Source organism: Equus asinus, chromosome 10 (assembly GCF_041296235.1).
Source record: "Equus asinus isolate D_3611 breed Donkey chromosome 10, EquAss-T2T_v2, whole genome shotgun sequence".
NCBI lineage: Eukaryota > Metazoa > Chordata > Mammalia > Perissodactyla > Equidae > Equus > Equus asinus.
Window position 1 is genome coordinate 50,177,222 of NC_091799.1, and position 72,089 is coordinate 50,249,310.

The 72,089-nt window shown below is 38.2% G+C and overlaps 1 protein-coding gene and 4 pseudogenes across 1 annotated transcript; 4 read left to right on the forward strand and 1 right to left on the reverse strand.

Annotated features, from left to right (window-relative positions):
• Positions 1-5,498, forward strand: part of LOC106827949 (olfactory receptor 1571-like) — a 7,811-nt pseudogene extending 2,313 nt beyond the window's left edge.
• Positions 5,499-19,362: 13,864 nt separating this feature from the next.
• Positions 19,363-40,530, forward strand: LOC106827950 (olfactory receptor-like protein OLF4). Its single transcript, XM_014836127.3, has 3 exons — positions 19,363-19,618; positions 36,520-36,727; positions 39,546-40,530. The coding sequence occupies exons 1-3, from the start codon at positions 19,363-19,365 to the stop codon at positions 40,528-40,530; spliced, it is 1,449 nt and encodes a 482-aa protein (XP_014691613.2).
• Positions 40,531-49,140: 8,610 nt separating this feature from the next.
• On the forward strand, positions 49,141-50,749 carry LOC123289172 (olfactory receptor-like protein OLF4; annotated as a pseudogene).
• Positions 50,750-63,363: 12,614 nt separating this feature from the next.
• Positions 63,364-64,180, forward strand: LOC123289586 (olfactory receptor 7A17-like; annotated as a pseudogene).
• Positions 64,181-70,041: 5,861 nt separating this feature from the next.
• The window catches only part of LOC123289171 (olfactory receptor 1571-like), a 2,231-nt pseudogene continuing 183 nt past the window's right edge, over positions 70,042-72,089 (reverse strand).

Consider the following 72,089-nt stretch of genomic DNA (forward strand, 5'->3'; position numbering starts at 1 on the left):
GACATTTTTCCTTGATTCTTCTTGTTTCTTGGTGTTTTGCTTGCTGTTTTCACATTTGAAGTAGCAGCAGCTAGTTACCTCCTCAAATCTTTACTAGTTGTCTTCAGCTGGGAGATATTTTTCAGTAGTGCTGGTTATATTTGGGGTTTTCTCCAACTTTGTATAGATACACTTGCTCCACACTTCTTGCTCCCTCTAATGGCCAAATTCTTAACCTTGTTTATCTTCTCTGCTTCTTCCACTTCACCAGAGTAGCTGCTGGAAAACTCTGTTTTGTTTTCCAGAAGGTGGTGCTACATCTCAAATTGCGGTTTCTCCTTTGCCCAGACATTCTGGCCTGACTTTTTGAGGCATTCTCTGTTTACTAGAGCTGGCTCACACCACCACATTCTGGAGCACAAATAGGAGCTGGCATCAGAGTTGGGGGAAGAGTAGGTATAGCACTTGAGGCACTGAGGGTATGCAAGGGCCAGGTGCAAGGTTCCTTGGGTGAGGTTTCTGAATGGCTTGTGAGTGGGCTGCTTGCTGGAGTTCTGAAAACAGTTAGCAGGAGCTGCATCTCTTTAATGTCCTTTGATATTTTTGTCCTCCTCTTTCCTGCTCTCCTCCTTCCCTCATACATGAGGTCATGTGGCAGTACTCTGGGTATTGCTGGAGAGAAATAGGCTTCTCTATCAGCATTCCTGCACATCTTGGGTAACTGAACACTTACTCACTATTGTCTCTTTCCCCTGTGGGAGAAGCAGTACCAGGGAGTTTATCCCTGTGCTGTGTCACCTTGAGAGAGGACCATTCCTGGAAAAGTTTATCTTACCCTGTACAGTGCATCCAAACTTGTATTTTTTCCCAATAGAGTCCTGGAATCTCTCTTTGGGAAGTCTAGACTTCTGCAAAGGCTCTTACATCCGAGGGTGTCTGTCTAAGCCAGCATTCTCCAGATTTTTCCTGCCATGGCCTAAAGAGAATAGGGATGGTTGGCTGCCTTCTGCTGGTTCTCCAGTCCATATCAAAGTCTGTCTATTACCTGATGCACAAGTCGGCAAGACTACCCCTGGATACTTGGCATATGGTACTAGATCCCACAACTCCCACAGAGGTACCTTCGTTCATGGATGGATCCCAATTTTTAATTCTTAAAAGAAGGAACAAAAAGGAAGTATGTCTTATGCCATTGTGATGCTGACATCATTCTAGTTAAATCCTAGTACAATTAAAGCATCATGTAAATACTATGTATTTGCATTGCTGTATTAACAAACAATTCTCAATATCACAGTGGTAATAAGTTATTTGTGGTAACAAACAAGTCTCAATATCACATTATCACAGTAAGAATGCATTTTCCTTGCTTACATTACATGTGAGCTTCAGGGTGTCTGTGGCTGTGACCCAGCTGTGCTTTTCTCCAAGTGTGTCTTCATTTGGAGACCTGGGCTCTGGGAACAGCTGCTATGGCAGATATGGCTGTTCTTATGACAGAGAGAAAGAGGAAGAGAAATGGTGGAATCTCACAGTGATTCTTTTAGCTTTTTCGTAGACACTTATCATGTCATATCCACTCACATTCTGTGAACCAAAACGTATGTGTCCAAGCTCAATGACAGCCATTGCTGGAACATACACTCCTACCCCTCGAGACACCATGAAGACCCAGAGCCAAGAGTGGGGATGTACAGTTCTCCTAAAAGAATGGGGGAGTGAATAAATAATTGTGAAAAATTGAACAATTTATAGTGTGGAGAAAGCCATAGAAGCATTTCATACTTCTGTTGAAATTAAACATTTGTATAATGTGTGTTACAGATTTGCAACAAGGAGGATGACAAGAGTTGGAAGAATAAATTGATTCACCAAAAAAACAACAGTTTTACAGATATTCTTGAGTGGAACATAGGAACATATCTTTTGTCTAATAGCTCTTACTGTGGCTATTTGGATCCAGTGTGAGGGGTTCAGAGGGTATGTCCATAGGCACAGAATCATGGCCTCTCCAGCACTCTGCTCCCTACTGAGGGCCCGTGGAGGAAGGTCCCCCTCAAGATCTAGACTCTCTGTGTCCCAAGAGCAGGGAAATACTGGACTCACTGCCTGTGCCTAGAGACATTTCTGGTGTCATAATGATCTTAGTAAATATGGGACTGGGACCCAGTCACAATAGCTGTTGTGGATTGAGCATTAGCTTTGTGCTGGGTAATCTCCTATGAGGTCTAGATTATTTCTAACTTCTCACATCAAATTTATAAGGTTAGGCAGAATTTCCTGAGTTTATAGATAAGGAACTGAAAGGCTAAAAGTTGCATTTTCTCTCATGAGGGGAAATACTCAAGAGGGATGTATAAAACTGTATATGCAGAAGTTGAAAAACTGAGTCCAACATTTGACCACCCAAGGTCAGACCTGAGAGGAGCAGGAAAACTCTTGCTGGAGAAGGGCTCAAAATACCTATACCTGACTCTAACACTAGACCACAGCCTTTCTACTCAAAGAGTAGTCCACAGACCAGGACCTGCTGCATCAACATCAAACGGGAGCTAGATACAAATGCAGACTCTCCAGGACCATATTAGCCCTGCTGAATCAGAATCTGCATTTGGAGAAGATGCCCAAATGATTCATATCCACAGTGAAATTGAAGAAGTGCTTATCTAGAATAGTGTTTCTCAATTTTCTCACTATTGACATTTATGGTGGATAATGCTTTGTGACAGAGGCTGTCCTGTGCATGGTGGGATGTTGTGTAGCATTCCTGACCTCAGCTGACTTAAGTGCCAGTTGCAGCTGCTTCGATGCAACAACCAAAATATTCTCCAAATACTTCCAGGTACCCCTGGAGGCAAATTGTCTCCTAGTGAGAATAGCTAGGCAAGAGCATTAGGACTGGAAACATCTTGATGGAGTTCCAATCAAACCCCATCCCTTACTCAGTTCATAACATTGAGCAGATAATTTAACCCTCTGAGCCCCATTTCCACAAATTTAGAATGAGGTTCATAATAGCACTGTCCTCAGAGAATGAACTTTTATAAAAATTAAATGAGAATACGTATAAGGTACTAATTTCAGGGCAAAATGCATAAAAAGATCTAAGTGCATGCATTTTAAATTAAAGATTGTCTTTATTGTGCTAAAATACACATAACATAAAATTTACTATCAACCATTTTTAAGTGTATAGTTCAGTGGTATTAAATAAATTTGAATTATTATGCAGATAACACCACTACCCATCCCCATAACTCTTTTCATCTTGTGAAACTGAAACTCAATACCTAAATATATTTTTAATTAACAAAATGTTATACACAGAAGACTAAATGATGTTCTAAATTTAAATGACAAGCATTAAACTCTTAACGGTTTTGGCCCAAGGCAGTAGTACTCACAGTTTTATGTCATAGGAACACAGTTCCCCACCTTGTTGAAGAGTAGAACAACAATTTTCTGGAGATGATCAGGTCAGTGTTCTTTCATCAATGTTTTATATTTTTCAACGTACAAGTCTTTCACCCTCTTGCTTAAGTTAAGTATTTTATTCTTTTGGATGCCATTGTAAATAGAACTGTCTGTAATTTTCTTTTCACATTTTTCATTGTTTGTATATAGAAATGCAACTGATTTTTGTATGTTACTTTTCTGTCCTGTTACTTTGCTTAATTCATTTATTAGTTCTCTTAGTTTTGTGTAGAATGTGTAGGATTTTCTACATATAAGAACATATCATCTACTTAGAGACATAAATGTATTTCTTTCTTTCCAATTTGATGCTTTTATTTATTTTTTTCAAATTGCTCTGGCTAGAACTTCTAGTGTTATATCGAGTAGAAGTTACAAAAGTGTTCATCCTTGTCTTGTTGCTGATCTAATGGAAAAACCATTCAGTGTTTCACCATTGAATACAGTTGTCTCTCCATATCCATATGTTCTGAATTCATGGATTCAACAAGCCAAGACTTAAAAGGTCTAAAACAGGTGTGTCTGTACTGAACATGTACAGAGTTTTTTTTTTTTTCCTGGTTTGTTATTCCCTAAGCAAAACAGTATAGCAACTACTTACACAGCATTTAAATTGTATTAGATATTCTAAGTAATCTAGAAATTATTTAAAGTATACAAGAGGATTACATAGCTTATATGCAAATCCTATGCCATTTTATATATGAGACTTCAGTATCCATGCATTTTGGTATTCACAGGTGTCTTGGAACAAATTTCTCATGAATATAAAGGGTCAACAATATAATATTCACTGTGAATTTTTCATAAATGGCTTTCAGCATATTGATATAGTTTCCTTCTATTCCTAGTTTTTCAGTGTTTTTATCATGTACCATACACAAATATAAAAATTAATTTCCGGAATGTGGAATATAAATGATAGCATATCTGCCAAGTACATAGAGCCAGGGAATAATACACACATTTTAGAATTTCTTCTTCTGGGATTTTCAGAAGAAAAGGAATTGCAAACTTTCCTCTTTGGGCTGTTCTTGTCCATGTAGGTGGTCACCATACTTGTGAACCTGCTAATCATCCTGGCCGTCAGTTCTGGCTCCACCCTCCACACTCTTTATGTACTTCTTCCTCTCCAACTTTTTTTTTCTTTCTGCTTTTTCTCCCCAAATCCCCCCATTATATAGTTGTATATTTTAGTTGTGGGTCCTTCTAGCTGTGGTACATGGGACATTGCTTCAACGTGGCCTGATGAGCAGTGCCATGTCTGGGTCCAGGATCCAAACCAGCGAAACCCTGGGCCGCTGTAGCAGAGCAGGCGAACTTAATCACTGGGCCACGGAGCCAGCTCCTCCAACTTTTCTATTGTAGACTTGTGTTTCACCTTCTTCATTGTCCCAAAGATGGCAATGAATATACAGACACAAAGAAAAGTCATAACTTATGAAAATTGCATCATGCAGATTTATTTTTCATGCTTCTTATAGTGTAGGACAACTTCCTACTCACTGTGATAGCCTATGACCATTTTGTGACTGTCTATCACTCCCTGCACTACGTAGTCATCATGAACCCTCAAATCTGGTTCTGGTAATTTGGATTATCAGTGTTCTGTTTTCCATGTTATACAGCTTAATGATGTTGCAGCTCTCCTTCTACAGAGACTTGGAAATCTCCACTCTTTTTGTGAAGCTAATCAGGTGGTACAACCTGGTGATGTATTTTTCAGCTGTCCTTCTGGGTGGTAGTTCCCTGGCTGGTCTCCTTTACTCATCTTTTGGGACAGTTTTCTCCATATGTGGAATATCATCACATCAGGGGAAGCATAAAGCATTTTTCACCAGTGCATCTCAGCTCTCAATTGTCTCATTTCGTTGTGTGAGCCTAGGAGTGTACCTTAGCTCTGTTGCCACCCACAGCTCACACTCAAGTGCAATGGCCTCAGTGATGTACACTGCTATCACACCCATCTGAGCCCTTTCATCTACAGTCTGAGGAATAAAGACATAAAGGGAGCTTTAAATGTGTTATTCAAAGAGAAGCCATAAAATGGCCATTTTTCAACAAATGCCTGTGATTGTAGGACTCAATTGCTCACAGCTAGAAATTGTATTCTTTAATCAGATCATAAAAGAAGAACTTAATCCTTCTACTTATATGCTGGAATTTCAATCTTTAAAATTTTAACTGCTTTATTGGATTTGAATAACTCCCTTTGTTTTTCTGCTTTTTCTGGTAATCAACAATTTTCCTTTTGTTATTTTCCTAATTTCCCAAAGTTATTCCCAACCTTGGGTCAGAAACAAGCTGGAGATTCCCATTTGCTTCATGTAGTGATGAGTTGTACTAGTTTTATGGAATAAACCACATTTCACAACTCAGGCTATTTATACAATTTTATTGTAGAAGAATTTCTTAGATCACAGATTTTTTCACTTTTGTGTCCATCATTTCTTTGTATATCGCTACTTTGACTGTTCTTCCTGATAATGGAGACTTTAACATATTAGTTTGTTTTGTAGGGATCACAGAAGTTTATTATTCTCATTAGCATCCTGATCTCTTATCAGCTTAACATCCACAGTATCCCTGGCATAAAATAGGCAAAAATTGCTTATCAAAGACATGCTCTAGTGAGACGTCATCATTGTGGTGACATGAGAGGATCCATTTGTTTCTACCATTCAATCTACCATGAATAAAATATGCAGAGCCCAATAAAGACTACAGTTCCCAACACACCAGGATGATGGAGAGATCTACACCTTGGTGCATATGAACGTAGACAGATTGGAGCATGTAGAGAAGACTAAACAGGGAACAGCAGGGCTGATACCCAGGATCCTGTATCTCAGCTGCAGTCGATGAGTCAGGCAGCCCCAGGGAACACAGTGGGCAGCATTAGAGGCACAGAAGCAACTCTGGCTCCTGGTTGCAGCAGTGCCTATGGCCACAGGGAGCAGAGCAACAGCAAAAGTGGAGCCCTGCAATTCTTGTCCCACTAACTACAGCTCAGAGCCTGGTAGCAGCAATGGAGGCATGCACACAACTCTGGCCTCAAAACTGCAGTGGTGCCAGCAGCCAGACAGAGATGGGCAATGGTGGAGATGGAGCCCCATTAACCTGGCTACATTCTCACCCTGCCCTTTTTCCTGCCATGACAGTTGTCCTTCTGACCCAGATTATCTTGGACGTGGTGGTGATGTCATTTATCACTGCACCTCCAGTGGTGAAGACAGTGACTGCAGTAACACCAGCAACAGCAAGGCATCGGTAACCCTAAGAGACACCGTCTGTGATAAAGACAGACCTAGTGATACCCTTATTAGAGGCCTTGGAGGGTGGAAAGTGTGTATTCTCAAGTATGGCCAAAGATAGCTCTGGTAAGAGAAACCAAAACCTGGTGCTATCGTGCCACCTACTGAAAAACAAAAGAAAGGCCTGCAATCTCCAATTGGTTGAATAGTTATAATCAAAATAAAGCCTTACCTAAATAAGGAAAGTGTTTGCTATGACAAATGCACTGGCAGAGGAACAACTCAGCAGGCACCACAAAAAGACATGGTAACACAACATTACAAACATAAAATAACAATTCTCTGGAAATGAAGCATAAATTGATGGAATCATTAACTTTTAGTGAAAACTAAGAAGCAAGCAATTATGAACTGTCTTTTACATTAGCATTCTGTAGCTTGGTAAATTTCTAAATATTTTTTATAATTTCTATAAAAAATGTTATTTCATAGTATAATCTTTTATTTATTTTTATTTTATTTTATTTTAAGTTTTGGTGCAGAAGATTGGCCCTGAGCTAATGCCTGTTGCCATTCTTCCTCTTTTTCTTTTTTTTTGGCTTGAGTAAGACTGACCCTGAGCTAACATCTGTGCCTATCTTCCTTCTGGCTTGATGTGTGTTGCTAGGTCTGTGCCTGGAAGCCAAACCCATGAATGCCAGGCCACAAAAGCAGACCACATGAACATAACCACTATGCTACTGGGCCAGCCACAGTAAAATCTTTTAATAAAGCACATGTTTATTAATAGACCCAAACATCTTTTAGTTTCTCTTTCCTAAAATGTCAAAAGTAGATAAACCTATATTTAGTAATTAATGTCTAATATTTTGTCTTATTTGGAAAGGATCGACATATTCAATGAATTTTTTATCACTTAATTTAACCCAGAAAAACTTCAAAGTTTCAAATTACCAAAGAAATTTTGGAAGTTATTTTAAGTACATCTGCCATAAAATATAATTATCACTACAGGTGTATTGGAGTGATGTCAGCATCATGGTGGAGCAAGTTCCCTTTGTCTCTCCCCTCTAAGTGACAACCAAATGGACATCTATTGACCAACAGAGGATTCCACATACAGCACAACAGGGTGTCTGAGAGATCCATGCAGCTATATATTGGAAGGTGGGTGGACTGGACCCACGGGAAGCAGTGGAACTAGGGGAGTGGCCCCCTCCTCTTCCCTGGTGACAGCGATCCAGGACATGGGTCCTCATGCAGCAGCCAACATGACTGAATGGAGGCAAGGATAGCCCAGCCAGTATGCAAACACCCACAGAATGGTGGCAGCCTGGCCTGTGGGAGCGCCCACCGAGCAGTGGCAGCCGTGCCCATGTGAACAGTGAGTGGCCCAACCAGCATGACTATGAGAAGATGGGGCAGGAAAAGAAAAAGCCCCCTGCCCCACCGTGGTTGCAGGTGGGGTCTGCAACTAGAAGCATTGGAAACGGCAGCAGAAACAGGTACCCATCCCCCAGTGGTGTCAACCCTGAAAACAGCTTCACCAGCTGTGCATACAAGTTCCTGGGTCCCCAGACCCCTGCCAGTGACAGCAACACCTGTGAACCCAGCACCTATGAAAGCGGTATGACTAGCACCCTGAGGCAACCTGGGAACATCAGCACAGGTGGTGCAAAGGACAGTAGGGTCTGAGCCCATGGAGAGACAATGGAGGAACACAAGACCCAGGTGATCAGAAACAAAGTAACACCCAATAAGAAAAGTTGATGTGGGGCCAGCCCAGTGGTGCTGCAGTTAATTTTGCATGTACCGCTTCTTGGTGTCCCAGGGTTCAGTGGTTCAGATCCCGGGTGTGGACATGGCACTGCTTGGCAAAAGCCATACTGTGGTAGGCATCTCTCGTATAAAGTAGAGGAAGATGGGCACGGACGTTAACTCAGGGCCAGTCTTCCTCAGCCAAAAGAGGAGCATTGGCAGTAGTTAGCTTAGGGATAATGTTCCTCAAAACAAACAAACAAAAAAAAGTTCATGACTACCCCAAATGTGCTGGTAGAGGATCAATTCATCAAGCACCATGAAGAACTACAGCAACATGGCATCACAGAAGGAAAATGACAACTCTCCAAAAACAAACCTGAAGTCACAGAAGATTACAATGTAACAGAGAATTCAAAACAGCTGTCATAAAGAAGCTCAGTTACTTACAAAAAGACACAGAAAGACAGTTCTGTGAGCTCAGGAATAAAATTAGTGAACAGAAGGAATACTTCACCAAAGAGATTAAAGCTGTAATAGAAAATACAAACAGAAATTCTGGATATGAAGAACACAATGAGATTTAAAAAATAATGTAGAAAGCATAAAAAAATAGAGCAAACCTTAGGTAGAAACCTAGAAGTGCTTCAGGTAGAGGAGGAGGAGAGAAAACTAAGATGTCTTAAAAAATGAAATTTCTTGAGAAACATCCAGCTCAATTATGAAAAGCAATATAAGCCTTATAGGTCTCCCAGAGGGAGAAGACAGGGAGAAAGGAGCAGAGAGCTTATTCAAAGCAATAATAGCTGAGAACTTCTCAAACATGGGGAAGAAAGTGGACATGAAAGTACATGAAATCAATAGAATTCCTAACTACATAAATGCAAAAAGACTCTCTCCAAGGCATATAATATGTAAACTTTCAAAAGTCAATCATAAAGAAAAAATATTAATGGCAGCAAGAGAGAAGAAAATAACCTACCAATAAACCCCCATCAGGCTAACAGTAGATTTCTCAGCAGAAGCCTTACAGGCTAGGAGAGAGTGGAATGATATATTCAAAACACTGAAAGACAAAAACTATCAGCCAAGAATGCTCTATCTGGTGAACTTATCCTTCAGATGTAACAGAGAGATCAAAGCTTTCCCAGATAAGCAAAAGCAGAGGGACATCATTGCCACTAGACCTGCCTTATAAGAAATGATGAAGGGAGGGCTCCTACCTGAAACAAAAAGGCAAATGTTTATAAAGCTTTGAGCAAGGAGATAAACAGACAAAATCAGAAAATTGCAGCTCTCTTTCAGAATAGGTTATCAAAGACTTAATTATAACAGAAAGGACAAAGGGAAAGAAAGCATCAAAAATAAAAATGAACATCTCCATTTGGTCCCAAACTTAGAACACAAAAAAGACTAATTTGTGACAGCAAGAACATAGAAGAGGAAGAATAAAGGGATAGAACTTGCTTAGGCTAATGAAGAGGCTGTCAGAAAATGGACTATCTCATCTATGAGATATTTCATAAAAACCTCATGGTAACTATCAAACAAAAAATTACAGCAGAGTCACAAATCATACATAAAGAGAAAACTGAGAAAACCCTCACATAAAACTACCAAAGTTAAATGTCAGTCAGAAATACAAGGAAAAAGAAGCAATGGGAATAGAGAATAACCAGCAAACAAAAGAGAAAATGTCTCTATTAAGCCCCCATCTATTCATAACCACTCTAAACGTGAGTTGAATTCACCAATCAAAAGACAGAACGGCTGGACAGATTGAAAAACAAGACTCAACAACTTGCTGCTTCCAGGAAACACAACTCAGTTCTAAAGACAAACATAGACTCTGAGGGAAGGAATGGAAGATGATATTCCAAGCAAATGACAAGCAAAAGAAAGCAAGTGTAGCAGTACTCACATCAGACAAAGAAGACTTTAAGATAAAAAAGATAATAAGACACAAAGATTGGCATTATATAATGATAAAAGGAACATTCCACCAAGAAGTCATAACATTTATTAACATATTTGCACCTAACACAGGAGACCAAATTGCTGACTTAAAGTGAGAAATTGACAGAAAAACAATAATAGCAGGGGACCTTAGCACCCCACTAATGTCAAAGGATAGATCATCCAGATGGAAATTCAACAGGGACACAGTGGCCTTAAGTGAAATGCTAGACCAGATGGCCTTAATAGATATATAGAGAACATTCCATCCAACAACAGAACACACATTCTTCTCAAGTTCGCATAGAACATTCACAAAGATAAACCATACGTTGGGAAACAAAATAACCCTCAATAAATGTAAGAAGATGGAAATCATATCAAGCATCTTTTCTGACCACAATGCTGTGAAACTAGAAATCAACTACAAGAAATAAGCTGAGAGAGTCAAAAATATGAGGAAACTGATCAATGTGCTACTGGATAAGTATTGGATCACCAAAGCAATCAAAGGAGATATAAAAAAATACTGGGCCACCCCTGCTGTCCTAGTGGTTAAATTTTGGTGTGCTCTGCTTTGACAGCCCCGCTTCAGTTCCAGACACAGAACTACACCTCTCCTCTGTTAGTAGTCATGCTGTGGTGGCAGCTCACACAGAAGAACTAGAAAGACTTACAACTAGAATGTAAAACTATACACAGGGGTTTGGGGAGGAAAAAACAAAAAAAGAAAGAGGATGATTGGAAACATGTGTTAGCTCAGGGTGAATCAGGCCCAGCCAAAACAACACAAAACAAAAATCTGAATAGAGTTAAAAAAAGAAAAAAAAACTAGAAACAAATGAAATTTAAAACAGTGTATGGGGCCAGCCCTCTGGCTGTGTGTCATGCACTCTGCTTTGGCAGCCTAGGGTTTTGCCGGTTTGGATCCTGGGCAAGGACACAGCACCACTCATCAAGCCATGCTGAGGCAGCATCCCACCTAGCATACCCAGAGGCACTCATAACTAGAATATACAGCTATGTTCTGGGGGGCTTTGGGCAGAAGGATAAGAAGAAGAAGAAAAATCAAAAGATTGGCAACAGATGTTATCTCAGGTGCCAATATTTAAAAAAAACACAACACATTAAAATTTATGGTATCCAACCAAAACAGTACTAAGAGGGAAATGTATAGCAATACAGGCCTACTTCAACAAACAAGAAAAATATCAAATAAAATAGCTTACCCTATACCTAAAAGAAATGGAAAAAGAAGAAGAAACATAGAGTAAAGTCATTAGAAGGAAGGAATTAATAAAGATCAGAGCAGAAATAAGTGAAATAGAGACTAAAAAAAGACAATAAAAAGGATCAGCAAAACTAAGATCTGATCCTTTGAGAAGAGAAACAAAATTGACAAACCTTTAGCCAGACTCACTAAGAAAAATGGAGAGAAGACTCCGATAGATAAAATCAGAAAAGAAAGAGGAGAAATTACAACAGACAACACAGAAATGCAAAGGATTATCAGAGGATACAATGAAAAGTTATACATCAACAAACTGGATGATAACCTAGAAGAAATGGATAAATTCTTAGCATCACACAACCTCCCAAAACTGAATCAAGAAGACACAGAGAATCTGAATAGATCAAACACAAGTAAAGAGATTGAAAAAGTAATCAAAAACCTCCTCCCCCCAAAAAAGTCCAGGACCAGACTGCTCCCCTGGTGAAGTCTGCCAAATATTGAAATAAGACTTAATACCTATACTTCTTAAATCATTCCAAAAAATTGAAGAGGAAAGGAAGCTACCTAACTCATTCTACAAGGCCACCATTATTCTGATCTCAGAACCAGATACAGACAGCATAGAGAAAGAAAATTACAGGCCAATATCCCTTTAGAACAAAGATGCAAAACCCTCAACTAAATATTAACAAACCAAATACAACAATATATCAAAAGGATCATCCACTACAATCCAGCGGGATTTATTCCAGGTTCACAGAGATGGTTCAACATCCACAAATCAATCAACGTGTGATACACTATATTACCAACATGAAGGATAAAGAGAACATGATCATCTCCATAGAGGCATAGAAAGCATTTGACACCATCCAACATGCATTTATGATTAAAAACTCTCAATAAAATGAGAAGGAAGGTACATCAACATAATAAAGATCACATATGGCAAACCCACAGCCCAACATCACACTCAATGGAGAGAAACCAAAAGTTACTCCTGTGACAACAGGAACAAGACAAGGACACCCACTCTCACCACTCTTGTTCAACAGAGTTCTGGAAGTTTGAGCCAGAGTAATTAGGCACGAAAAAGAAAGAAAACGGATCCAAGTCAGAGAGAAAGTAGTGAAACTCTCTGTATGTGCAGATGACATGACTGTCTATCCAGAAAACCCTAAAAAATCTACCAAAAGTCTACTAGAAATAAACCAACAGATACAGTAAAGTCACAGGATACAAATCGATGTACAAAACTCAATTGCATTTCCACACACTAGTACCAAACTTGTGGAAATTGACATTAAGAATGTGATCCCAGGGGCTGGCCCAGTGGTGCAACAGTTAAGTTCGGATGTTCCTCTTCAGTGGCCCGGGCTTTGCCGGTTCAGGTTCCTGGTGCAGACATGGCATCACTTGGCAAGCCAAGCCATGCTGTGGTAGGCGTCCCACTTATAAAGTAGAGGAAGATGGGCATGGATGTTAGCTCAGGGCCAGTCTTCCTCAGCAAAAAGAGGAGGATTGGCATAAGATGTTAGCTCAGGGATAATCTTCCTCAAAGAAAAAAAATAATACGATCCCATTTATAACCATGACAAAAAGAATGAAAGACCAAGGAATAAATTTAACCAAGGAGGTGAGCGACCTGTACACTAGAATCTATGACATTATGGAGAGAAATGGAGAAGAAACAAAGATATGGAAAGATATTCCATGTTCATGGATTGAAAGAATAAATATCACTAAGAGTCCTTAGCACCTAAAGCAATCTACAGATTCAATGCCATCCTAATCAGAATCCCAATGGCATTCGTCACAGAAATGGAACAACGAATCCTAAAATTTATGTGGACAATGAACGACCACAAGTAGCCAAGACAGTCCCAAAGAAAAAGGGAAGAAATTTGGAGGTATCACACTCCCTGACTTCAAATTATACTACAAAACTATAGTAATCAAAACAGCATGATACCAGCAGAAAAACAGACACGCAGATCAACGGAACAGAACCAGGAGCCCAGAAATAAAACCACACATCTATGGACAGCTAATTTTGACAAAGGAGCCAAGAACATACAATGGAGGAAGGAAAGTTTCTTCGATAAATTGTATTGCGAAAACTGGACAGCCATACACAACAGAATGAAAGCAGACCATCACATGACACCATATGCAAAAATTAGCTCAAAATGGATTAAAGGCTTGAGTCTAAGACCTGAAACCATAAAACTCTTTGAAGAAAATATAGGCAGTTCTCATCATTTACAAGGAAGTAGAGAAGGAACTTTTGATACCAGATGTTCCTGAATGACCGACTCCTTGCTACTGATGAGTCCGACTTTCAAGTTCCGGTCATGTCCTCCTCCCTTGGATACACGGGAAGGAGAATCTTTGCTTCCATGGTCACCTCAGGTCGATTTTTTCTTCTGGGCATGCTCTGGCTCTGTGACTTTGCCACTTTTGTGAAAGACTTCTTAATGACTCTGTCGATAGCATGGGGGTCCATCAAACCGGTCTCGGAGGGCCCACATTTCCAGGAACTACGCTATGTGTGGAGGCTAAAAGAAGGAAAGGATTTCCTTTGACAAGATCGATCTGCACAGAATTCTCTCCTCTTCAACTTCCCAGCCTCAACCCACAATAAGAACGTCCCTCTCCTTCTAAGATAGGGAGGATATCTCCCATGGTGGGGGGAGGCAGGTTGGTTGATGGGTTGGTGACTGGGCAGGTTGGTCGGTGGGTCATTGATCTGCTTACAGGAAGAAAATAGGAAGGGTCAGCACTCCCTTCTCGTCCCTGCTGTCTGTGGGAGTGAGATTTGGTTTGTTTTTGTTGTTTTCTTTAAAAGTGTCTGTCGGTCGCTCCAAACAACATTTTGGTGTCCTATCCATCTAAGTGTCTGGCCTCCCTCAGGTTTCAGCCTTCCACAGCAGTAGGGACACATTTTTCTGAGGCTCAGGTTCGGGTTCGGGTTAGGAATTAGGGCTTTGGGTTAGGGATGAAGTTAGGGTTAACGTTAGGGCTAGGGGCTATGGCCTAGTGTTAGGGTTAGGTGTTGGGCTTATTATTAGGTTTAGGGTTATAGCTAAGGCTTGGGCTAGGGTCTAGGGCCTGGAGTAGGGTTAGGTTTAGGCTGTCAGTATTAGGGTTAGGGTGGGGATTAGGGTTAGTGTTATGGGCTTAGGGTTAGTGTTAGAGTTAGCATTTAGGGTTAGGGTTAGGGTTTAATGTTAGGTTTAGGGCTAGGTCCAAGGCTACAGCTAGGGGCTAGGGACTAGGATCTAGGGTTTAGTGTTAGGGTTAAGGTTGGGGTTGTGTTTATGGTTAGGGTTAGGACTAGGGCTTCAGTTTATGGCTAGTGCTAGGGTTTAGGGATAAGGGCTAGGGCTTGGGCTAGGGCTAGGTGTTAGGCATTAGGTGATAGGTTTTAGGGCCTAGGGTCTAGAAGTTAGCATTAGGGTCAAGGTTTAGGCCTAGGCCTGAGGCTGGGAGCTATGATAGCCTAGACTAGGGCTAGGGCTAGGGGTTATGTTTTGGCTTAGGTTAGGGTTAGGTTTTACTTTAGGGATTAGGGTTGGGATATGCAGTTTAGGGTTACAGTTAGGGTTAGGGTTAGGGGTTGTGGCTAGGGCTAGGGCTAGGGGTTAGGTTTAGGGTAGGGCTTAAGTTTAGTGTTAGGGTTCAGGGTTATGGTTATGGTTTGGTTAGGGCTAGGGTTATTGTTTAGGGTTAGGGTTGTATATAATGTAAAATTATAACTTTGATATTGTTTCCTCTCCCATTTTAAAGCCCTGCTCTTATGTTCTTTTCTTTCCAAGTCTTTGCCAATTTTCTCTTGAATTATTGGCCCATGTTGGTGCCATTAAATTATTACTTTTTATGTCTTTATATGTTAGTTGATGATTTTCATTCAATTTTTTATGCATAGTTATTTAGAAAACAATAATCTTAACCTAATTTAATTTCCTCTGCCATTCTTTCTTCCATCAGTTCTTAGTTTCTTTTAAAAGTAGTTTCTATGTTATGCATATTTACATATTTATACACTTTTCTGCAAATGCATAAATAGAACCCTATGCACATCATTGATGATCTTTATGTTTATTTATGCTCTTTATGTTTATTTATGTTTACTGCATTCCTTTTTTCCACCTTCCCCTCTCTTTTTCCTGCTTCTTCACTAACCCTCATGGACATGCCACCAATCAGCTAACATAATAATGATTCATTATTTCAAATGCTGTGAAACATCCATGGTGTGGTTGTGCTACTTACGCATTTGGTGATCTTTCATTTTCTTTCTCAATAAGTTATTATCATATCACTGCTACAAATGTATTTTCAGATTGTTAAGTTAAAACTGTGCATTTCAACTCAGGTCACTTTTGCCCCCAAGGAGACGCTGAAGCATATCTGGGGATATTTTCTGGCTGTCTCACTGGGTAGTGGTGGGTAGAGGCCAAGGATACTGCTAAACGTCCTACAATGCACAGGACAGAGCCCATCACAGTACATTGCCTGGCACAGTATGCCAGCGATGCTAAGACTGAGACACTGAGTTCAAGAGTATCTACAACTTTAATATTTATAGGTCTCTTCAGATTTCTTCCCAACATTGTAACACTTCACAGTTTTTGTTGTTTTCTTAAACTATTACTCACTTTGAGCAATGATTAATATATTTGATCACCATGTCACTTGCTTATTACTACTGTATGTCCATGTATTTTATCCTTATTTTTGTATATTTAGCTGCATTTCAGATGTTTTAAAAATTATTCTTATTCAATTGACTTTTGATTCAATATTATTGACCATGAAAAGTTTTAAATTTTACATTGGTAAATTTTTTTTATTACTTGATTTTCTCATCTTAATTATGATGGTTTTATCCACCTTTAGATTTTAATACTGTTTGATATTTTTTCTAAAATGAACTCTCTACTGGTACACTGGGGTTTTTAATGTTAATTATGTTTTAAAGACGTGTAGGATAAAGAAACTTTTCATTTCCCTCCAGATATTTAACCATTTATGCCAACTTTTATTCAACAATCCAGCCTTTCCCAACTAAATTGAAATACAACCTACCTATATGGTAAATGTCCAATCTACTGAGATGCAATTCCTAACACATTTAACAAATAATGGAACGTGTGCCATGATTTCTAGACATTATATATTATATTCTTTATGTCTATGAATTAGACAATTTAATTATTTATCTATGCCAATATCATTAAATTATTGCTATTTTATATCTTATTTCAGTAGTTTTGGATGTTTCACTAAGTTCTGTTTAATACAGTTGCTTTGAAATCACTCTAACTTACTTTTATTGTCCCTGCTATTATTTTTAATTCATAATTTCACATTTACTTAAATTTGTTCCTGTATAAGTGCACATATTTTTAAATACACTTGTGAAAAAGCAAAGGTGAATGAACCAGGTGAGTCCCTGCTCATTTGGTACTTGTGATATGATGTCAAAGACAGATGCAATGACATAAATGTGAGTATGACATAATGTGCTCAGTGATAAATAATGTGAAGAAAGTTATTCAGTGTAAAAGAATGAAATTGTCATGGTGAGTGAAAGAATTTATAGAGTATGGTCTGGGGAGGCCTTTGCATGTTTGATGATGACCATAACAGGACTAGAGTGTGCCCATTGGATTTATTAAAAATGAAATCAATAATCAAAGTACCAGAAAAACAAAGAAAAATTGCCACAAAAAAGAAGTGAGAAAGGGGTTTGTCTCATCTACTATCCAGCAATATAAAAACCAATTGGTCAAGTATATAGAGAATAGGCACAGGAAAAACAAGTCTTCTACTGCTTGATGTTAAAAATACTAAAATTTATGATACTTTGTATATTTCCTTTTGTGAATAATTGGTTTGTCTTTCATCAATTTTCACTTGGAGTATTCAATCTGTAAGGTGTTTTACACCATAAATTTATCACTACTTTTTCCTTTTGGATAAATTTATTTGTTTTTTGTTTTATTATTTTTGCTTAGCCTGAAGGGAGTAATTGAGGATGGAAAGCTACCAGAATCAAGGATGCTTTTTCTCCTTCACAGTCCATCAGGGACCATGTGAGCTTATTAGATCTTTTCCCCTCCTTGTGTCCAATTCCTTCCTCTCTCCCTCTATGTTTATTGAACAGATTGTTTATGTTTCTTTAAATACAGGGCATAAAATGGACATTCCACTATGGAGCCCAAAGTTTACTTGCCTATGGGATGCTTATGATAGTAATAGTGGGTTACCATTTCTAACTTCTTCAGGGGAAAGATACTTGATCTGGACAGCTTGAGTTGTGTCCTCTCATCACTTAATCAGTGAGGAAGGGAGGGAGAAAGACATAGAAATAACACAGATGAGGAGACCTAGGTCTTCTGTGATGTCTGTGTGTATGTGTGTGTGTGTGTGTGTGTGTGTGTGTGCGCACGCAAGCCTTGTGAACTGAGAGAAGTCCTTAGAACAGGGGTACCAGGACTCATAATCCAAGGTGACTCATAACACAGGGGTTATAACTCAGTCAAGAGAAGGGACTAAGGAGAGAAACCTTTTCAAGTCACAGGATGCCTTTGGGATGAGATTAACAAAGTGCAAGGTTTGCATGTGTGGATAGGGGACTCATGTCTAGAAGATTCAGCAGCAGATGGCCACATTGTTCCTCATCATCCTGCGACTCCATCTCATCACTCTCCACCCTGCTCATTCCTCTAGACACACCAGGTAGTTTTCAACTTTGATTCTCTAAAACAAACATTTTCCTCAGGACCTTTGCACTGGCTGTTCCTTCTGCCAGGCACATGGTGATGTACTTCACAGCTGTGCTGCTGGTTGGTGGTCCTTTTGCTAGCATCCTTTCCTCATACTCTAAGATAGTTTTCTTCATATATGGAATCTCATCAGCTCAGGGTAGGTATACAGCATTTTTCACCTGTGCATCTCACCTCTTAGTTGTCTCCTTATTTTCTTGTACAAGAGTAGGAGTGTCCCTCAGCTCTGGGGCTACCCACAGCTCACACCCAATTGCACTGTCCTCATTGATGTACACTGTTGCCACACACATACTGAGCCCTTTCATCTGCAATCTGAAGAATAAAGACATAAAGAGGGCTCTGAAGTCATTCTTAGGGATGGCAGCTATAAAGAAAAGTAATTGTCCTTTGCCTGAAGAAGTATCCTTGATTTCACAGCTAAAAGCTTCTGAGCCAGAAGTTGCTTGTCTTTGATCAGATGGTAGAAGGAAAACTTACTTCCTCTATTTTTTTTATAAAAGTTATTTCTTTGCCTTCAACTTCTTTATACAAGCTAAGCAACTCACTTGTTAAGCTTTTAGTCAGTTTTTTTATATAGACAGTTTCCCCATTTGTACTTTTTTCCTACTTAACAAAGGTTTTTAGCTTTGTATAGAAATATTTGGAAATGGACTGACATCAGCAAAATGGTGGGGTGAGCTGACCCTGGATTCTCTCCCCTCCAAAGTACAACCAAAGAACTGGAACAACTGAATTTCAACCAATAACTCTAATACAGAGACAGTCAGAAACCTACAGCAGCAAGACGATGAAGGACAGAGAAGCTGCTGCCAGCATCAGAGGAGCTGGAACAGAGTAAGAGAGAACTTTGTTCCGTTCCCTAGAGAATGGGATCACTGCCGTGGGTGAGGGAAGGAGCAGGGGAGGGGCCATGCGTCCAGGGATCATCCAGGACTCCCACTGCTGGTGCAGTGGAAACCTGCTGATGGGGGAAATCTTCCGTGTGCAGGGGCCCCATGAAGTCAGTGTCCCAGGAGACCAGAGAGCGAGAGCTGATCGAAATCCAGATCAGTGCACAAGAGAAAGTGACCCTCCTCCCCCAACCCGTGCTGCACACCTGCCATCATGGCTGAAGGCAGAAGCCTCAGAATGCACAGCTCTCGACCCACATCTAGTGGCAACAGGCTGTAACTGCAATCGAATACTACCATCATGTGCAAAAACCACTCCTCAAACATTCAGCAATTTATAAAAGCTCCAGACCAGAAGGAAAACAATAACAACACAGAATTAAGTCCTGAGGACTTGGAAATAGGCAAACTAAGTGTAAATGAGTTCAGAGTAGCTATCGTCAAAAAACTCAATGAGGTAAAGGGAAATATAGAGAAACAAGTCAACGAGTTCTGGAGGTACTTCACAAAAGAAATTGAAACTATAAAGAAGAAACAATCAAAAATACTAGGGATGAAAAATACAACGTATCATATAAAACAGAATACGGACTACCTGAATGCCTGCAAATCAGTGTAATTGAAGATAGGCTGAGTGGCTCCAGACAGAGGAAGGAAGAGAACTAAGGATTAAAAAGCATGAGGAAAATATCAGAGAAATAGTGGATTCAATGAGGAGAACCAATTTAAGAATCATCAGAATTCCTGAGCGCGTGGAAAAGGAAAATGGAGCAGAAAGTGTGCTTAATGAAATTATAGAATAGAACTTGCCAAATCTAGGGATTGAGGGAGAAACGTGTGTGGAGGAAGCTTTCAGACCTCCTAGATTTGTCAATGTAAAGAGACCTACTGCAAGGCATATGGTAGTAAAAATGGCAAAAATGAATGACAAAGAAAGAATACTAAGGGCAACAAGACAGAAGAAAATAACCTACAAAGGAACTCCTATCAGACTTTCAGCAGATTTCTCTACAGCAACCTTACAAGCTAGGACAGAATGGAGTGGCATATTCAAAACTTTAAAAGATAAAAATCTTCAGCCAAGAATACTCTATACAGCAAAAATATCCTTCATATATGAGGGAGAAATTACATCTTTTTCAGACAAACAAAAGTTAAGGGAATTTGTAACCAAAATTCCACTACAAGAAATCCTCAAAAAGGCTCTCATACCTGAGAAAAGAATAAAAGGGAGAAAGGGGTCACAAACCACAGAGTAGGGAGAGAAATAGAACCAGAATAGGATAGCCAATATTCAACTATAGCATTAGGATAAAGGGAAAGAAACCACCAAAGCAAAGATGATCTTATCACTCTAACTACAAACTCATAACACGAGTTGGAATAAGAGATGGAAATAATAATTTAGGAGGGGAAGAGGAAAGGTAGTAAATCAGTCTAGGCCAAGTAAGCAAGACACAACCAGAGAATGGACTATATTATACACTAGATTCTAAATACAAACTTCAGGGTAGCCACTAAACTAAAAACAGAACAGAGACACAAAACATATATAGGGAAAAATCTAAGAAACTCAGCATAAGAAATTGCAGAAGTCAATGGGTAGGCTAGAACACACAGGATGAGAAATAAAGATAACAGAGGAAAACCAGATAATGAGTGACAGAAGGGCAGCTTTAAGCCCTCATGCATCAATAATCACCTTCAATGTAAACGAATTGAACTCTCCAATAAAAAGACACAGAGTGGCAAAATGGATTGAAGAACAAGAGCCATCAATTTGTTGCCTCCAGGAAACACACCTCAGCCTCAAGGACAAACACAGGCTCAGAGTGAAGGGGTGGAAGCCAATACTTCAAGTTAATATCAAGCAAAAGAAAGCAGGTGTCACAATACTTATATCAGACAAAACGGATTTCAAAATAAGACAGGTAAAGAGAGACATAGAAGGACAATATATAATGATCAAAGGGACACTTCATCAAGAAGAAATAACGCTTATAAATATCTATGCACCCAAGACAGGAGCACCAAAGTTCATAAAGCAACTATTAACAGACCTAAAGAAAGATGTTAAAAACAGCTCAATAGCATTAGGGTACCTCAACACGCAACTCACATCAATGGACATAGCATCAAGAAAGAAAATCAACAAGGAAAGAGTGGAGCTAAAGGAAAAACTAAAACAAGTGGATTTAATAGACATATATAGAACACTTCATCCAAAAACAGCAGAATGTACATTCTTCTCAAGTGCGTATGGAACATTCTCAAGGATAGACCATATGTTGGGAAACAAGGCAAGCTTCTACAAATTTAAAAAAATGAAATAATAACAAGCATCTTCTCTGATCATAATGCTATACGGCTAGAAATTAATTACAAGAAAAAAGCTGAGAAAGGCAGAAGGATGTGGAGACTAAATAATACGCTACTGCACACGCAATGGATCATTGAAGAAATTAAAGAAGAAACCAAAAAATACCTGGAGACAAATGAAAATGATAACATGCCATACCAACTCATATGGGATACAGCAAAAGCTGTATTAAGAGGAAAATTCATACCAATACAGACATATCTTAACAAACAAGAAAAATCCCAAATAAGCAATCTTAAACTACACCTAACTGAATTAGAGAAAGAAGAACAAACAAAGCCCAAAGTCAGTAGAAGGAGAGAGATAATAAAAATCAGAGCAGAAATAAAACCTATTGAAAGGAGAAAGGCAGTAGAAAGGATCAATGAAAGAAAGAGCTGGTTCTTTGAGAGGATAAATAAAATTGACAAACCTCTAGCCAGACTTACAAAGAAAAAAATGGAGACAGCTCAAATAAACAAAATCAGAAATGAAAGAGGAATGGTCTACTTTCATTCTTTTGCATGTGGTTGTCCAGTTTTCCCAACACCATTTATTGAAGAGACTCTCCTTTCTCCAGCGTATGCTCTTGGCTCCCTTGTCAAATATTAGCTGTCCATAAATGTGTGGGTTTATTTCTGGGCTCTCAATTTTGTTCCATTGATCTGTGTGTATGTTTTTGTGCCAGTACAATGCTGTTTTGGTTACTATGGCTTTGTAGTATAATTTGAAATTGGGGAGTGTGTTACCTCCAGCTTTGTTCTTTTTTCTCAGGAATCCTTTGGCTATTTGGGGTCTTTTGTTGTTCCATATAAATTTTAGGATTCCTTGTTCTATTTCTGTAAAAAATGTTGTTGCAACTTTGATAGGGATCATGTTGAATCTATAGATTGCTTTAGGAAGTATGGACATTTTAACGATGTTAATTCATATTTATACATGATGAACTACTGCTCAGCCATAAGAAATGACAAAATCTGGCCATTTGTGATAACATGGATGGACCTTGAGGGTATTATGCTAAATGAAATAAGTCAGAGGGAGAAAGTCAAATACCATATGATCTCACTCATAAGTAGAAGATAGAAATGACAAAAAAAAAAAAGACACAGCATTGGAGATTGAACTGGGGGTTACCATTGGGGAAGGGGGAGGGGGGAGGGAAAAATGGGTGATTAGGCTCACATGTGAGGGGATGCACTATAATTAGTGTTCGAGTGGTGAACATGATGTAAGGTACACAGGATTTGAAATATGATGTACATCTGAAAAACATTTTAAAAACAGTTTAAAAAAATAAAATAAAATAAAAAGAAATGAAAGAGGAGAAATAACAACAGACTCCACAGAAGTACAATGGACTATAAGAGAGTACTACAAAAAACTCTATGCCAACAAAATTGATAACCTAGAGGAAATGGATAAATTCTTAGGCTCCTACAATTTCCCAAAGCTCACTCAAGAAGAAGCAAACAATTTGAACAGACCAATCACAAGGAAAGAGTTTGAAACAACAATCGAAAGCATCCCAAAGAATTAAGCCCCAGGACCACAAGGCTTTCCTGGGGAATTGTACCAAACTTTCAGAGAGGATTTAATAACTATTCTTTTCAAGCTACTCCAAAAATTTAGGGAAGATGGAACACTTCCTAACACTTTCTACGAGGCCAACATCATGCTGATACCAAAGCCTGACAAGAACACCACGAAAAAAGAGAACTACAGGCCAGTATTGCTGATGAACATAGATGCAAAAATTCTAAACAAAATTTTGGCAACCAGAATTCATCAAAAGGATCATATATCATGATGAAGTGGGATTCATACCAGGGACACAGGCATGGTTCAACATCCGCAAATCAATCAACGTGATGCATCACATCAACAGACTGAGGAATAAAAGCCACATGATCATCTCAATAGATGCAGAGAAAGCATTTGACAAGATTAACAGCCATTTATGATAAAAACTCTGAACAAAATGGGCATAGAAGTGAACTACCTCAATGTAACAAAGGCCATATATGACAAACCCACAGCCAACATCACACTCAATGGGCAAAGACTGCGCACCGTCCCCCTGAAAACAGGAATGAGACAAGGATGCCCTCTATCACTACTCTTATTTAAGATAGTACTGGAGGTCCTGGCCAGAGCAATAAGGCAAGAAAAAGGAATGAAAGGAATCCAAATAGGGAGGGAAGAAGTGAAACTCTCGCTCTTTGCAGACGACATGATCTTATATATAGAAAACCCCAAAGAATCCATTGGAAAACTTTTAGAAGTAATCAACAACTACAGCAAAGTCACAGAGTATAAAATAAATTTGCATAAATCAGTAGCATTTCTATTTTCTAATAACAAACTAACAGAAAAAGAACTCAAGAACACAATACCATTCACAATCGCTACAAAAAAAATAAAATACCTCAGGGTGAATTTAACTAAGGAAGTGAACGACCTATACAATGAAAATTATAAGGCTTTTCTGAAAGAATTGGATGACGACATAAAGAGATGGAAAGTCATTCCATGGATGTGGATTGGATGAATAAACATAGTTAAAACATCCATTCTACCTAAAACAATCTACAGATTCAATGCTATCCCAATCAGAATCTCAATGACATTCTTTACACAATTAGAATAAAGAATCCTAAAATTCATATGGGGCAACAAAAGACCCAGAATTGCTAAAGCAATCCTGAGAAAAAAGAACACAAAAGGAGGCATCACCATCCCAGACTTCAAAACATACTACGAAGCTCTTGTAATCAAATGAGCATGGTACTGGTACAAAAACAGGTGCACAGATCAATGGAACAGAATTGAAAGCCCAGAAATAAAACTACACATGTGTGGACAGCTTATCTTCAACAAAGGAGCTGCAGGCATACAATGGAGAAAAGAAAGTCTTTTCAACAAATGGTGCTGGGAAAACTGGAAAGCCATATGTAAAGAATGAAAATTGACTATTCTTTCTCACCATTCACCAAAATAAACTCGAAATGGATCTAAGACCTAAAGGTGAGACCTGAAACCATAAGTCTTCCGCAAGAAAATTTAGGCAGTACATTCTTTGACATCAGCATTAAAAGGATCTTTTCAGACATCATGTCTTCTCAGACAAGGGAAACAATAGAAAGAATAAACAAATGGGACATCAGACTAAAGAGCTTCTTCAAGGCAAAGGAAAACAGGATCAAAACTAAAAAACAGTCCAGTAACCGGGAAAAAATACTTTCAAATCATATATCCAACAAAGGGTTAATCTCCATACTATATAAAACTCACACAACTCAACAACAAAAAATCAAACAACCCGATCAAAAAATGGGCTGGAGACATGAACAGACATTTCTCCAAAGAAGATATACGGATGGCCAACAGGCACATGAAAAGATGTTCATCATCTCTGATCATCAGGGCAATGCAAATCAAAACTACACTAAGATATCACCTTACACCCATTAGAATGGCAAAAATATCTAAAACTAATAGCAAGAAATGTTGGAAAGATTGTGGAGAAAAAGGAACTCTCACACACTGCTGGTGGTAATGAAAACTGGTGCAGCCACTATGGAAAAAAGTATGGAAATTCCTCAAAAAATTTAAAATAGAACTACCATGCGACCCAGCTATCCCACTACTGGGTATCTATCCAAAGAGCTTTAAGTCAGCAATTGCAAACGTCCTATGCACCCCAATGTTTATTGCAACATTATTTATAATAGCCAAGACATGGAAGCAACCTAAGTGCCCATCAACAGATGACTGGATAAACAAGATGTGCTATATATATACAATGGAACACTACACCATGAAACAGAACAAAATCATCCCGTTTGCAACAACATGGATGGACCTCAAGGGAATTATGTTAAGTGAAATAAGCCAGTTAGAGAAGGACCATCTCTGTATGGCTCTACTCATATGAGGAATTTAAAAATGTAGGCAATGTAGAGAACAGATTAGTGGCTACCAGGGGAAAGGTGGGGTGGGGGTGGGCACAAAGGGTGAAGGGGTGCACCTACAACACGACTGACAAAAAATAATGTACAACTGAAATTTCACAAGATTGTAACCTATCATTAACTCAATAAGATTTTTTATAAAGTTATTAAAACTAAATAAAATTAAAAATTGAGTCCCTCAAAAACAAACAAACAAATAAAAAGAAATATTTGGAAATTCCCATCTCTTTCATAGGAATTATCACTACCTTAACTGGTTATCCTGAAAATGTAGACTTTAGCATGTACTGTGTTTTACAGATAGTCATTGACTTTTATTCTCCTCATTAGGATCCTGTTGTCTTATACAGCTCTGTGTCCACTGTACCTACCACGGGGACTGGCAAAATGAGTACCAAACACATCTCCAAGTGGAGTATACACAGAAACACAAATTTGAATAAATAGATTGTCTTAATTTGGTCTTTGAATCAGAGTAAAGCTTAAATACAAGGAAGTAAGATTTTAAATTATACTTTGTATTACTAAGTAAAATATTTCTTATTCTAGCTATAGATCTACACATTGAAGTGTGGAAGATGGAGGTCCTTGAACAAGCAGCTTTTTCACTGGGATGAAGGATTGGTTGGTGTGTTTAACTTTTTTCTATTATATTTTCCTGTTTATTTTGAAAACTTTCAGTGCTGGCTACAAGTAATACCCTTCCCATGTCTCTGAATAAAATAAAAATTGTGTCAAAACCACTAAATAATCAGTAAATAACAATATCAATATGATCCATTATAGAGTATACATATGTCCTCATGATCAAAGAATGACTCACTAGAGACTGTGAATTCCTGTCCAGCCATGTGATTCAGAGTCAGAAGTTTTAAACAAACTTGCATGTCTATTCAACCTCTCCTGCTTACCTGGAAGGAAACCTCAATGGAGTCAAATTTTAATACATTTATCTAAAATAATCTTCAGTAGCAGAGTAATCAGGAATACTATCTTCAAATATCAGAACATAAGCCTATACTGAGAAGAAGCAGATTATTATAGTTGCTCTTAGTTCTGTTTACTCTTATTTTTGTATCAGTGAGCTATTGCTGCGTAAGAAGCCATCCTCATAGCAAATAGTAATATAACGCCTTTATTGTTGAATGAGATAGTATGTTAGGGAGTTGTTCTGATCTCTGCTGGCTCCTTTTGAGTCTACATTCAGCTGTGATTCTCTACAATGTGTTTCTAAAGCTCACCAATTATGTGTGCATCTGTATTGCATTTTATTATTCAACCAATATATGATAGTTTGCTGCATTTATATATGTAGGTTAATCTTACAGTTTATGAAAAAATAGTTTATAAAATAAAAATTGACAAGGTAGTTTCATTGTTCTTATATTTGTATATGGCACTGTGCTTTCTTCCCAACTATAAGACATACTTCCCAGGTGGGACTCAAGCTATCTGTATTCTAGATCTATTCCTGAGTCATGCACCATTAGAATTCTTTAACTCTACTTTATTGCAGTATGATTACATAAAATAAACTACAATTGTATATATATTTATAATATATAATATTTGTGTATATTACTTATATATTTATATACCTATATGTATTTATATTCAAATAATTTTATGGAGTTTTATAATTATGCAATATATATATTATTAATATATATGTTTATATATATGTACACATCTTCCTCAACTTGCAATGGGGTTATATCCTGATAACCCCATTTTAAGTTGAAAATATACTAAGTCAAAAATGCATTTAATACATCTAATCTACCAAACATCATAGCTTAGCCCAGCCTACTTAAATGTGCTCAGAACACTTACATTAGCCTATGGTTGGGCACAGCCATCTAACACAATGCCTATTTTACAATAAAATGTTGAGTGTCATATGTAATGTATTGAATACTGTACTGAAAGTGAAAAACAGAATGGCTGTGTGGGTACAGAATGGTGGTAATTGTTTTAGTTGTGTACCCTCACGATCACATGGCTGAGTGGGAGCTGCAGCTCACTGTCACTGCCCAGCACCATGCACAACTCTAGCTCAGGAAAAGATCAAAATTCAAAATTTTAAGTAAGGTTTCTAATGAATGCATATCACTTTCACATTATCATACAGCCAAAAAATCATGTCAAATCATAAGTTGGGAACTGTCTGAATACACATGCATGCACATGCACACACACATATGGACTCACTTGTAATCTCATCTTTTTGGTTGAAAGGAAACTTGAGAGAAAATAGGAAAGGACAGAAAGGAAAAATTAACACTTGAATTAACATAAAATTGAAAGAATGTAGATATTTTTGCACAAAGATTCAAAATACAGTGAATGACCCTAAATTTAATCATGGAATTAATTTTCCTATCTTAATGTCTCAAAATCCTCAGTCACAAATACATTTAAGTTTAGCAATGGGAAATTCTCAGTACCAACTAAGGGAGACATATATCTTCAAATTAACGTTAATTTTCTTTTCTTATTTAAGGTGGGGTTTCAACAGAAAATGCCTTTACCTAGGGGAAGCTAACTAAATGAATTGAGAGGCTTAAGTTCATTTTCCTCAAACAAAATTTTATTCAATTATAGTCTGATTTAGATTCTAATTGCTGCTGTAACAAATTACCATGCTAGTGGCTTAAAGCAATCATATAAATACCTTAAAGTTCTGGAGGTCGTAAGGCTGAAAAGGGTCTCATTGGGCTAAAATCAAGATGTATTCATGGCTGGGTTCCTCTTACAACCTCCAAGGGAGAATGAACTTCCTTTCTTATTCTGTCTGTGACCATCTGCATTCCTTGGCTCATGGCCTTTCCTTGAACTTCAAAGGCAAAAGCAGCGCATCTTCAAAAATCTCTCTGACTCCAATTCTCCTTCCTTTGTTTTCCACATTTAGAGCATCAGTGTGCTTATATTAGTCCAACAAGATAATCTAAGCTATGCTTCTGATTTTAGGGTAAATGATTAGTAACTTTATGACATCTGATATCTTAATTCCTCCTGTTATGTGAACTAACATTCTCAACATTCCTTGAGATTAAGAGCGGACACATTTTGAGGGCCTTATTCTGCCTAGTGCAAAGTCATTTTCAGATATATATTATTTAATATCCTTGAAGAACCTTTATATTTAAGAGAACTGAATGCAAAATTCATCTTCACCTGTAAAGTGAGTGAAAAACTTTTCTTTCAAAATTACATGGGAAGAAGACTTTTGGTGTAGAGGCCCTAAAACTACCAACACCTGACTCTAATGCAGGACCACAGCCTTGCTATCTCTGGAGGTTGGAATTGGCCACCCCAAAATACGTCTCTTTCGCATGAGGGTTATATTAGGCTAGTCACTTTTAAAAACTGCAGACATGAGAGAAACTCTAAAAAGTAGAATGACCTTTTGTAAGAGACATTTTCTATTGGAAGGGAAATCTCCATCTGTAAAGGTGTCTCCCTCACTGTACCAGAAAGAAGCAGGATAACCTTATCTCTAGAAACTCTTATCAATGCAGAAGGCAAGGACTTAAATCTGCATAATACATAATAGCCTTACTCTTGTTTACCATACTTTTCTGGTAATCTCCCATAACTGACTCTGCCCACCACCAACATCTTCTTTTATCTTTAGCTGAAGGTGGTATTTAAGATGAGAACCTCCACCATTTTGGAGAGTTGCTCAGTTTTTCTGGGCCTCTCCCATGCATACATGATATAAAGCTTTGTTTAATTTTCTCCTATTATTCTGTCTCATGTGAATTTAATTTGTTGACCAGCCAGAAGCACCCAGAGGGTAGAGGAAGTGTCTTCCCCCCCTACAGTACTCAAACTGTGGTCCACAGACCAGGACCCACATCATCAACAGCACCTGGGAGCTTGTTAGAAATGCAGAGTTTCTGGGCCCGCTGGAGACCTGATGAATTTGCATTTGAATTATAAACTTTGTTGGTTTGTATGCACATAATTTGGAGAAGTGATGGTCTAGAATAGGTTTTCTCACTTTCTCACTGTTGACATTTGGTTCTATATAGATATTCATACCGGGTATCATCCTGTGGATTAGAGGAGTTGAGCAATATCCCTTCAGATATTGCCAGATATTCCCAGGGTCAAAATCATCTCTGATTGAGAAACCCTGTGCCAGGGTTTGAGAACTGGAAGCATTCCAGAATTCCAATCAAGAATTCCAGAATTCCAATCAAGGCTCCACCCAGTACTCTGTTTATAAATGTGATATTGTGATTTATAATCAGAAATATATATATTTGGTCTTCATCCTATTTCTGGCTCAGAGCTCCTAAAATTCATGGAATTTCCTTCATGATGAGAGCCATAAGAGTGTCTTTTGTTATGTTAGTGAAGTGACCTTTGGACTGCACATAAAGATAGAGGCTGGTTGCCAGAAGAACCACTATGTGGTTAGAAGGTTGAAATTTAAGTCCCGTCCCCTAACCTCCTGGGATGAAGGAAGGGCTAGAGATTAAATTCAATCACCAATGGCAGATGATTTAATCAATCATGCCTGTGTGATAAAACTTTCATGAAAACCCGTGAGGAAAGTATAGGGGAAGAAGATAATTCCTCTACCCTCTGGGTCCTTCTGGCTGGTCTAAGAATTAAATTAACATGAGACAGAATAACAGGAGAAAAATTAAAGTTTAACAACATGTATATCTGGGAGAAACCCAGGAAAGCTAAGCAACCCACAGAATGGCCAAAGCTGCCACCATTAAATATAATTTTCACCTAAAGACAAAGCAGGATGTTGGGAGAGGGGGAGTTAGCTATGGGACATTACCAGAAAAGCACAGTAAACAAGATTAAGGTGATTATGCAGATTTAAGTCCTTGTCTTCTTTTGATAAGAGTTTCTAGAGATAAGGTTATCCCCCCCTTCCTGGTACAGAGAGGGAGACACCTTTACAAATGGAGATTTTCGTTACAAATGTAAATGTCTCTTACAAAGGATAACTTCTATTGGGTTTTCAGAGCTTCTACCATGTCGGAAGTTTCTTAAAAGTAACCAGCCCCCAGTCCCATTGCCTAGTGGCTAAGTTCAGCACACTCCCAACTTGTCAGCCCAGGTTCATGGGTTCAGATCCTGGGCATGGACCTACACCACTTGTCAATCATGCTGTGGTGGTGACCCACACATAAAGTAGAGGAAGATTGGCACATATGTTAGCTCAGGGCTAATCTTTCTCAGCAAAAGAAAAAAAGTAACCACCCCCAAATAATCCTCATGCCAAGGAGACACATCTTGAGGTGGCAAATTATGCTCCCCTACAAAGGTTTTCAGGGACTTTTCAGATTGGTGAGCACATGGGGGTTTGGTTGAGGGGTGCACTAGAAAGTGCATAGAAGCCCCACATCCTTTCCTTGTGCTGTGCTGTATGCATCTCTTCCATCAGGCTGTTCCTGAGTTATATCCTGTTGTAATAATCTGATAATCTAGTAAGTGAAATGTTTCTCTGAGATCTGTGAGCCACTCTAACAAATTAATTGAGTTCAAGGAGGGTTCAAGGGAACCTTTGAATTATAGCCAATTGGTCAGGAGCACAGGTAACAACCTGGACTTGAGATTGGCATCTGAAGTTGGGAGCAGTCTGTGGGACTGAGCTCTTATCCTGTGGAATCTCACACTATCTCCAGGTGGACAGTGTCAGAACTGAGTTGAATTATAAAACACCCAGCTGGTGTTGGAGAATTGGTTTGCTGTTTGGGGAAAATCCACACACATTTGAATTGGGTTGAATCTGTCCAGGTATTTTTGAGTTTCCTGTACCTAGATGTCCATATCTCTTCCCAGATTTGGGATTTTCAGCTATTATTTCTTTAAATAAGTTTTCTGCCTGTTTCTCTTTCTCTTCTCCTTCTGGGATTTCCATAATGCAGTTGTTGTTTTTCTTATTGGTAACCCCCAACTCACAAAGGTTTTCTTTACTCTCATTATCATTTTTTTTTTCCTCTGACAGGATAATTTCAAGAGATTTGCCTTCAAGTTCACAGATTCTTTATTCTGGTTGATCAAGCTGGTTGTGGAAGGTCTCTATTCTATTTTTGAAATTTCAATCATTGTATTCTTCAGCTCCTTAATTTCTGTTTGGGTTTTATCATGATTTCTAACTCTTTGTTCAATTCCCTGACTCAGGACCCAGGATAAGGGGCAGAGAGCAGCAGCAGCACACTCCTCATGATGGAGAGTCAAAGCCATAACTTAGGACCCAGAAGTGGGTCACAGAGCTGCAGCAGATGGTGCTGGTGAGAGGGTCAAAGCTCCAACTCAGGACCCAGGGGTCAAGGCACAGAGCAGGAGCAACACTGGTGATGGTGGGTTAAACCCCTGACTTAGAGCCCAGGGCAGAGGGCAGTGCAGCAGCAGCTCTGGTCCTTATAGATGACAAGGCACTGTAGGTCCCAATACTGGACAGTAGGTTGCAGCAGTGACTTAGGCCTCAGGCAGAGGTCTCACCAAAGTGACAGTTTCAGCCTTGGGCAGGAGATACAGCAGTGGGATCTATGGGCAATTCCTTGACCTGGGCTCAGTTTTGGTAAAGATTGTGGGGTCTTTGGTCTCAAAAACTGCAGATGACCATGGCAGTGATGAGGACTGCTGGGGTCTTCCTGTTCTCTTTTTATTCATGAGTTAACATCTTGCTATGGGGAACTCTTTTGAAACCAAATTTCTCTGGACTAAATGATGTTGTGATGTAGGAAAAATGCTTCCTACACTTGGCTCTGTGGCCATCTTTGGTTTTTCAACTCTTCAGGGTTTCTGCTGCCTCTTTTATTGAAGTTCAGAGCATTGAAAAGAAAAAATAGTTAGGAATAAATTTAACCAAGAAAGTGAAATATCTGTACACTGAATAGTTTAAGATGTGCATGAAATAAATTGAATACACAAATAAATGGAGCAATGTCATATGCTTATGGACCAGAAGAATTAATTTTGTTAAAACATCCATGTTTCTCAAAGACATCTATAGATTCAACGCAAATCTCTACCAAAATTCCAATGGCACTTTTCACAGAAATAAAAAATCAATTCTAAATTTTATATGGAATCATAAATAAACTTGAATAGCCAAAGAAATCCTGAGAATGAAGAACAAAGATGGAGACATGACACTTCCTGATTTCAAACTATGTTACAAAGCTGTAGTAATCAAAACCATATGGTATTGGCATACAAGCAGACACATAGATTAATGGAACAGAATTAAGAGGCCATGAAGAATCCCCTGCCTTTTTTGCCAATTAATATTTGATGAGAGAGTTAAGAATACTCAATGGGGAAATGATAGTTTCTTTAATAATGCTGCAGGGAAAACTGGATATTCACATGCAAAAGAATTAAATAGTTCCCCTAACTTACACCACTTACAAAATAAACTTGAAATGGATTAATGACTTAGATGTAAGACCTGAAAGAGTAAAACACCTAGAAAACTACTTAGGGAAATAGCCTCTTGCCATTGGTCTTGGCAATGACTTTTTGGATGTGACACCAAAAGCACAGGCAACAAAAGCAAAAATAAACAAGCGGGACTACCTCATGCCAGAAAGCTTCTGCACAGTAAAAAAGCCTTCAACAATATAAAAATGCAACCTATACAATGGGAGAAAGTATATGGGCACCATATAACTGATGAGTGGTTATCATCCAAAATATATAAGGAACTCATACAAGTCAAAGACCAAAAAAAATCAATAGTCTGAATGAAAATGGGCAGAGGACTTAGAAATTTTCTGAAAGAAGATAAATAACCTACAGATACGGGAAAAGGTGTTCAACCTCACTTCTCATCAGGGAGATGCAAATGAAGACCGCAACGAGATACCTCTCACACCTGTTAGGAATTCAGTTATCAAAATGGCAAAAGATCGGGCCAGCCCTTTGGCCTGGTGGTTACATTTGGTGTGTTCTGCTTCAGTGGCCCAGGTTTACATGTTTAGGTCCCTGGTGTGGACCTAGTCCCACACATCAGTCATGGTATGGTGGCAACCCACAGACAAAATAGAGGAAGATTGGCACAGATATTAGCTCAGAAACAATCTTCCTCAGCAAAAAACAAAAACAAACAAACAAAAGACAAAAGATAAATACTGTGAAGATGTGCAGAAAAGAGAACACTGGTACACTGTTGATAGGAATGTAAATCTGTATAGCCACTATGGAAAACAGTATGGAAGATTCTCAAAAAATCAAACATAGAGCTGTATGCAATCCAGCAATGTCACTTCTGGATATACATCCAAAGGAAAGAAAATCACTATCTCAAAGAGATATCTGCACCCACTCCATGTTCATTGCAACATTATTTACATTGGCCAAAACATGGAAACAACCTAAGTCTCCACCAACAAGTGAATGGATAAAGAAAATGCGAGATATATATATATATATAAGATTATTATCTTATCATATATATGTGAGATTATTCAGCAATAAAGAAGAATAAAATCCTTTCTTTTGCAACAACATGGATAACATGGATAGAACTTGAGGACATTATAATAAATAAGTCAGAGAGAGAAAGACAAAACTTTATGATATCTCTTATATGTGGTATCTAAAAATGTCAAACTCATAGAACCAAAGAGTAAATAGATTTTCATCTAGGACTGCGGCCTGAGGGGAACGTGGAGATGTTGGTCAAAGGGTACAAACTTCCAGTTATAAAATGTACATGTTCTGTAGATCTAATGTGAAGCACAGTGACTATAGTTAACAATATTGCGTTATATACTTGAAAATTGCTAAGCAAGTATACCTTAAATGTTCTCGGTACAAAAAAACACAATTATATAAACTGCTGGATATATTAATTAATTTTATTGGGGTAATAATTATGCAATATATATGTATAGCAAACCATAATGTGTACTTTAAAATTATAAAATGTTATATGTCAATTATGTCTCAGTAAAGCTGGGGAAATTTTATTTGTAGTCTAAAAGGCAGTCGGGGGGGAGGTACAGCCTACCTGTGAGAATGGAGAAGTGAATAAATTATTGTGAAAAATAAATTAAATTCTATATAGGGCAGAAGGCACATAAATATTTAACACTTTTTTTTTTACAACAAACATTTATTAATTATATGCTATAGACTTGCAACAGGAGGATACAAAGAGTTGGTGGAATAATTTGATTCACCAAGAAACAGCTGCTTTGCAGATATTCCCAAGTGGAACATAGCAAGATAATAAAGCATCTTGAAGAGTCTAAAATTCTTACTGTGGCCATTTGAAGCCTGTAGGGAAGCTCAAGGATGATGACCCTGAGTACAACAGGGCATAGAATGGTGGCCTCTCAAGCACTCTTCTCTGTGGAATGGGGCCCTGGGAGAAGATCCCCCTTCAAGACCACAGTTCACTGTCTCCCAGGAGTAGGGCAAATGCTGGGCTCACTTCCTGTTCCTAGAGATTCTTTGGCATCACAATGAGCTTAGTAAACACAGAACTGGGACATAGTCACAACGACAGCTGTAGATTGAGCATCTGCTGTGGGCCAGGTAATTTGCCATTAGTTCTAAATTATTACCAGCTTTGCACACTAAATCCATAGCATAGGTGGAATTCCCTATTTATAGATAAAGAATCAAAGGCCTAAGGAGTCATTTCCTGTCATGAGGGAAATACTCAAGGAGCACACGTAAACTCGAGGGTGCAGAAGCTGGGTTACTGAGTCCATCATTTGACGACCTAAGGTGAGACCTGAGGTGGGTGGAGGAGTCTTGGTGGAGAAGACCTCATAATACCTACATCTCACTCTGACACTGGACCACAGCCCTCACACTCAAAGACAAGTCCACAGACCAGGATCTGCAGCATCCGTCTGACTAAGATCGAGTTGCAGATTCAGACTCTCTGGGCCCGTCTTACACCTGTGTATTCAGAATCCGCTCATGAAGATGATCCCCAAGTGACTCCTACACACACTGATGCTGGAGAAGTTCTGGTCTAGAACTTTCCCTCCTCCCACTGTTGACATCTGTGCTGGATAATTATTTTTGATGGGCTGTCCTGTGCATAGTAGCATGTGTAGCAGCATCCCTTGCCTCAACCCACTAGGAGACAGTAGCACCTCCCACGTTGGTTGTGACAACCAAAAATTTCTCCAGACATTGCTACATGTTCCCTGGAGGAAAAATCACCCCTCTGAGACCCACAGACATCAAGTATGAGAAGTGGAAATATCTTGAGGTAGTTCCAATCAGAGCTTATCCTCTACTCAGTTCATAACTTTGGACAGATCACATAATCCTACTGAGTCCCATTTCTGCAGATGTAAACTGAGATCCGTCAAAGTACTGATTACATACAATGGACTTTTGTAAAAATTAAATGAGACAATCCATGTAAGATTCTGAGCTCAGTTCATGGTGTATAAAAATATCTAAATATATTTTAAAATCTACAAACATTTTTAAAGAGAAGAAATAAATGAGAGCTCTTAAGTAGAGTTACAAGCATGGATATTCTAGTTGATTTGCCACAAGCATCATGAAGCCAAGGATTATAGTTGCCATGGTTTTGTAGCAAAGAAACACACCTCTCTCCGTGGTTGAAGAAGGGAATACCAATTTTCTGGAAATATCAGATGTTCCTGCCACAGTCAATACTTGGGAGGTACATGGTACTTAGTCAAGACAGGTTCCTCACTTGCAAAATTGGAAAGAAATGTTAACTCAAAGTTAGCATAAGGTGCAAGGAGGTTAAAACTCTGGAAGACAGTTGAGTTCATGAGAAGGAGTAATGCCAATGCATTCACCTGACTTCTCACCGGGTCTTCTGGGAACAGAGTATCAGTGAGAAAAATTTTCTTTCTTTCCAGACCAGTCTCAAGGGGAAATGATGTGCTCAGAGGTGGGAGCAACAACGGAAACAGCACCTAATGAGGAGAAAGAGAAAGTGGTAGATATCTCCTTTGCTGCAGTCCTTCAGGGTGGGCAACCTGGAGCTGAGCAGGACATGGTTGTTACTTTTGGATTCCTAAGTCCAGTGAGGAGACCAATGCTTCATTCCCGTCTGCTGTCCAGAAGGCAACAGAGCTTCAGTCTCCATCATCACCCATCCAGGGAGGAATTTGGGCTTCCACATGGACACTTTCCTCTCAGAGACTTCATCCAGGTGAGACTGAGAACCCAGTAGGTTCTTCAGGAGCGGTTCAGAGAAAATGGACTTGGAGAACTTTTACCTGAGCTCACCTGAGAGCTTGACCAGGCTAGCCCAGAGTGGAGAGATTATGTTCATTTGTCAAATAGTCTAATCAATTTACTTAATATGTTAAAAAGAGAAGTGTCTGTCGGACTCATCAACACAAGGGTCATTTTCGACAAATAAGGAATGGGGATGGAAGTCTACTTGGATAAGATTGAGGAAGGAACAGGAGGCATAAAGTGGTTCTAATGCAGTTAGAACATATCCAGGGTGTTTTGCAGGTAAGGGGAGTAAGAAAATACAGTATTAGGTGTGGAGGTGTGTGCAATGAACTGAAGGCATTTTTTCTAACTTTTTAAGATGGGATGCATTTGAGCACATTCTGTATTTATTAGAAAGAGCTGTGGAGTTAGATAATGCCTTGCAACAGCAGTTCTTGAGTCATACATTTCACAGTATCATCATTCCTGTTGGGTATTCACATGAAAAAATCATATTTAACATGAAAAAAGGGTTTGTTAATGACTCTACTTTGCTATACTTTACTACCTGGAGGTGGGGAAGCAATGGGGACATTTGCCAGGTAGAAGAAAAAATCGGCCAAATCTAGTCACCAGTGATATCCACTCATTTAGTAACAGGAGGAGACTATGCTGACCTTTCTACATATATCAACCGAATTTGTTTACCACCATGGGAGGATGGACACCAGTATCCCTGCTGTTTGAGCGAGCATGTTAACATCTAGAATGGAACTGTTGTCCCTCCAAGTTCAAACAGCTAAAATGTGGTAAATCTGAAGTTCAAAACTCGGTTTTCTGATTCAAAAGTTTTTGCATTTAAAATCATTCAGAAAAGTGTTTTATGACAGGCTCCTTTCTCTTTTAGCTACATTGTTTTTTGCTGCTTTATTTGTCATTCTGGGCATCAAGGGGCTATAACTGGGGCTGAAATGCTGCCTGAACCCAGGAAGCTTTCTCGTCATCACAATCTCTCAGGGACCCCCTGAGCTTATGTGTTCTTTTCTTTCCTCTCTCTGTTTTTTGAATGGCTTTCTAAATTTTCTTTAAATAAAGAGCACACAATTGTCATATTAAAATTGACGTCCATGTTGACGTGCCCATGGGAAGCTTACCAACCTGAATTTGAGTACTATTTCTACATTTTTAGGGCATCGACAAAAATAATCCATAACCAGTCTATAAATGGAAATTTCGGAGAGTTCATTCTGAGCTAAAATCTGAGGACCATTGCCCAGAGCCTTTCTTCCTTCTGGAAGAAAGGGCACCAAAGAAGTGAAGTATACAGAGTGGTTCTATACCCCCAAAGAGGATGCTTTACATGTGATTGAAATGTCCCTCCCACAATAGTCACAAGATTGCCCTGTCAGCACAGCGCTTGATGGACACAGCAGGTAGTGGGTCTGCTATCCAGGTGGACACGCAGCAGGAGGCAAATCTGTTGTCTGAAGCTGGGTGGTCACAGGTGAGTGCAGCAATCAGTTCCTAGCCTAAGGAAGGATGCTTAATCCTTAAGGAAATGCCAACGTTGGGAGGGGGAGGGAAGTTGCACCTTTATCTCAAGGCCCTTTGTTCTTGCCATAGGGAATATCTAAAGCAGATATACAATGCCTGCTCAAGGGCCAAGGTCAGGCCATTTTGGAAAAACAAGGTCAGGCCAAATTAGGTTTATACAAAATGGCTTCCTCATATACTCCAATATATCCTATTACTTGCCATTTCTATTTGTCAAGGGTAATTTGATGTTGACAACTTGCGTTATATCATTTCTTTCCTAATTGTGGCTGGAAGTGAGAAGAGTCAGGGAGTAACATGGCCGCATTCGGCCATAGTGTGCTGTGTGTGAGTGTGTGTGTGTACTTTGTGGGGTGTGAGCAGTTCTCTGGACAGTGATACCTAAGCTCGTGACCCTTAAAAGACAGACACCACAATGTCAACCAGAAGATGGAGATAAAGAGGATATCCACTTCTATCAATAGGATTCCTTTGAAACAAAATTACAAATGTACAACATGTGATCGAGGGACTCCCTGTGTCCTGAAGTTTCAGCTCCAGCAGGGAGACCACCTTGTTCCTCAAAGTTCTCTGACACCACCTCTCATTCTCTTGGTCTTGTCCATTCCCCTCAACACTCTGGCTTCCTTTTGAGCCTTGAATATCTGAAACAAGTGCCATCCTTGGGGCCTTTGCATGGACTCTGTCCTCAACAGGGCACAGGCTGCCCCCAGATAACCTAGCATCTCCTGCTCTGTCTACCAGCACTCTGGTCAAATTTTACCTTGTTTTGCAGGTCTTCCTGAACTCCCAATAAAATATAGCATCTTCATTCATCCTATTTTATACCTGCTTTTTTTTTTCATAGCACCTGTCACTATCTGACGTGATGTATATATATATATTTTTTCTAGTTTATGTTCTTTCTCCATCATTGGATGTTAAGAAGTTTTGTTTATTAGCATTCTATAATCTTACCTGGAAGATTGTCAGTAGTCAACATAAATTCCTCAAATGCATGAAAGAATTTTGCATTAAAGCTGTAGAATATGTGACCTCTTGGGGTAAAGGCTGAATGTGAGACAAGAATTCCTAATCACAGGTATCCGGGGAGATCCCTTAAAGGCAATCTGATCAACACAAATATATGTGTAGAAATTTATCCTGTTATTTTTTTCTTTCCTAGTTGTGACCCCCACCACACGGAAGCAGGAAATGACACACAAATTTCAGAATTTCTCCTTCTGGGATTATCAGAGGAAGCAGAACTGAAGCCTTTCATATTTGGGCTTTTCCTCTCCATGTACCTGATCACTGTGTTTGGAAATCTGCTCATCATCTTGGCTGTCAGCTCAGACTCCCACCTCCACACACCCAAGTACTTCTTCCTCTCCAACCTGTCCTTTTTGGGCATCTGTTTCACCTCCACAACCATCCCAAAGATGCTCCTGAACATCCAGACTTGGAGCAAAGCTATAACCTATGAAGGCTGCATCACCCAGATGTATTTTTTCATGCTGTTTGTAGTGTTGGACACCTTCCTTCTGACAGTGATGGCCGATGACCGCTTCATGGCCATCTGCTACCCCCTGCACTACCCAGTCGTCATGAACCCAGTTCTATGTGCACTGCTGCTTCTGGTGTGCTGGATCATGATTGCCCTGAATTACCTGTTACAGAGTTTAATGCTTTTGGGGCTTTCTTTCTGTACAGACTTGGAAATCCCCCACTTTTTCTGTGAAATCAAACAAGTGGTCCAACTTGCCTGTTCTGACACCATTCTCAATGACACAGTGATGTGTTTTTCAGCAGTGCTGCTGGGTGGTGGTTCCCTGGCTGGTATCCTTTACTCATACTGTAAGATAGTTTCCTCCATATGTGGAATTTCATCAGCTCAGGGGAAGTATAAAGCATTTTCCACCTGTGCTTCTCACCTCTCCATTGTCTCCTTATTTTATTGTACAAGCTTAGGCATGTACCTCAGCTCTGCTGCTACCCACAGCTCACACTCCAGTGCAACAGCCTCAGTGATGTACACTGTGGTCAACCCTATGCTGAACCCCTTCATCTACAGTCTGAGGAACAAAGAGATAAAGAAGGCTCTGAAAAGATTCTTTGGGATGGCAGCTGCAAAAGGGTTAATTGTCCTGCAGGTGAAGAATCTTATGTAATTGCAGGGCTCAAAGCATTAGAGCTAGAAACTGCTATTCTTTGATCAGATTGTGGAAATGGCACTTATTCCTTCTACCTATTGCCTGATATTTCCATTTCTTTGATTTCAGCTTCCCTATACAATTTAAGTAAGTCACTTGATTAAGTTTTCTGCTTTGTCTGATATATGGACAGTTTTCCATTTTTCTACTTCCCTAATTTCTCCAAGTTTTTCCCAAACTTTGATGAAAATATTTGGAAATTTCCATTTCTTCCTTGGGACAAATTAGATTTCTTAAAAATATTTTTTTCTGGGGGCTGGTCCCCTGTCCGAGTGGTTAAGTTTGCATGCTCCTCTGTGGCAGCCCAGGGTTTCGCCAGTTAGGATCCTGGGAGTGGACATGGCACTACTCGTCAGGCCACGTTGAGGCAGCATCCAACATGCCACAACTAGAAGGACATGCAACTAAGATATACAACTATGTATGGGGGGCATTTGGGGAGATAAATCAGAAAAAAAGAAAGAATATTGGCAACAGTTGTTAGCTCAGGTGCCAATCTTAAAAAAAATATTTTTTTCTGAAATGACATCTATCTTCCTAAGTACTTTTTTAGTATATTTTTCTGAAAGGAAGGTCATAAATTGTATTACTCACATGGAAAAACCTACTCTTGTCAATTAAAGCCATTATATAATTTTATTGCAGAGTAAAACCTGAAAACAAAGTTTCCACTTTGGATCCATCATTCTTCTCTACATCACAACTCTATTCTTCCTGCTAATTTCAAATTTAAGACACCACTGAGGTTTATAACGCATCTCATAGTGTCATTTTCTTATTCATCCTTGTGTCCCCGATGCCTACGTGTCACTGACAAAAACTGGTTATCAAATACATATCTCCCAATGGCGTCTCTATTGAAAGACAGATTTGAAGAAATAGATTGGCTTAATATGGTCTTAGCATCAGAGATGACCTTAAATATGGGGAAGCAAAATTTTAAACCACACATTTTGTTACCACAGAAAATTTTTCCAGTTGCCATACATCTACTCATGGAAGTATGGAATATTGGTGTCCACATGTGAGTGGGTTTATGCATTGGAGTGAATGTTTGGTTGGTATATTTTATGTTTTTTACTGAATTATTTCTTTTTTTGCTTCAAAAATTTCAGTGGTGCCTACAATTATGACTCCTCTATTGCTCTAAAATATCTCTCCTTTTCTAAATTTTGTCATAACCGCTAAAAAGGCCGTGAATAAGCACCATTACAGTCATCCTTGCTTATCTCCTCCATGCTCAGGAATCTTCAATCTTATGACCAAAGGATGGTTCACAAGAGAGCTTGAATTCCTGTCTTGTCATGTGATTTAGGGTCACCAATTTTTCTGCGCAAACAAACATATCCCTTCAAACTCTCCAACTTATCTGGGACCCCACTATAGCCATTTGTTAATACAGTTACCTGAAATAAACATGAATAACAATAATCATGAATGCTGTGTCTGCTATCAGCACAAACGCCAAAGAAAAAGGCAACAGATTATGACAACTTCTCTCATTGCTGTTCGCTTTGCTGATTGTATCAGTTAGATATTGCTGCTTAACAAGATGTTTTAAATCAAATTGTTTATTGTAATGCCTTTATTATTAAGTGGAATTGCATTGTGGCGAGTTGTTCTGATCATTGTTCAGATGCTCATGAGTCTGTGGTCAGCTGTGAGTTTCTATATTGTGTTTCTGTAGCTCATCCATGATGTCATGTGAGGGTGTAGTAAATTCTATCTTGAACCAATTTATATCTGTTTACTCTCTATATGTAGGTTAATCTAGTTAACAAAGGTGAATTGCCTAGTTTAATCCACTGCTTTTATATCCATATATGACACTTTGCTTTCTACCCAGTTAGAAGGTGTATCTCCCCTCTGCCCTGTTTGTGTGCCTGAGCTCCCTGTGCTCTAGATCCTACCTGGAGTCGTGCATCATTAGATTTTTTCTTTTAATTAATTTATTGGAGTAAAATTTCATGTAATATATTGCACATATTAAAATGTAAAATTTGCTAAATTAAGGAAGCTGTAAAAAATTAAGAAGACTTACAGCATGGATTCATTTATATCTAATTTAAGAAAATGCACAAAACCTTTAATTGCTTCCTTAAGTAAATGTTAAAAATCAAATCTCCCTGAGCCTCAGTTTCCTTATTTCTGAAAGTAACATGGGATAATAAAGCTAATTCAGATGGATATTGTGAGAAATTAATGAAATGTGTGGAAACACTTTGTTGAGTCCAAGAACAAGTTCACGGGCAAGGAATTGTGTAAATATATGTATATTTATATATAATTTTCTTTCAAATAAACATGCTTGCACACATATATACACACAGAGACTCATTCATAATCCCATCTGTAACATTGAGAGGAAATTTGAGAAATAATTGGAGGGGATAGAAATGAAAAGAATGAATGGTTGATCTATAATAAAAATAAAGTAATGTAGAAATTAAGACACAAGGATTTAAAGTAGAATAGGTGACCTTAATTTTTTGTTTTCTAACATCCCCAACACTTAGGTTGTTTCCTTATCTTGACTGTTGTAAATAATGATAATGATTTTATTTTATTCAAAATAATACCCAGAAGTGGATCGCTGGATCATATGGTAGTTTTGTTTTAATTTTCTGAGGTATCTCTGTACTGTTTTCCATAGTGGTTGTGCCAATTTACATTCCCACCAACAGTGCACAAGGGTTCCCTTTTCTCCACATGCTCTCCAACACTTATCTCTTGTCTTTTTGATGACAGTCATCTAACAGGTCTGAGGTTATATTTGATTGTGGTTTTGAATTGCATTTCCCTGTTAACTAGTGATTTTGAGCACATTTTATATACCTGTTGGCCTTTTGTATGTCTTTTTGGAAAAGTGTCTATTCAGATCCTCTGCCTATTTTTAAAACAGAATTGTTTGGATTTTTTCTATTGAGTTGTGTTCCCTCTGTATTTGGGATATTAACTTTTAATCTGATATATGGTTTGCAAATACTGTTATCCATTCTGTAGGTTGGCTTTCCGTTGCATTGACGGTTTCCTTTTCTGTTCAGAACCCTTTAGTTTGATGTAGTTTCACTTGTTTACTTTTGCATTTGTTGCCTTTGCTTCTGGTGTAAAATAAAAAAAAAAACATCGCCAAGACTGATGTCAAAGGGCTCACCTTCTATGTTTTCTTCTAGGAGTGATATGTATTCAGGTTTTACTTTCCAGTCTTTAAGCCATTTTGAGTTCATTTTATGTATAGTGTAAGACAGTGGTCTAGTTTCATTCTTTTCCATGTAACTGTCTGGTTTTTCCAACACTATTTATTGAAGAGACTGTCCTTTCTGCATTACATATTCTTGGCTCCTTTGTCATCAATTAATTGACCTCTTATGCATGGGTTTATTTCTGGTCTTTCTATTCGGTTTCATTGATCTATGTGCATGTTTTTATGCTGATTCTATACTGTTTTGATTACTATAGCTTTGTAACATAGCTTGAAATCAGGGAGTGTGATGCCTCCAGCTTTATTCTTGTTTCTGGAAATTGCTTTGACCATTTGGAGTCTTTTGTGGTTCCATACAATTTTAGAATTGTTTGCTCTATTTATGCAACAAATGCCCTTGGACTTTTTAGAAAGATTGCTTTTAAAGTGCTTTGAGTTGTATGGACATGTTAATGATATGAATTCTGTCATTTGTGAGCACAGGATGTCTTTCCATTTATTTGTGTCTTCAATTTCTTTCATCAATGTCTTATAGCTTTCAGGGCACAGGTCTTTCACCTCCTTGGTTAAATTTATTCCTAGGTGTTTTATTTTTGATGCAATTGTAAATGGGATTATTTTCTTAATTTCTCTTTCTTATAGTTCATTGTTAATGTGTAGAAATGCAACAGATTTCTGTATATTAATTGTGAATCCTACAACTTTGCTGAATTTGTTCATTTTTTTTAACAGTTTTGGGTGAAGCCTTTAGGGTTTTCTATGTATAATATTATGCCATCTGAAAATAGAGACAGTTTTACTTCTTCCTTTCTGATTTGAGTGTCTTTTGTCTCTTTGTATTACCTAAAAGTTACGACTAATACTTCCAGTAGTATGTTGAATAAAAGTAGTGAGAGTGGGCATCCTTGTCTTGTTCCTGATCTCAGAGCAATAATTTTCTGGTTTTCACTATTGAATATGATGTTAGCCATGGGCTTGTCGTATATGGTCTTTACCATGTTGAAGCACATTTTCTCTATGCCCACTTTGTTGAGAGTTTTTTCATAAATGGATGTTGAATTTGTCAAATGCTTGTTCTGCATCTATTGAGATGATCACTGATTTTTATCTTTCATGTTGTTAATGTACTGTATCATATTGATTGATTTGCTGGTGAGCTTCATTTTAATAATGAATTACTTGTGATAGTGACGCCTGAACTCAAGTCAGGTCCACTTTTACATTTATGCAATGTGGAATTCTTTCTACCAGCTAACTGGGCATAATCTCCAAACTGACTTTAAAGTTTTTCTTCTACATAAGGTGGGATTTCAACACAAAATGCCCTTATCCTAGGGAAGCTAAATAAATGAATTGAGAGGCTTGTATTTGGTTTTCTAAAAAAAAAAAATACTGTCTGTATTACATTCCCATTGCTGTTTTAACAATTACCACATTAGGGGTTTAAATAAAATGACTTTATGTTCCTATCATTCAAGAGGTCAGAAGTCTGAAATGAGTCTCAATGGGCTGAAATCAAGAGTCTGCAGGGCCAGATTCCTTCTGGAGGCTTCAAGAGAGAATCTGCTAAGTTTCCTATTCCCAATTCTAATAGCCTCATGCATTTCTTGGTTAACTGCTCTTGCCCCGTCTTCAAAATCAGCAGTGTAGCATCTTCAAATCTCTCTCAGATTCCAACTCCCCTGTCTTTATCTTCCACATTCAGAGGACCATGGCTGTTACATTAGTCCCAGATGCATGTGCTTGGCCAGAATTCTTATCTTAAGATCAGCTGATTATCAGCCTTATTCCATCCGCCACCTTCATCCATCCTTACCATAAAAATATAATATATTTAAGGGTTCTGAGGATTAGGATGCAGACAGCATTTGAAGACTTTTACTTGGCCTACAACAAAGTCTTTTTCAGAAATATATTATTTGGTGTCACTCAAGGGCCCTTATATAAAAAGATCAAACAAAATCCTCTTTAGAAGTATATCATTTGATGTCATTAAGGAGTCTGTATACAAAGTAATTTAACATAGAGTTTATATAGTCTATGGGATGAGTGAATACACTATTCTTTTCATATTACATGCAAAGACAATTCTGGCTCAGAAGACCCAAAACTACCTACACCTTACTCTAATATGGGACCACAGCCTTGCTACTCAAAGACTGGTCCCCATACCAAAACCTGTAGCATCAACACCGCCCAAGGGTTTGTTAGAATTTCAGAATATCTGGACCTATCATGATCTGCTAAATCAGAATTTGCATTTAAATTTGACTCCTTGGTGATTCATATGCACTTTGGAGTTAGAGAAGTGCTGTTCAAGACATGGTTTTCTCACATTCTCATGTTCACATATGTGGCAGGATAATTATATCTGTTGGGTGCTGTCATGGGCATTATCATATTTAGCATCACTTCAAATATTGCCAAATATCCTCAGGGGCAAAATCATCTTTTAATGGGGATTACTGGCACAGAATTTGAAAACTGGCACCATCCTGATAGAATACAATCAAACCCCTTTCATTTCCTGGACTATAACTTTGGGCAGGTCACTAAACTTCTTCAAGGTCGGCTTCTGCAAGGGAGAATGGAATTCATATTAGTACTACCTCGCAGAGTTGACTTTCATAAAATTAAATCCAACAGACAACACCTACAAGGTACTAAACTCAGGTTATATTGCATAAAAATATCTAAATGTATCTCATAATTAATGAACACTTTATAATGAGGGCTTAAATCACATCTCTTAACTTGTGATATTAATATAAAATTCCTCTTGTCTTGGCAAACTGTCATGAAGCTAAAGAGTATAACCCCCAAGATTTCATGTTAAAAGAGTAAAGTTACCTGCCCTCCATTACTGAAGAGGAGAGTAGTAATTTTTAGAGGTATCAGGGTTGTGCCCCCACCACAAGTCAAAGCTCTGAGACCCCAGGGACCTAGTCAAGACATATGTTCAATGTTAGACTTCGGAGAAAACTTTAACTAAGGGTTGTGATGAGGTTTGGGGGGTTTTAAAGCTCTGGAAATAGAGAGTTAATGGAGAATGAGTAATAAAAACTAAATTCACCTGCCTTATTACATAGTCTGCTAGGAACAGAGAAGAAAATTCCATTCTGCCCAGACCATTGCCCCATAGGGAAATCATCTACTTAGAGGTTGGAATAACAAGAAGAAAATATGCCTAATGAGCGAGCAGGTATAGGGAGCTGCAAAAACATCCTCTGCTGCAGTCCCTCGGCACATGAACCTTTGGTTGGACAGAACACGGTTGTTCCTTTTGGAATCCTAAATCTGGCTGGGAGACCAATGCTTGACTCCTTCCTGTTGTTTTGTCTGGGAACAGAGCTTCGATCTCCATTGTCAACAATCTAGAAGAAATTTTGACTTTGGCAGGGAGACCTTCCTCTCAGAATCCCCATGCTGGTGAGTCCAAATGCCCAATAGACACTTCAGGACAGGATCAGGTGAAATGGAAGCCAAGAACTTGTAGCAGAGGTCACCTGAGAACAAGCCCTGCCTGTGACAGATAGCCCAGATCTCTGTGGTTGTTTGCTGGCTGTATTAATAAATTGATATATATATTTATGATGCTGAAAAGAAAAAAGAACATTGTACTCAGAAATGCAAGTGTCAATGTTGACAATTAAATGGTATTGATGGATGTCCAATGAAAGTAGGCTTTGGGAGGCATAGATGTTTCCTGCAAAAGTAGAACCTAAGTCCAAGGATCTTATTAATTAGCAGGAGTAGACAAATAGAGTATTAGCTGTGGAGGGACATACAGTGAAGTGAGAGTATTTCTTTTCATTTTAAAATGGAGCATGTTAGACTGTTTCCATATTGATGAAAAAGATCCAACCAAGGAATATTTGTAAGTACATCCTTGCAACAATGGTGGATGAGACACATAGATCAGGGTATCTTCTCTTACTCTGGGTATTCACATGAAAAAATGATGCATTTAATAGGTGAAATAGTGTATATGAATGCGGTTTACTTTGCAACTATTTCATCAGCGTGAGGCTCAATATATTTGTGAGTTTGTTAGCCATTTAGTTTCCCCTTTACAAATTGTCTCAGTGAGTCCTGTGCTTTTGGATAGTGGTGTCAGAATGTTTTTATTCCTTTTTCTTGATTGAATTCTTTTAAAGAGTTGGACTTTCTTTACACATTTAGTTCTTTTATGTATGCACGGATGTATTTGTGAGGAATGTACGACAGTTTATAATTTTTGTGTGCTCAAATCTATCAGTCAGTCTTATAAGGTTCCCTCCATTGCATTTTTGCTACCTATTTAAAAGTTCCAACCCCAATCAAAGTGAGAGATCTTTAAATGTTTTCCCAGGCTGATGGTATGAAAGAGATTTCTTGTTTGCTTAAACTGTTACTCCATGTGAACAAAGATCCGTATATTTGATCATGATATCATTTGTCTATTATTACTATATGTCCATATATTGTATGCCTGTTTTTCTACAGTTAGCTGTACTTCAAATGTATTTTACAAACTATTGTTTTTCAATTGACTTTTTGTTGGATATTTTTTACCACAAAAATGTTTTAAATTTTACATGGTTAAATATGTCTTTCTTCTTACTTCTAATTTTCTCACCTTAATTATGATAGCTTTGCCCCCCTTTAGATTTTATATGTAGTTTTTTATATCTTCAACTAAAATGTCCTGTCTACACTGGGGACTTTAATCTCTCTGATTTTCTAAAGATGTGTGAGATAAAGAACCACTTCATTTTCTTCCAGACATTTAGCCATGTATGTCAACTTTTAGTGAATAATCCAGCCTTTCCCAAGTAAATTGAAATACAACCTTCTCATATGCTAAATGTCCGTATCTAGTGAGACCTAATTCTTGATTCATTCAAAAAATAATAGCGGAATATCTGCTATGTGCCGGAAAGTTCTAGGTACATATCATGCTATAGTCTCTTACGTCAAAGTCTTTGCTAATTTAATTATCAATCCATGTTCATGCTTGTCATTTACTGCTGTTGTATATCATGTTTCAGTTATGTTTTGATACTCCATTCAATTTTGCTTAATACAACTGCATCTCTTTGCTGACTTTTCTCTTGGGTTGTTCAATTGTAAGGTGTTTTTCTGGACCATTTACTTTTACTCTTTTATCATTTTTGCTGGGTAACAAGAGATACAACTGGGTGGGATGCCACCAGAACCAAGGAAGATTTTCCTCACTCACAGTATCTCAGGACCACCTGGGCTTATCGGATCATTTTTACCCTACACATCCATTTCAATTCTTCCCTCTCTCTCTCTCAGACAAATACACACACACACAGGGATTTTACTTTCTTTACATCAGGGCAGAAAATGGCCATACCAATATGGAGTTCCAAGTTTATCTTACGTGGGAGGCTCACAAACTGAAATTTCTGGGTAACATTTATATACTCCTTAGGGGTTAACTTAATATTATCTAGATAATTTGTGTCATGTCTTCTCTTAGCTTAATCAGTGTGACTGCTGGTGAGAAAGACATGGAAGTAACACAGCCCAGGACACAGTGTGCTGTGGGTGGGTGTGTGTCCACTCTCACCTTCATTTCTGCTTTTATTTTCATCAGCATACGTGTCGCCATCTGATATTTTATATATTTTTTAATTTGCTGATATTCTCTCACCATCACTGGACTGTAGAAGCTAATTTTTTCGGCATTCTGTGCTCATTGACTGGACAGGGCCTGGAACATGGTTGACACTAAGAGATATTCCTCAAATGCAGGAACTAATTTGTCATTAAAACTATGGAATACTTGACTTCTTGGGGAAAAGGCTGATTTTTGCTCAAAATGCCTAATCAGAGATGAAACAAGGGATTCCTTGAAGGGGACCATATCCATACACACAACATTGAAGTTAATTTCCTGACTGCCAAAGGCCAATAGAATTATTTAACTATGTGAGTAGTGCCAGTGTGTTAAAAATTAGCCATGTTATTTTCTTCTTTCCTGTTGGTCACCTGCACCTATAGAAGCATGGAACAATACAGGAATTTCAGAATTTCTTCTTCTGGAATTGTTAGAGAATCGAGAACTGCAGCCACTCATATTTGAGCTTTTCCTCTCCTTGCATGTGACCACTGTGTTGGGAAACCTGCTCATCATCCTGGCCATCACTCAGACGCCCACCTCCAGACACCTATGTACATCTTCATCTCCAACCTGTCCTTTGTGGACATCTGTTTCACCTCCACCACCATCCCAAAGATGCTCCTGAACATCCAGACTCAGAGAAAAGGCCTCACCTATGCAGGATGCATCATCCAGATGTATTTTTTTATACTCTTTGTGGGATTGGACATCTTTATCCTGACTGTGATGGCCTATGACCGGTTTGTGGCCATCTGCCACCCCCTGCACTACGTGGTCATCATGAACCCCCATCTCTGTGCACTGCTGGTTCTGGTGTCCTGGATCATAAGAGTCCTGTATTCCTTGTTATAGAGATTAACGGTGTTGCAGCTGTCCTTCTGTACAGATGTGGAAATTCCTCACTCTTTTTGTGAACTCAATCAGGTGGTCGAACTTGCCTGTTCAGACACTTTTCTTAATAACACAGTGGTGTGTTTCGGAGCTGTGCTGTTGGGTGGTAGTCCCTTTCTTGAGATCCTTTACTCATGCTTTAAGATATTTTTTTCAATATGAGGAATTTCATCAGCTGAAGGAAGTATAAAGCATTTTCCACCTGTGCTTCTCACCTCACAGTTGTCTCCTTATTTTATTGTATGGACCTAGGTATGTACCTCAGCTCTGCTGCAATCCACAGCTCACAATCAAGTGCCACAGCCTCAGTGATGTACAGTGTGCTCACACGGATGCTGAGCTCCTTCAGCTACAGTCTGAGGAAGAAAGACATAAAGAGGGCTCTGAAATCATTCTTTGGGTTGGCAGCTGTAAAGGGAACAAGTGTCCTAGTGTTTAAGGAGTGCCCTTGATTTCAGAACTCAAAGCTCAGAGCCAGAAATTGTGATTCGTATTAGATTGTGGAAGTAGAATATGCCTCCTCCAGTTTTTCCTGGAATTTTCATTTCTTTGATTCCAACTTCTCTGTACAATTTATGTAACTCACCTTATTAAGCTTATGACCTCTCTGATATTCAAGAGCTATTCCCTTTGTTGTTTTCCTGCTCTCCCAACGTTATTCCCAACCTTTGATGTGAAATTTTTGGAAATTCCCACTTATCTGAGGGACTACATGGATCTCTTAAAAATAATTTCTTCTCAATTGAAATATATAATACTGATTTTCCCTCTTTTGTTTGACTAAGAGAACAGTCATGAGTTGTACTACTCCTGTGGAAAAAGACTGTTCTTTACAACCACAGGTATTTATATAAGTTTATAGCAGAGGAAAATCTGAGATAACTGTTTTTCACTCTTGTGAACATCATTCCTTTGTATATCTACCTTAATTGTTCTTCCTGATAGCATACTTTAAGATGCTGTTTTTATAGCTGATCATGTGTTTTTCTCCTACTCATTAGGATCCTCTTCTGTTACTCAGCTCAGTGTTCACCATGCCTACCATAGACACTGGTGAAAATTGATTAAAAATGTCTCCAAGTGGGAGCTACATGGAAAGACAAATATGAATAAATAAATTTCCCTTGAGTCAGAGTTGACCTTAGGTATGATGAAGCAAAATATGAAAACGTACATTTGTTACTAGGCAAGAGGGCACAATGCCCGATGAACATAAAAAGCCAATATAGCACATCATCAGCTTTTCAGAGAAGAAAAAGCTTTATTGCAAGGTGCACCAGCAAGGATACAGGAGGCAAGACTCCCAAATATGTCTTGCTTGTCCAAAGTTTGGGGTAAAGTTTAAGGGATTAGAGGGGCTGGCTGGTATGCAGAAGCACTGGCAGGATGAGTTTTGATTGGCAGCTTAAAATTTTCTCTTCTGCATGTGCTTCTGGCTGACCCGCTGCTCAAGAAAAGCAGCTTTAGTATTATGTGGTTAAGATGGATAAGTTATGGGAGGCAACCAGGAAAGGCAAAGCAAACAAGTATAAAGTTGTTATATATGTAAATTTTCTTATAAGTATAGATTTCCCCTATGAAAGGGTAACTTCAGTTAGGTTTTCAGAGCTTCCCCCATGTCTGCTGTTTCTTAATAATCATCAGCTCAAAATAATCCTAACGCCAAAGAGGCACATTTAGTGGTGGCAAAATCTGTTCCTGGCCTGTGGTCATACATTTATTACTGTGCAAAAGAAGTAATGCATATCTGTGTGTATTTATATACATTTCTGTTTCAAACAATTACACACACAGACATATATGTACATGAGCACAGAATCATTTATAATGTTGAAAGAAACCTTTACTGTAAGTTGGAGGGTAAATAAATGAAAAGAACGAACATTTAAATCAACATGAAATTCCAAGAATGTAGAAATTTAAACACAAAGATTTAAAGTAGAATGGGTTATCCTAATTTTAACAATAAAGAATTTTTCCCGGGGCTTGCGGGAGCAGTTAAGTTCTCTTGCTGTCCTTCTGCGGCCCAGGGTTTCACCATTTCAGATCCTGGGCATGGACTGCTCATCAACTGCTCATCAAGCCATGCTGAGGTGGCATTCCACATAGCTGAGCCAGAATGACCTACATCTGGAATATGCAACAATGTGCTGGGGAGCTTTGAGGAGAAGGAAAAAGAAGGGAGATTGACAACAGATGTTAGCTTTGGGCTAATCTTTAAAAATAATTAATTAATTAATTAATTAATTTAATTTAATTAAACAGATTTTTCTTTTCTTAATGCCTGAAAATCAGAACCACAGTTATACTTATGCAATGGGAAATTCACTGTATCAGCTAATGGAGCCAAATATCTCCACACTAACTCTAATTGGTTTTTCTTCTATTAAGGTAAGATTGCAACATGAAATACCTCTACCCAAGGTAATATAAATGAATGAACTGAGAGGCTTAAACTTAGTTCCCACAAACAAAATGTTATTGGGTAAATCTCTGAGTTAGACTCCTACTGCTGCTATAAGAAGGTACCACCATAGGCTTAAAAAACACAATTTTTCTCCCTAAAGTTCTAGAGATCAGAAGTCAAAACGGGTCTCATTGGGATTAAATCAAGACGTCTGCCAGGCTGGGATTCATCTGGAAGCTCCAGGAAAGAACACGTTTCCTTCTTAATTCACTTCCTAGTGCACCTGCATTCCTTGGCTCATCCCCTTTCTCTGTCTACAAAGCCAGCAGCAGAGCATTTTCAAATGCCTCTCTGACTCCAATTTAAGTCCTCTCTTTCCATATTTAGAGGACCACAATGGTTGTATTACATTAACCTGCACAATTCACACTAATCTTTTAAACTTAAAATCAATGGTTAGAAAACAATTCATTTGCATCATTATTTCCCTTTGCTCTGTAAAATAACATCTTCAAAACTTCTTGGGTTAGGATGTGGACATCTTTTGAGGCCCTTATTCTGCCTCCTACAAAGTCTTTTTCAGATGTACATTATTTGGTGACATTCAAGCAACCTCATATAAAGGAATCAAACAGAATTTATCACAGCCTCTACAATGAGTGAAACAGTTTTCTTTCAAAATTACATACAAGGCCTTTTTTTGGTGGAGAAAACCTAAAACTGTCTACACCTGAAATTAACACAGAAACACATCTTGCTATTCCAAGTAAGATCCACAGACCAGGACCTGCAGTGCCAACACCACCTGGGAGCTTGTTACAAATGAAGAGTCCTCGAGACCACCTGCTGAATCAGAGTTTGCATTTGAACTAAAATTACTGATGATTTTTAAGCACAATGAAGTTAGATGAGTGCTGGTGTAGGATTATTCCTCGCCCCCTCACTGTTGACATTTGGGGCTTGATAAGGATTTGTGTTGGGCTCTGTCCAGAGCATTATGAGTGCTTGTCAGGATCCCTTCACTCATCGTTGAATATCCCTATGGTCAAAATTATCTCTGTCTCAGAGTTTGAGAACTGGAAGCATCCTAACAGAATTCCAGTCAAGCCTCCAATGTGTATTCAGTTTACCTTTGAGTAGAACATTAAATCCCTCTGATCCTCATTCCTGAGAATGGAGTACATGATAGTACTATCTCACAGAATGGGCTTTTCTAAAGGTTAAGCCGGGTGATCCCTACAATGTGCTAAGCTAGGTTATGGTGCATAAAATATCTAAATATACCTTCTATAATTAAAATCTTTTATAGAAAGGGAATCAAAGATGGCTTTTAACTTGAGATAGAACATTCTTAATAGTTTTGGCAAGAGTGTCAGAAGCCAAGGATTGTAGTGTCCAAAGTTTTATATTAAAGAAACAAAGTTGTCCCTCTCATAAAGAGGGGAAGAATAATATTTTAAGGATATTATAGGTTTTGTTCTTACCACCAGTCAATACGTTGATGATCCAATACTTTGATGAGTAGGGAGTTAGAGTCCTCAGTCTTAGACTTCAGAGAAAACAGGGTTGGGATAAGGTGCTAGGAGTTTACCTCTGGAAGGCAGCTGATTCAATGGAGAAGGAGTAATAACAAGTGAGTTTACCTGGCTTAGAACCTGGTCTCCTGGGAACAGAGAAACTGCAGGAAAAATTCCTTTCTGCCTAGATCAGCATCCCACAGGGACATCATGTGCTTGGAGGTTGGAGTAACAAGAGGAAAATGTGCCTAATGAGCAGACATAGGGAGCTGTAAATATCTCCTCTGCTCAGTCCCTCAGGGTTTGCAGTTTGGGTTGTAGGAGTCATGGTTGTTTCTTTTGCACTCCTGAGTCTGGTTCTGGACCAATGCTTGACCCCTTCCTGCTGTCTTGTCTGGGTGAGAGCTTCAATCCCCATCATTAACCATCCAGAGAGGAATTCATACTTCCACATGGAAACGCTGCTCTCAGAGATCCCATCCAGGTGAGTCTGAGGGCCCAATAGACACTGCAGGAGAGGATAAGAGAGAGTGGAGGCCAAAAACGTTTACCTGAGGTCACCTGAGAGCCAGTCCAGCCTAGCCCAGAGCCTAGAGGTCACTGTGTTTGCTTGCCTGCTTGGTTAGTATATCAATGTGTTTTTATGAGGCTAAAAAGAGGAGTGAACATTGAAATCAGTAATGCAAGGTTCAGTGATGCCAATTATGTGATAGTAGTGGAAGTCCAACCTGAAGAGGAAACAAGAGGCATAAAGTGCCTCCAGTAAAAGTAGAGCTTAAGTCCAAGGATCTTATCAACTAACTGGAGTAGAGAAACACGATGTTAGACACGGAGGGATTTAAAGTGAAGTGAGCGCATTTTAAAAAGAATTTTGAGATGGGGCATATTTGCCTATGTTTCTGTATTGATGAGGAAGCTCCAGAACAAAGAATGTTCGCAAAAACGTCCTTATAACAGCAGTAAGTGAGACACACATTTCCCAGTATCTTCTCTCTCTCTGGGTATTCACATGAAAAAGAAATTTTAGTAGTTCAAAAGCAGTGTGCTAACCAGTTTTACTTTGCAATTATTTCATTACTTATAATGTTCAACATATATGTCTCTCTGTTAGTCCTTTATTTTCCTACGGCAAATTATCCATGTGAGTCCTTTGCTTTTATATCTTGGGATGAGGTACTTTTATTCCTGGTTTTTATTGAATTCTTTCAACAAAGATTTGGAGTATTTTTTCCCACATTGGCTGCTGGCCATCTAGTTCTTTTACGTACTTATAGATGTGCTTGGAGGGGAATTGTGAGTGTATATAAATTTTGTGTGTTCAAATCTATCAGTGAGTCATAATACATTTTTTCCATTGCTTTTTATCTTTTTCTGAAAGAATTGAGCTGTCACTTTAACATTCTTCACTTGCAACTCATTGCTTTAGACAGAAATGATAGTGAAAGTTCTGCATCCTTAATGCTAATACACCAAACATACATTTTCCAGTAAGTTTTCACATCTCTGTTATTCCTTGTTGTTCCTTTTGACCTTTTGTGATTAGATCTATTTCTGAAAGTTGCCTCATCTTGAGCCGTGATCTGGAAGGCATTCTTATTTACACTTGACTGAAGATCACCCATAAAAGATATGGATGTATCCTTATATAAAAGGGAATTGTAACTGAGATACTGCTTCCTCCCCATATTTTAAAAACCTTCTGTTATACTTTTATTTCTAAGACTTTTGCAGTTTAATTTTATGTTAGTGACCATGTTGCTGTCATTAAATTATCACTATTTCATGTCTTTATATGTTAACTGTAGATTTTCATTCAATTTTGTTACATACAGTTGTCTTTTGAAACCACTATACTTAACCTAATTTCATTCTTTGACATTTTGTTCCTAAACATCTTAATTTCCTTTATAAGTTCAGTTCCTATATTATGCACACATATATATTCATACACTTTTAGATAAATGCATGAGTAGAATCCTATGCACTTTGTAAATACCCCTTTTGTTTTATTTCAGTATGTTTTTCTACCTTTTGTCCCTTTTTCTTCTTACCCACTAGTACCTCATGGACTTGCCTCTGATCAGCTACTATGATGTTGGTTCACGATTTCAGTGGCTGCAGAATATTTCATAGTATTATTTTCAGCTATGAACACAGGTTCTTTATGCACCACACAAGAGCAGCCGAATAAAAACTGGAACACCAACCTTATGGCAAGGAAAGGGATTTTATTTTTGGTGATGTCAGCCTGAAGACAAGAGTGAGCCCTCAAATTCCTCTGGTCTCTCTGAAAGATGGGAGGCAAGGGGTTCTGAAGGTTTCAAGGAATGTGGCTGCTTGTAGGGAAGGGGAGCCTGTGGCCTTGCTGGTCGGAGCTTTCCCACCAGCCTGCCTGTGGCCCTGGGTCACTGCTTGTGGAAAGGAGGAGGAGATAATGGAATCTGCAGGTAGCTGTCCTTGGTTGTCTGCCTCCTTGGTGGATGGTGGATTCTGGTGCCAGAAGCCCAGGAGTAAGCAGGGAAAGGGGATGAGTGCTTTGCTTTTAACCCCATATATGCTGGGTTTAATGTAGGGGAACTGATATCAGGGCCAGAATCAGTATGACTATGCTTCTCACTCACACTTTTGATAGCCTTCATATTTTTTATGACTCAATTGCTATTATATCAATGCTAGAAAAATATGTTGAAATTATGAAGTTCAAATGGTGATTGAAGCAGGGGTGATTTGGTCCCCCAGGGTACACTGAGCAATGTTGGGAGCTTTTTGTCTGTCATGCTGGGGAGGATGGGCGGAGGTCAAGGATGCTCTAAACATCCTATAATTCACAGGACAGACCCCATCACAAACAGTGATCTGGCCCAGAATGCCAAGTGTCCTGATGTTGTAAGACCTTGAGTTAAAGAATATCTGTCTTTTTAATATTTATAGCTGCCTTGAGAATGTTTCCCAACATTAACTTAAAAGTAAAGAAGCAAATGAGAGGAAGAGAAGTGTATATTTTGGGATCACAGGAGCACAGATTTAGGTAGAAACTCAAATAGTGTCCCCCTGGGGAGTAAAAATCAGGGCTTATAAAGGCAAATAAGGGAGGGTTGCATTACACAGAATGCTAACTATAGTTGGTGGCAGAAAGCGAGCTAAGTTATCTAAGTATAATTGATTGCAAAGGCTGCCTAGAGGGAGGCAAAAGTCCTACTGTAATGAGCTGCCTTCTTCTCAGAACTTTTGGGTCCTGGCTCAGTTTGTAAGTTCATGCTCTGCCTGATGAGGGCGTGCATAAGACCCAGTTCCTTAATAGCTTCTGGCTCCAATTTAAACCCCTTAGACATGTGGCTCCATTTTGTTTCATATTTCACATCCAACACCTTGCAGCAGTTCACATTTCTGCCAGCAAAATTAGATAAGAGCCCTTTGCTACTAGTTCATAAGTTCTCACCCTATCAATGTGACAGCTCTTTAAGATTTTTCCCAGGATGATGGGAGTTAAAGAGGTTTCTTCTTGTTTTATTCAACTAGAAATTGAGTTTAAGCAAAGATTTATATATTTGGTCACTATTTTCATTTACCTATTATTACTATATGACCATTTGTCTATTCTTATCAGCTTTTCAAGTAATTTTTACAAATTATTGTTTTTCAGTTGTGTTGGCGGCATATTTGGACCATGAAAAAATTTTAATTTTATTTAGTTAAACATATATGTTTTCTTACTTCTGAGTTTCTTAATTAAGATAGTTTTGACCACCCATATATTTTATGTCATTTCTAGAGGCTCATCTAAAATGCTTGGGTTACTCTTACATTGAGGTATAATCTCACCAATTTTTTGTAAGATATTTGAGTGAGGGGAGAAACCTAATTTTCTGAAAGATAGATAGCCATTTATGCCAGCTTTCATCAACAGTTCAACCTTTCCAAATTAAAATAGAACCTTGCCATATTCTTGTCCATATATAATGTGACCTAACTCCTGATTCATTCGACAAATAGTAACTGAGCATCTGCTACATGTCAGAACATTCTAGAAACATTTTATATTATATTATGTCTAGGTTGTTGCCAGTTTAATTACTAATTCATATTAATATCATTAAATAATTTTTTTATCATTTATTCAATTAGTGTTTGATGCTTCATTTAATTTTATTTATTGCCATTGTTTTCTAACTATACTGTTTAACTTGGTTTTATTCCCCTTGTCATTTTTTTAATTTCCCAACTTTTCATTTTCCTAAATTTATTTCTATATAAATGCAAACATCTTTGTGAAAACACAAAGCTAAACAAGCACATGACGGCCCTGCTTGTTGGATCTTGTATTATAATTGAGAAGACAGAGGTCAGTGAAAACATTTGTGTATGACATAGTGTCCTCAGGTATAAATCTGATGATGAAAGTTATTCAGTGTGAGAGGATTGATTGCCATGATGTGTGCACCATTTATAGAGTATGGTCTGGAAGGGCCTTTGCATGTTGGACAAAGACCATAAACAGGAATACAGTGTGCTCACTGGTTTTGTCAAATAAGAGATCAAAGCCCAAGAATAACAAAGAAAAATGCCACACAAGAAAGGTGAGAAAGGGGCTTGCCACATCCCCTACTGGATGACATAAAAACCAATTGGTCAAATAAATAGGGCATAGGTACAAAAATAACAAGTCTTATACTGTTTCATATAAAAAATGCCCAGCTTTCATTATATTTTGTATATTCCCTTTTGTGAACTTTTGGGTTGTTTCCTTTGCTTTTTTTCTCTTGGCGTCTTCCACATGTAGGGTATTTGATACAACATGCTACTTTTGTCTTTTAGATATACCTAATTTTGTTCTTTTATTATTTTTCCTAGGCATAAAAGGAATAGAACAGGGCATAAAATGTCACCAGAACCAAAGGAGCTTTTCTGCATTGTAGTCTCTCAGGGACCATTTGACCTTATTAGGTCTTTACTACTTCTCATGTCCATTTCATTTCTCTCTCTGTATAAATAGATACATATATACACATGTATACACACACACGTGCATGTGTGTGTGCCTTGTGGAATGTGAGCAGTCCTCATTGCAAGGGTACCTGAGCTCATACTCCAAGGAGACTCTTATGATACAGAGGCCAGAACTCAGTCAACAGATGATAATAAAGAAAGGATTCATTTAATCCTACAAGACACCTTTGCAGTCAGATGAATAAAGTGCAAGTCATACATAGTGTGGATGAGGGACGTCCTGTGACTTGAAGTTTCAACAGCAGCACGGAGGCCACCTCATTCCTCAACGTTCTCCGACACCATTTATCGTCATTCTCTCTCTGTTCATTCTCCTTGACACACTGGCTTCATTTTTTTGGACTTGAATTTCTGAATCAAGCATCTGCCTCAGGGCCTTCACAATGGCCGTTCCCCCTGCCAGGCACACACTTCCCAGATATGCTGCTGGCTCCTGAACCCTCTCCCTTGAAGTCTCTTTTCAAATGTCACCTTGTTTGCAGACCTTACCTGAACACCTATTAAAAAATAGCACTTGCTTCACTTTCCCCTTATACCTGCTTTTGTGTTATTCACAGCACCTGTTGCCATCTGATATGTTATATAATTTTTTATTTGCTTATATTGTTTCTCCATGACTTAATGTGAGGAAGTTTTGTCTTTCAGCACCTTATACTCATTTCCAAGGCAGTGCTGGGAACTTTGATGACACTCAATACATATTCCCAAAATGAATAATGGAGTTTCTCATTAAAACTGTGGAATACATGACATCAAGGGGGGAAGCTGAGAGTGAGACAAATTTCCTAATTAGAGATGGTGCAGGAAATTCCCTAAAGCAGACTGAATCTATACACAAAATATTGAAATTTTTTTTGTTTTTATTGAGACATATTTGGCATGTAACATTGTATACATTTAAGATATGTAACATGTTGATGTGATACATTCATATATTGTAATATGATTGCCACTGTAGCTATAGTGAGTACTTCTATCATGCCACACAATTATCATTTCTTTGTTGTATTGGGAACAACCAAGATCTACTCTCTTAGCAAGTTTCATAATTGTAAACAATATTGTTGTCTATGTTTAATATCCTGTGCATTAGATCTCCAGGACTTGTTGCAAGTTTGCAACCCTAAACAACATCTCCCCAATTCCCCAACCCCTGGTCCTCGGGAACTATCATTTACTCCCTATTTTTGTTAGTTTGGCTTTTCTGGATTCCATATATATGTGATATCATACAATTTAGTCATGCATCGCTTAACAACAAAGATGTGTTCTGAGAATGTATCGTTAGGTGATTTCATCATTGTTTGACCATCATGGAGTGTACTCACCCAAACCTAGTTGGTATAGCCTACCTCACATCTAGGCTATATGGTACTGATCTTATGGGACCACCATCATACACGTGGTCCGTTGATGACTGAAACATCATTATGCAGTGCATGACTGTATTTGTCTTTCTCTGTCTGGCCTCAGGATCCATCAGTGTTGCTGCGAATAGCAGGATTTTCCTCTTTCTCATGGCTGAATAATATTCTATTGAGTATAATTTCTATATATTCATCCATTGATGAACACTTAGGTTGTTTCCATATCCTGGCATGGTGAATTATGCTCCAATAGATATGGGAGTACATATTTCTCTTTGATATCCTACTTTTATTTCCTTTGGGTATGCACACAGAAGTGGGATTGCTGGATCACATGGTAGTTCTATTTTTAGTTTTTTGAGGAACTTCCATATTGTTTTTGCATAGTTCCTAAACCAATTTACATTCCCTCTAAACAGTAAACAAATGTTTCGTTTTCTACCTATCCTTGTCAAAACTTATCTCTCGTCTTTTTATGGTAGCCATTGTAATAGGTATGAGGTGTATCTCATTATGGATTTGTATTGCATTTCTCTGATTATTAGTGATGCTGAGTATCTTTTCATGTACCTGTTGGCCATTTGGATATCTTCTTTGGAAAATTGTCTATTCATTTCCTCTACCCAGTTTTTTAGTTGGACTGTTTGCTTTTTAGTAATTGAGTTCTATGAGTTTTTTAATATATTTTAGACATTAATCTCTTATCCAATATATGGTTTGCAAATATTTTCTCCCATTCTGTGGGTCGTTTTTTATTTTGTTGATTTTTTTCCTTTGCTTGTGCAAAAACTTTTAAGTTCAGTGTAATCTCACTTGTTGATGTTTGCTTTTGTTATTTCTGTTTTTGCTGTCATATACAGAAAATCATTTTCAAGACCAATGTCAAGGAGCTTCTTCTCTACATTTTCTTCTATGAGTTTAATGGTATCAGGTCTTATGTTTAAATGTTTGATCCATTTTTAGTTAATTTTTTGGAGTAGTGTTAGATAGACATCCAATTTCATTTTTATTACATGTATTTTTCCAGTTTTCAAACACTATTTGTTGAAGAGACTCTCCTTTACTCTTGGGTCCCTCATTGAATAATAGTTGGCTGTGTATGTGGGGGTTTATTTCTGGGCTCTCTATTCTGTTCCATTGATCTATGTGTCAATTTTTGTGCCAGAAGAATACTTTAAAATTTCTATAGCTTTTTAATATAGTTTGAACTCAGGAAGTGTGATGGCTCCAGCTTTGTTCTTCTTACTCAGGATTGCTTTGGCTATTTCAGCATCTTTTGTGATTCCATACAAGTTTTAGGATTGTTACTTCTATTTCTGTGAAGAAAGACAATAAAATTTTATTACTTGTTACATTGAACCTATAGATGGCTATGGGTAGTATGAACATTTCAACAATACTAAATCTTCCAATTCATGAATACAGGATGTCTTTTCATTCATTTATGTTTTCTTTGATTTCTTTCTATCAAGTCTTGTAGATTTTTGTTGTGTAGATCTTTCACTTCCTTGGCTAAATTTATTCTTTGGTATTTCATTGTTTTTGAGTCTATAATGAATGGGATAGTTTTTTTTTCAGATATTCTATTATTAGTGTATAAAAATACAAGTGATTTTTCTATGTTGACTTTATAGCTCCAACTTTACAAAATTCATTGATTTGTTCTAATAGATTTTTGGTTGAGTCTTGGGATTCTTGACACAAAATATTACATCATTTTTAAAGTGACACTTTTACTTCTTTCTTTCTGATTTGAATGATGTATTTCTTTGTCTTGCCTAATGGCTTTAGCAGGGGCTTCCAAAACTATATTAAATCAAGATTGTGAGAGTGGTATCTTTGTCTTGTTCCCAATCTTAGAAGAAAAGATTTCAGAATTTCACTTTTGAGTACAATGTTAGCCGTGGGTTTGTCATATATGGTCTTTATCACATTGATGGTTTTTGAATTTATTTTGCTAATAATCTGTTGATAATTTTTGTATCTATATTCATCAGGGACACAGGTCTATAGATGTCTTTTCTTTTACTGTCTTTATCTGGCTTTGGCATCAGGGAAATGTTGGCCCCATAGAATAAGTTTGGGAGAGGTCCCTCCTCTTCAATTTTTTGAGAGTGTTCAAGAAGGATTGGCAATAATTCTATTTAAATGTTTGGTAGAACTTGCCAATGAGGCTGTCTGATCCTGGAGTTTTTTGTTTTGGGAGATTTTTGATTACTGATTCAATCTCGTTGTTCATTATTAGTTTGTTCTGATTTTTCATTTCTTCTTGTCAGTCTTAGTAGTTTGTAGGTTTCAAGGAATTTATCCATTTCTTGTAGCTTATCTAATATTTTGGCATATGATTGTTCATAGTAGTCTCTTGTGTCCTATGTATTTATATAGTATCAGTTGTAACATCTCCTCTTTCAATCTAGTTTTATTTATTTGAGTCTTCTCCCTTTTTTTCTTACTTATTCTGGCTAAAGATTGATGAATTTTGTTTATTTTTATGAAAAAACAACACTTAGGTTGATCCTTTCTGTTCATTACTGGTCTCTATTTTTTTTATGAAATTAATTTCTTGACTTAAAAATATAAATTGCAGCATTTCAACTATGTGAGTAATGCCTGTTTGTTGAAAATTAATCAGATTGTTATTTTTCTCTTCCCTGGTAGTCATACACTACATTGAGCCAAGGAAAATTACAAGAGTTTCACAATTTCTTCTTCTGGGACCTTCAGAAGAACAAGAATTACAGACCCTTGTATTTGAGCTTTTCCTCTCCATGTACCTGATCACTGTGTTTGGAAACCTGCTCATCATCCTGGCCATAAGCTCTGACTCCCACATCCACATGCCCTTGTACTTTTTCCTCTGAAACTTGTCCTTTGTAGATATCTGTTTTACCACTAACACCATCCCAAATATTCTGTAAAACATCCAGGCACCAGAGAAAAGTTACGACCTTGGAGGATGCATCACCTGGATGTGTTTTTTCTTGCTCCTTGCAGAGTTGGATGATTTTCCCCTGACTATTATGGCTATGACTGCTACCCAGCCATCTGCTGCCTCCTGCACTATGTGGTCATTTTGGACCCCAAGCTTTGTGGAATTCTGGTTCTGGTATGCTGGTGCGTCAGTGTCTTTTTTGCATTCCTTAAGACAAAGCTTACTGGTGTTGGGGCTATCCTTCTGTAGTGACTTGGAAATATCCCGCTATTTCTGTGAACTCAAAGAGTTGGTCCAACTTGCCTGTTCTGACACCTTTCTTAATGAACTGGGTATGTATTTTTCAGCTGGGCTTCTGTGTGGTGGTTCCCTGACGGAGATCATTGACTCATACTTTGAAATAATTTCCCCTATACATGGAATGAGATCAGCTCAAGGAAAATGTAAAGCATTTTGCACCTATGTGTCTCACTTCTCAGTTGTCTCCTTATTTTATTGTATTGCCCTAGGAATGGACTTTACTTCAGCTGCTACTCACAGCTCACACTCAACTTCAACCCACAGTGATGTACACCGTGGTGACATCCATGCTCAACCCCTTCATCAGCAGTCTGAGGAATAAAGACGTAAAAAGTGCTCTGAAATATTTTTGAGGATAGTGGCTATAAAAGGACTAATTGTCCTGGGGCTCCCGTGATGGTTCAGTGGTTAAGTTCATGTGCTCTGCTTCAGTGGCCCAGGGTTTGCCAGTTCAGATCCCAGGTGCTGACCTATGCACTGCTCATCAAATCATTCTGTGGCAGGTGTCCCACATATAAAATAGAGGAAGATGGGCACAGATGTTAGCTCAGGGTGAGCCTTTTTCAGCAAAAAAAAAAAAGAAAGAAAGAAAGAAAAGAAAAGAATAGAGAAGGATTGGCAGTAGATGATAGCTCAGGGCTAGTCTTCCTCAAGGAAACAAAAAGGACCAATTGTCATGGCCTAAATAAGGACCTGGGATTGTAGGCTTCAAATTCTTGTGGCTAGAAATTGGGATTCTTTTTAAAAGATTGTGGACATTAACCTTATGCCTATTCATTATTTCCAGGAATTTCCATTTATTTGACACAATTTCTCTATACAATTTGTCTATTTCACTTTATTAACCTTTGTGATCTCTCAGATATCCAACTGTTTTTCCCTTTATCTTTTCTCTTTCATTTTTGTAAAAAGGTTTTATTTTTTCTTTGTCTATTATATTCCATAATAAAGATTGAAATTGTAGTTGGAAAATAAGAACACATTTCTTTCACATTGAAAAGATTTGGCAGAAATTATTGTAAAATTCTTGTTTTTATTGTTGTAATATTGGTTTATAACATTATGTAAATTTAGGAGTACATTGTTATATTTATTTATTTATTTATTTGAGGAAGACTGGCCCTGAGCTACCATCTGTGCCCATCTTCCTCTTCTTTAAACGTGGGATGCCTGTCACAGCTTGGTTTGACAAGCGATGTGTATGTCCACACATGGGATCTGAACCCCAGGCCACCAACTGGAGCACACAAACCTAAATGCTGCACTACCGGGTTGGCCCAAGTGTACATCATTGTAATTTACTTCTATGTAGGCTACATTGTGTTCACAACCAAAATTCTAGTTGCCATCCATCACTGTACAAGTGTTCCCCTTTACCTCTTTTGCCCTCCCCCCACCTCCTTTCCCCACAAGTAACCAATCTGTTCCCTACATATATTTGTTTGTTGGCTGTTGTTTTATCTTCACATATGAATGAAATCATACAGTATTGGTCTTTCTCTGTCCGAAATTTTTCTTAGCATAATTCCCTAAAATGTCTATCCATGTTGTCACAAATGGCAAGATTTATTCTTTCTCATGACTGAGTAGTATCCCATTGTATATATACATATATATATATATATATATATATATATATATACCACATCTTCTCTTTCCATTCATCTGTCAGTGGGTACTTAGATTGTTTACATAGCTTTTCTATTTTAAATATATCACAATTAACATGGGGGTACATATATCTTTTTGAATTAGTGTTTTCATGTTCTTTGGATAAATACCCAGAAGTGGAATAGCTGGATCCTTGGTAGTTCTATTTTTAATTTTTTGAGGAAGCTTCATACTGTTTTCCATGGTGGCTGCACCAATTTACATTACCAACAGCAGTGTACGAGCATTCCCTTTTCTCCACATCCTTTCCAACACTTGTTATTTGTTGTCTTGTTAATGATAGCCCTTCTGATGGGGATGTGGTGATATCTCATTATGGATTTGATTTGCAATTCCCTCGTTATGTTGAACATCTTTCATGTGCTAGTTGGCCATCTGTATATCTTCTTTAGAAAAATGCTCAGATTCTCTGCCCATTTCTTTTTTTTTTCCTAAGGATTGGCACCTGGGCTAACAACTGTTGCCAATTTTTTTTTTCTGCTTTATTTCCAAACCCCCACCGCCCAACCCCATACATAGTTGTATATCCTAGTTGCAGGTCCTTCCGGTTGTGGGATGTGGGATGCTGCCTCAACGTGGCCTGATGAACAGTGCCACGTCCGCGCCCAGGATCCCAACCCTGGGCCGCCGCAGTGGAGTGCACGAACTTAAGCACTCAGCCACGGAGCCGGCCCCTCTGCCCATTTCTTAATTGGGTTGTTTGGTTTTTTTGTAGTTGAGATGTATGAGCATTTATATATTTTGGATATCAACTCCTCATCAGATATGTGATTTGAAAATATCTTCTCCCAATTGATAGGCTGTCTTTTCATTTTGTTGATGCTATTCTTTGCTGTGCAGAGGCTTTTTAGTTTGATGTAGTCACATTTGTTTATTTTTTCTTTCATTTCCCTTCCCTGAGGAGACAGATCTAAAGAGATACTGCTAAGACTCATGTCAAAGAGCATAGAATTTATGTTTTCTTCTAGGAGTTTTATGGTTTCGGGTCTTACATTCAAATCTGTAATCCACTTTGAGTAATTTTTGTGTTTGGTATAAGATAGTGGTCTACTTTCACTCTTTTGCATGTGGCTGTCCAGTTTTTCCAATACCACTTATTGAAGAGACTTTCCTGTCTCCACTATATGTTCTTGGATTCCTTGTCTAAAATTAGCTGTCCGTAAATATGTGGGTTTGTTTCTGGGTTCTCAGTTCTGTTTCTTTTATCTGTGTGTTTGATGTCTGCCAGTATCATTCTGTTTTGACTACTACATCTTTGTAGTATACTTTGAAATCAGGGAGGTGAGACCTCCAGATTTATTCCTTTTTCTCAGGATTGCTTTGGTTATTTGAGGTTGTTCATGTTCCACATAAATTTCAGGATTCTTTGTTCTATTTATAAGAAAAAATGTCACTGGGACTTTAATAGGGATTGTATTAAATATGGAGATTGCTTTAGGTAGTGTGCACATTTTAACTATGTTAATTCTTCCAACCCATGAGCATAAAATATCTTTCCATTTCTTCATGTCTTCTTCAATTTCTTTCAACAAGTTCTTATCATTTTCAGTGTGAAGGTCTTTCACTTCCTTTGCTAAATATATTCCAAGTATTTGGTACTTTTTGTTGTAAATGGGATTGTATTCTTCATTTCTCTTTCTGCCAGTTCATTGTTAGTGTAAAATCACAACTCATTTTTGTACGTTGATTTTATACCCTGAAACTTTACCTGTTTATAATTCCTAATAGTTTCTTGGTGGATTATTTAGGGTTTTCTATATATAAAATCATGTCATCTGCAAATAGTGACAGTTTTACTTTTTTGTTTCCAGTGTGGAACCCTTTTACTTCATTTTCTTGTCTAATTGCTCTGGCTAGGATTTCCAATACTATGCTGAATAAAAGTGGTGACAGTGGGAATTCTTGTCTTGTTCCTGTTCTTAGGGACATAGCTTTCAGGTTTTCACCATTGAGTATGATGTTGGCTTTGGGTTTGTTGTATTTGGCATTTATTATGCTGAGGTACTTTCCTTCTTTATCCATTTTATTGAGAGTTTTCATCATAAATGGATGCTGAATCTTGTTAAATGCTCTCTCTGCATCTATTGAGATGATCATGTTATTTTTATTGTTTATCTTGTTAATGTGATGTATCACATTGATTTTTTGGATGTTGAGTTATCCTGCATCCCTGGAATAAATCCCACTTGATTCTCATGTATGATCTTTTTAAAGTATTGCTGCATTTGATTTGTTAATATTTTGATGAGGATTTTTGCATGTATGTTCATCAGTGATATTGGCCTATTTTCCTTTTCTGTGTTGTCCTTGTCTGGTTTTGGTATCAGGGTAACATTGTCCTTGTAAAATGAGTTATGAAGAGACCCATCTTCTTCAATTTTTTTGAATAGTTTGAGAAGGATAGGTTTTAAGTCTTGTTTGAGTGTTTAGTACAGTTCATCAGAGAAGCTATCTGGTCTTGGCCTTTTGTTTTAAGGTTTTTGATTATTGTTTCAATCTTCTTAACTAGTGATCAAATTTCTTTTCAGACTCCCTGTTTCTTCTTGATTCAGTTTTGGGAGGTTGTATGATTCTAAGAATGTATCCACTTCCTCTAGGTTATGCAATTTTTTGATATATAGTTTTTCATGGTATTCTCTTATAATCTTTCATATTTCTCTGGTATCCATTATAATTTCTCCTCTTTGAGTTCTGACTATATTTCCTTGAGCTTGCTCTCTTTTACTCTTAGTTAATCTAGTTAATGGTTTATCAATTTTGCTTATCTTTTCAGAAAACCAGCTCTTAGTTTCATTGATGTTTTGTATTTTCTTTTTAGTCTATTTCATTTATTTGCAGTCTGACTTTTAATGTTTCCTTTATCCTACTGACTTAGGGCTTTTTTTGTTCTTCTTTTTCTAGTTCTTTTAGGTGTAATGTTTATTTGAGATTTTTCTTGTTTGTTGAGATAGGGCTGTACTGCTATGAACTTCCCTCTTAGTACTTCTTTTGCTGCATCTTATAGATTTTGGTATCAAATATTTTAATTTTCATTTGCCTTCAGGTATTTTTTTATTTGTCCTTTGATTTATTTATTGATCTAGTAGTTGATCAGTAGCACATTCTTTAGTCTCCAAATATTTGTGACTTTTTCACAAATGTAGTTGATTTCTAGTTTCATTCTATCGTTGTTGGAAAGATGCTTGATATGATTTCAATCTTCTTAAATTTGTTGAGACTTGTTTTGCTTCTCAACATGTGGTATGTCTTTAAGAATGTTTCATGTGCACTTGACAAAATGTGTATTCTGCTGTTTTTGGATGGAATGGTCTATATATCTATCAAGTCCACCTGGTCTAATGTTTCATTTAAGGCCAACGTCTTCTTGGTGATGCTTCTTCTAGAAGATCTATCTATTGATGTAAGTGGGATGTTGAATTCCCCTAATATCATTGCGTTGCTGTCAATTTCTCCTTGTAGGTCTGTTAATAGTTGCTTTATATAATTTGGTGATCCTTTGTTAGGTGTATATATATTAATAAATGATATGTCTTCTTGGTGAATTTTCTCTTTTGTCATTATTTAATGCCCATCTTTGTCTCTTCTCATCTTTTTTGGCTTGACATCATTTTTGTCAGATATAAGTATGTCAGCACTGCCTTCTTTTGTCTGCCATTTGCTTGGAGTATCATCTTCCATCCCTTGGAGTATCATCTTCCATCCCTTACTTTAAGCCTATGTTTTCTTTAGAGCTGAGATGTTTCTGCTGGAGGCAACATATGTTGGCTCTTGTTTTTCAATCCATCCAGTCACTCCGTGTCATATTTAGAATGATTATTGATATATGAAGACATAATGCTGCCATTTTATGTTGTTTTCTGGTTCCTCTGTATTTCCATTGTTTGCTTTTTCTTGTGCTTCTGTCTTCTATTTCAGTTGTCTGGTTTTCTGTGATGTGTTTCTCACTTGTCTCTTTTTTCATGTTTTGTGTCTCTGCTCTGAATTTTTATTTTGTGGTTACCATGAGGTTTGGATAAAAGCTCTCACAAATAAGATAGCCCTTTTTTGCTGATAGCATCTCATCTTCATTTGCCTATGCAGGTTCTGTCCTTTGCCTCTTCCTTTTCTTTGTATTTGTTGACACAAATTATGCGGTTCTCTTTTTGAGGAAGATTAGCCCTGAGATAGCTACTGCCAATCATCCTCTTTTTTTGCTGAGGAAGACTGGCCCTGAGCTAACATTCATGCCCATCTTCCTCTATTTTATATGTGGGATGCCTACAATAGCATGGCTTTTGCCAAGTGGTGCCATGTCTGCACCTGGGATCCAAACCAGCAAACCCCAGGCTGCCAGAAAGTGTAACGTATGAACTTAACTGCTGCCCCACTGGGCCAGGTCCCACATGTTGAGATTCTTCATGACATTTTTTGAATTCTTCATCAGTTAGTTCACACTCTTCCATGAATTTGTGTTTGGTTTGTGGAAGATTTTTATTTTATTTTTGTGATTCTGTGTTACCATGGCTTATTGTGGCACTTAATGAATTATTCCTCTGCCAGCACATTAGCTGTAGCAAACACTTTTCTCATTTAGGTAAGACTTTTTTTTAAATTCTAACTCTTCAAGCATTTTAGAATACAGCTCTTCCTCTTTCTTTTCACCAGGTGGCTTGATAGCACTAGTTTTTGGTTTCTCGTACCTGTATTTCCTCTGGATAGTTTTAAAGATCAGCATTTTCCACTCTCCATTGCCTCTATTAAGGATGTTGCTAGTACTGTCATCTTCACAGGCTGCATCTTTGGGGATCATGGATGCCTTGCTGTTGCCTCTGTCACTGTAGCTGTTGTCTTCAGTGCCAAGTCTGCAGACATGAATATTGCCTGTCTCACATCCAAGATCCTCTGCATCAGAAGCACTGTTTCCACTGCAGGGAAAAGAAAATTGTGGGAAGGGAGCTTGTACCATGGGACTCCACCTCCAATGTTGCCTTTTTCCTTGTGGCTGCAGGTGATACCACTGTTGGGAGGACAGATTTGTATGCCTGCCTCCATTGCTGCTACCAGGCTCTGGGCTGCAGTTCGGGGCCCAGGATTGTGAGGTTCTTCCTTGCTGCTGCTGTGCTCCCTGTGGCCATAGGCACCAGTGCAACCAAGAGGGTTGAGTCACTTGTGCACCTTTTCTACTGTCCACTGTGATCTCTGGGCCTGAGGGTGGCTGGCTCACCCACTGTGGCAAAAACCCAGGATCCTGGGCACCACCTCTGCTGTCGCACCATTTATCCTCCTCTGTGTACTCCAATCAAGCCGCCTTCACATGTATCTGTGTATGGATCTCTGGCATCCTGACGTGTTGGACAATGTAACTTTTTTTGACTCTGGATGTTTTACTCACTGTAGATTGAAGGGGAGAGACAAAGGGATCCTTTCACACCACCATTGTGATGACGTCTCCCTAGAGCATGTTTTTGATAAGCAATTTTTGCCTCACAATTCTACGCCAGGGATACTGTGGATGCTGAGCTGAAAAGAGAACAGGATCTTAATGAAACCCCACGACCAGCTATAAAACAAACTATATGTTAATGTCTACATTATCAGGAAGTTCAGTCAAGGTAGCGATATAGAAAAGAATGATAGACATAAAAGTGAAAAAACTGTGGTTCCAGAATTTCCTATACAACACAATTATATAAATATCCTAAGTTGTGAAGTTTAATTCATCCCATAAAACAAGTACAACTCATCACTGTAAGAAGCAAATGAGAATCTCCAAATTGTTACTGAGCCAAGGTTGGGAATAACCTTGAGAAATTAGGAAAACAACAAAAGGAAAAATTGTTGGATATTGGAGGGAGCAGAAAGGTTGATAAAGTGTTATTTAAATTCAATAAAGTGGTTAAAATTTAAAACATTAACATTCCAGCATGTGACTAGGTTTAATTTCTTTCATGATCTGATTAAAGAATCACAATTTCTGGCTGTTAGGCATAGAGCCCCAGAATCACAGGCATTTCTTGAAAAATGGCCCTTTATTGCTTTACCCTGAAGAGCACATTCAGAGCTTCCTTTATGTCTTTGTTCCTCGGACTATAGAGAAAGGGCTTCAGCACGGGAGTGACCATGGTCTACATCACTGAGGCTGTGGCACTTGACTGTGAGCTGTGGGTAGCAGCAGAGCTGAGGTAAACACCTAGGCTTGCACAGTAAAATTGGGAGACAACTGAGAGGCGAGATGCACATGCAGAAAATGTTCTATACTTCCCCTGAGCTGATGAGATTCCACACATGGAAAAAATTATCTTAGAGTCAGAGCAAAGGACCCCAGCCTGGGAACCACCACCAAACAGGACTGTTGCAAAATACATCACTGTGTCATTAAGAATGGTGTCAGAACAGGCACGTTGGACCACCTGGTTAAGTTCACAAAACAAGAGGGGACTTTTCAAGTCTCTGCAGAAGGGCAGTTGCAACGCCATCAAGCAGTGTAACATGGAATGCAGGACACTGATATTCCATGTTACCAGAACCAGCAGTCCACAGAGCTGAAGGTTCACAATGACCATATAGTGCAGGGGATGACAAATGGCCAAAAACAAGTTGTAGCCTATCACA

Bases quoted from the DNA above. Each gene is read 5' to 3' on its own strand.
- LOC106827950 (XM_014836127.3), top strand. From the start codon at position 19,363: ATGCGTCCAGGGATCATCCAGGACTCCCACTGCTGGTGCAGTGGAAAC. The intron at 19,619-36,519 runs GTAACTGCAATC...CTTTCTTTCCAG, and splicing joins ACATCTAGTGGCAACAGGCT to ACCAGTCTCAAGGGGAAATG. The intron at 36,728-39,545 runs GCAACAGAGCTT...TTTCTTTCCTAG, and splicing joins TCCCGTCTGCTGTCCAGAAG to TTGTGACCCCCACCACACGG.